Genomic DNA, 53,330 nt, shown 5'->3' with positions numbered 1-53,330 from the left:
CATGTACAGACACAGTGTGGATCAGACTGAAGAGGCTTCTAGAATAAAAAACACACAGACCTACTGACTCAAACTGGCAGATGATTACTTCTACTTCAATTTCTAGTTTTTTCCCTTAAGTTTGTTTTCATAGTCTTTCAGTTGGTTAAAAAGCGTTAAAGTCTTGTCAGTTCCTCCAATCAGACTCTGTGGTTGAAAGTGTCCTTTCAGAGTGTTTCTGTGAGTGAACTCTACAGGGTTCAGAGGCGGTCCTGCAGCAGATCCTGTCTGGGCTCTGACACACCAGGGTCTGAGCAGGACTTCTCATGTTTACAGTCATTCACAGGGTTCTGCACTAGAGTTCCACCCTTTAAAAACCACAGACTGTAGACCAGGGCTGTCAAACATGCCCCCAAGGCCCAGATGTGTCCCCCCAAAGGTTCCAGTCCGAGCCCAGCGATGAATTTACAAAGTGTATAAACTCCACAGTCCAGGCTGTGGAACTCATTTTAGTGTGGGTTCCACATCCAGACCAATCTGATCTACAGTCAAATAAGAACAGCAGAAGAACCCACACAGAAGAATGACTGCACATTTACTGCTGGGTTTGATGGAAAAAAGAATATGACATTATGTCTGTAAAGAATGAAAACTGCTAATGTTTGTCTTTGTTTTAGTGCAAAAAATAACATTAAATTATGAAAATATTTCCATTTCCAAACTCTCCTAAAACAATAAAACATGACTAACCTGAACAAATGTGTCCAACCTGAAATGTCTGTATTAAATTCAGTCCAGTTTGAACTCTTTTCTTCCTGTTCCTCAGTGTTTAGTGTCTTTGGAGATCTGATCCAGAATGCACATGGACTAATGAGAAGTTACTACTCAAAAATCATCCAAATTCACCCAAAAATCACTCAAGAACCACCTAAAAATCACCCAAGAACCACCTAAAAATCACCCAAAAAACAACTAAAAATCACCCCAAAAAAACCACCCAAATTCACCCAAAAATCACTCAAGAACCACCCAAAAATCACCCAAGAACCACCGAAAAATCACCCAAAAAACACCTAAAAATCACCCAAAAATTACCCAAAAACCACCAAAGAACCACCTAAAAATCACCCAAAAAACATCTAAAAATTACCCAAAAATGACCCCAAAACCACCAAAAAATTTCCCCAAAATTACCTAAAAACCACCTAAAAATTACCCAAAAAACACCCAAAAACCACCTAAAAATCACCCAAAAATTATCCAAAAACCACCTAAAAACCACCTAAAAAATTACCTAAAAACCAACTAACAATTACTCAAAAACCACCTAAAAATCACTCAAAAATGACCCCAAAACCACCTAAAAATTACCCAAAAATTACATAAAAATCATCCAAAAATTACCCAAAAGCCACCTAAAAACCACCTAAAAATTACCTAAAAACCTCCTAAAAATTACCAAAAACACATCTAAAAATCACCCAAAAATGACCCCAAAACCACCTAAAAATCACCCAAAAACCATCTAAAAACCACCTAAAAAATTACCCAAAAACCACCTAAAAATTACCCAAAAACCACCCAAAAAAACACCTAAAAGTCACCTAAAAATTACTCAAAAATCACCTAAAAATCACCCAAAAATGACCCCAAAACCACCTAAAAATCACCCAAAACCACCTAAAAACCACCTAAAATTACCCAAAAACCACCTAAAAATTACCCAAAAACCACCTAAAAACCACCTAAAAATTACCCAAAAACCACCTAAAAATTACCCAAAAACCACCTAAAAACCACCTAAAAATTACCCAAAAACCACCCAAAAAAAACACCTAAAAGTCACCTAAAAATTACTCAAAAATCACCTAAAAATCACCCAAAAATGACCCCAAAACCACCTAAAAAACCTCTAAAAAAAAACCACCAAAAAACTCCTAACATTATCCCTATAAATAATGACAACTTCAAATTTTAGTGCAAAAAAAAAATCACATTAAATTGTGAAAATCTTTCCATTTCCAAACTCTCCTGTACCAATAAAACATGACTAACCTGAACAAATGTGTCCAACCTGAAATGTCTGTATTAAATTCAGTCCAGTTTGAAGTCTGTTCTTCCTGTTCCTCAGTGTTTAGTGTCTGGAGATCTGATCCAGAATGCACATGGACTAATGAGAAGTGGACGAAGAAGACTGAGAAAATTACACTGATTTTTATGAAGAATTTTCATTTTTTTTCCAGGTTCTTCACATCTTTTTTGTTCGGATCGTTTATAAAAGTAAGTATTTTCATAATTTAATGGGGTTTTTTTTGCACTCAGACCTAAATGTGTCTTTGTCCTTCTTTCTGGGTTCTTCTGTTCTTCTTTTCCTGGTGCGGTCCACTGCAGATCAGATCAGACTGAATGTGGAACCTAAAGAACAGGAGTTGGAGAACCCTGCTGTAGATCATCTGAATGTTGAATCCTTTTGTTTTTTTAGATGGAACTCCATGAACAGGACTGGAGTCAGATGGAAAGTGCAGGTTCTTGAACACTAGGTGGTGCTGTTACTCCAAACTTGACCCAGTCAGGAAATGCCAGTGGTGGAACTTCCACTGTTGTTCTGGACTCCTGTTGGACTGACTGGGTTCTTTAAAGGGTTGGACTTCAGCAGGTTCATCTGCTGTTTTCATCTGGTTTCATCCATGAGGACAGAGGACAGGAGCAGGTGGAATAAGAACAGGCCTGAAGGACACATGCTTCAGGTGAAAGCTCCATGGTTCTGCTTCTGTCTCATCAGGTTGGAGGGGCCGTGAACGCACCACTGGGTCTGAGTTCTCTGTGGGAGGGGTGGGTTTATCCTGTGGAGAAACGAAACCGAAATCCTGGAGTATCCAAACTGAAGTCATTTTCCAGACTGTCGCAGTTCTTTCAGGATCTGTGGGGTTTTCCAGAACAGCAGATTCCACAGGTGGAGTCTTTTAGTTTCACCAGAGAAGAGTGAGGCTGGGACAGAGGAGGACATGTGTGCACAAAGGTAGGGTCTGGTCTGGTCACAGAGGGGTTCCTGTCTGTCTGTCTGTCTTTGTTTGTTTGTTTGTTTGTTTGTTTAGACGAAGTCCTTGCTGAACAATAACAAACACTGTCACGGAAGTTGACCCTCTGCTCAGTCCGGACACAGATGCCTTTGTGTGTTTTAAAGTGCGTAGAATAAATAAGAAGCGCATGTTTTCTGGATATTCAACTGTGAATATGACCTTTTACATGTTTGTTACATCAAACATGTACTTTGAACAATTTTATAATTATTTAATATGTGTGTTTTTATTTTTTTTTAACTTTATGTGTCGTTTTCTTACTTGCTGTTTTTAATCCCCTTTTACATGTTTCTTTTATAATGTTTTAAATGTTTCTTTTTATTTCAGTGTCCTGTGTGAAGCACCTTGAATTGCCTTGTTGCTTAAATGTGCTATACAAATAAACTTGCCTTAAAGGGAATGATAAATGTAATGTAGAAACCCGTGGAAAATAGGTCATCAGTTTTTCAAAAACCAAACCTGTGTTCTTCTCAGAACTTTGAGTAGATGTGTCAATATTGATCCTGGCACATTTTCATGAGTAGGCTGAAACTGTTCGATGATCTGAAACTGTCCAGACTGAAGTGTTTTGCTGTCGTCACTGTGTTCAGTCTGATTCTGAAACTAGTTTCACTTCAACAAAACTGAAAAATATATCATATCTAAAAGTAATGGAAAGATAATAACTGTAACATCCCAAAATGTACTTACATATTTTAAATATGACATTCACAATTTAGAATTTGTTGTAAATTTGTTCATTTTATTTGGAGAATTTCATTTACATAAAACTAAATATACCAAAACACACCCAAATTTTAGAATCTTCCTGTTGGAATTTGAAAAATATATGAAATCTTTAGAATTTATCTGTAACAAAAAAAAAGCTCGAACACTCTGGTAATTTAGAAACAATTCTTTAAAATGGACTGAACTGTCTGTTGCATTTATTTATTTATTTTTGTTAGATTGGTTATTTTTATTTATTTATTTATTTATTTATTTATACTATTGTTTGTCTGTTCTGCTTTGTGTCTTTAAATCTATGCATTATTTTCTTAAACTTATTGCTTTTTCCTTTTTGAGATCTTGTTTGTTCAAAATTTATGTATTGAATACTCAAATATTTTCAATAAAGTTGAAAAAAAAACTACTTTCACTTCAAATACTCAACATCCTAAAGACTTTTTATTATTATTTCAATTAAACATACTGTAAAACTTACAGGATGCAAACACATAATACATGATGTTATCAAAGTATGAGAATAAAAACGTCAAAAGAAAAATCTACTCCAAATCCTTCATTGCTACTTGTGCAATTATATTTTATTTATTGTCTGCTGTATTTGTCTCTAAAGACACTAAAACCATAACGGCAGGGACAGTGTTGTACAGTAATGAAGTAATAATACCTCACTACTGTACTCAAGTATGGTTCGGGAGAATTTGGACTTTACTGAGTATTTTTTTTATTCTGTTTACTTTCACCTTTATTTCACTACATTTCCTAACTCATTCGCATACTTCTTTGATACACTTTTAATGCATGGTATTGCATGGTATTACTCGTTACAAAAAATAAATGAATTAAAGTAAATTTGGTGTTACACTGCTGAGGTTCCCTGTGGGCCTAATCATGTAATGCTCATGTGCAAACGACGGTCCATACTCAACCTGTCAGATATCTGTTGGTGTGTGTATCTTTATGTAAATTCTTTGGACTTTAAATTCCTGGATTACAACGACATTTATGACACCAGCAGCTGCCTTCTCCTGTTCAGGTTTTTTTTTAAACCTTGTTTCTGAGGTGTGTGCTGTAGGCCTCATGTTCAGAGTGCTTGTCTTTTATTTTACCATATTTTAAAATCCTGGATTAACTTTAGAATATTCAAAATGCTGCCTTTGAATGTTATTCACATTTACTTGTACTTTTGCTTTCATTACTAGAGACCAATTCATTGTAGATTACTCAATATACTTAAGTACAGTAAATACTAGATACTTAAAGGCTTTAATTTAACCCTTTCATGCATGAATTATGAGAACCTTAGCTGAGTTTTTTTCCTGTGTTTTTATTCCTCTTTAGGCATGAAAAAACAATGCAATTTAATTTTTTTAATAAACCTGTTTTTTATGAAGGTAGATTTGTTTCTTTACTGCTTTAACTAAAAAAGATTTCAATTTTTTTAAAAAAAAGTGTTTGAATGCAAAAAAAAAAAAAAGAGTTACGATCCAAAAAAATGCATTTGAACACTTTTTTTCTTCGATTGAAGTGAATTTTTTTTTTTTTTTTTTTTAATAGATTTTTTTCTTTTTAAGTGAAAATATTTTTTTGGGTTAAAGCAATAAAGAAACAAATCTACCTTCATTATTTTTTGTGGAGTTCCAAAAATGTCCACTCCGCTGGACACCATGTGTTTAATTTTTGAATATCAGAAAGTGATCTACGAAATCAAAACATTTTTAATGCAGCTAATCTGATGTTTTCTCATATTTTATCATATGCACAATTTTTATTAGCAATTGAGTTACACTCAGACATGTTACTGCAGATCAGGTTTATCAAGAACAGCAAAGTTATGGGATGATGCATAGGCGTCCGCTGAGTTAACTCATATCAAACTGAAACAACAAAACCCAGGAATATATTAGAGAACAGATGTAGAACAGCTGTCCACTGGAGTGACCAATATGCATGAAAGGGTTAAGTAAAATTTCAGTTGGTGACATGAACTTCTACATAATTTTTTGGTAGAGTACCTGTACTTCTACTCCAATATGACTGTCTAGTACTTTATACAACACTAGTGTGCATGGAGTTTTTGTTCACTGGGTAATCATGGTGACTTTGGCGACATCTGCTGGGTACAAAAAGATTAGAAGTAACTCGCTGAAGACCTAATTTAACCTCCTCAGACCCAGGACATGTCAGCAAAGTACCAGCGTTTCTGTTTTTTTTATTAAATCAGTGCCTGTATTGGAAACATCATGATGCAACAGTTTTTTCAGATGCGGTTTTTAAATTTTTTATGGAATGTCCTTTGTGGTGGACAGTTTTCTTTTCTTTTTTTCTTTTTTTTGTATAAAGGTGTGAACCTCTTGTCCACAAATGTGGAAGGTGGGTCTTAGGAGGTTAAGCCAAGCAAAAAAAAATCATATCAAGTTCAAATCAAATTTTATGTATATAGCACCAAATCATAACAAAAGTTCCCTCATGACACTTTACGTATAGAGTTGGTCCGAACCAGACTGAAGCCAATTTACAGAAACCAACAGAATCCAACAGGAGCAAACACTAGTGAGAGGAGACAGTGGAAGGAAAAAGTACCTTTAACAGCAGAAACCTGGAGCAGAGCCAGACTCCTGGAGGATGGACGTCTGCCTGGACCAGAAATGAATGAATGAATAAATAAATAAATAAAAAGGGATCTAGCGATTACCGGTACAACAATAAACCGTGGTAAAATTCCTGACGGTTAATATTACTGTTTAAATTCTAATTATCATGATAACCGTGTTTGATGACCGTACTTTGAAAAACAAAGAGAGAGAGAGACAGTCTATCTATCTATTTATCTATCTATGAAAAAGAAACTAAAACAACACAAACTTGATCTGGAAAATGGTCAAACAGTGTCCATAAGGTTCCATGTTTAATGCACATTTGTATAATTGATGTTTACATGTTAATATTTGAATGTTTCTGCAACAGAAAGTACATTGTGCCTGTTATTTTATTCATTTTCTGTGTTTCTTTTTTTTTTTTCAAAATACAGCTTGGTTAAATTATTTCAGTGTGTGTATTTGTACTTTTTGAACGTTTTGAGCACATTTCAAGAATATCATGATAATAATGATAACCGTGATCATTTTAGTCACAATAACCGTGATATGACATTTTCATATCGTTACATCCCTAATATATTTATATAAAAACGTCTTTGTGTCATAGTACTCATTAGTTCTGTCAGATCTTTCTCACCACAATGGGATAAAGTCAGTAACAGTCCAGTTTTAGCCTCACTAACTTGTTCTTGTTTTCATCTTCCAGAAACGAGCTCCAGGAGGCGTTATGCCAGTACGCCACAGATACCCTCGCCTACATCGACACAGTGAGAGAATTCAGTAAGAAGAGCTCCAAATGGATTCTGACGAGGGAGACAGAGTTAGAGATGTTAATGGACATCAAAGACAGGGCCGATAAAATCGACTTAAAGTTCAGTCATATCTTTGAGTCAGAGAACAAAGGTGAGGCTGCTCTGGAGTACATGAAGAGCGTGTTCAGTCAGGCGACGGCTGAGCGCAGGCGTGCAGAACTGGAGGAGGAGCTGGCCGCTTCACTGAAGGGAATTCTGGGAGGTCTGGAGGAGCTGGACGGCTTCCTGGATGCAGTGGAGAAGCTGGCAGTCACTTCATCCCATGTGTTTCCAGAGGACGAGCAGGTGTTAGTCCTGCCTGAAGGCATCAGCCCAGAGTTTGTCCAGGTCGTCATCAGTGTCGCACAGAACATCTGCCCACTTCTGCTGGAGTTCAAAAGAGATGCACCAGCCTTCTTCAGCCCCAAACTGCAGAATGTACATGTGATGGCATACCAGCTGGACAAATACATACAGACAACCCAGAAAATCTGTGAAAAATTTGAAAAAAGGTAAATGCAAGGAGGACCCCTCGCTAACACAAGCATTAGGGCGTCTCAAAAATCACTTTTCTCTTCAGATCATGGGGTTATTTAAACCAGTTAATCTCCAACATGATAATACCCCCCCCCCAAAAAAAAAATTCGGCAAAATCCGTCAATGTTTGACCCCCCCACACACACACACACACCACAAAGTATGAAGGGGAAAACGGCAAAAACGCTCATTTTAACCCAGAAAATCGCATATAATGAGGTGTTAAGTGTCCACAAATTGCTTTTTCTGGTATTTTACAGCGTCCCTGGAATATCAACTTCACAGATTTTTGTATCAGGTGATATAGAAGTGAAAATATGGTGATTTTAAGATAAAATAACTCAATTATAGGCTACCAACTTGATATAGAAAGAAGTTCAGAACAGTAAATCTAGTTGAACCCAATGTCTATTTTCTAAACCCCCTTTTCTGCAAAATACAGGTTTGAGTTCCAGACAAATATAGATGAACACTGAAATAATAAGAATAAATACAAGATCTGAGGAAGACTTAAATGACATGGTTCTGATCATCTGGACATACTTTTGTACATGTGCATTTCAGTTTATTCACATATTACTGACTCTGTAGTTTCTCTTCCATTTCATTGTGTTAAACTCTGGTAGTTTGATTCTGTGGAACCGTGTTCCCTCTGTGGGTTCTGTCCATGGACGCTCTGGCATCATCTGGGATGTCCTGAACACCTGTCTGCAGCAGCGGTAACACAGAGAGATAGCTCCGAGACATTCATTCATTCATTCATTCATTCATTCATTTTCTGAACCTGCTTTATCCTCACTAGGGTCAGGGGGGGTCACCTGGAGCCTATCCCAGCTACTTATGGGTGAAGGCGGGGTTCACCCTGGACATGTGACCAGTTCATCACAGTCTGAACATATAGAGACAAACAAACAAACACTGTCACATTCACACCTATGGGGGATTTAGATGAACCCATGAACCTATCAGAGCATGTGTTTGGATGGTGGGAGGAGCCAGAGTACCAGAGAGAACCCACGCAGACACGGGGAGAACATGTAAACTCCACACAGAAAGGTCCCACCCCCATGGACTAAAGGTCCCACCCCCATGGACTAAAGGTCCCACCCCCATGGACTGGTGTTGGAATGGAACCCAGGTCCTTCTGTCTGTGGCTCCAGGTCTGTCCTCTGCACCACTGTGTCGTTTGTCTGTGCTGCAGGTGTGTTTCCATGGCTGCTTTGGTTTCTGTTGGTTCTTCTGTATCAAACAGACTCAGTCCCACAGTAGACTCAGTCAGGTCCCACATGTGACGCAGTTTGGATGTCTGTACTTTAGGCACTTTAGTATCTTTTAAGCATGGGAATGCATTTAAAAACAGAATTTTTTGGCGTTTTTTGACGTTGGGGGGGGTTAAACGTTGACGGATTTGGCTGAAATTTTTTGAGGGGGCTATTATCATGTTGGAGATTAACTGGTTTAAATAACACTGTGATCTGAAGAGAAAAGTGATTTTTGAGACGCCCTAAAAAGCATGAAGCTAAAGTGTAGGAGGAAAACGGGGTAAGGAGGCGCACAGGCAGTCAGGTTTTCTACACACTAGATCTGGTACGACAGACAGGATTCTTACAGAAATGAGGGCAAAGTGAAAGTCAGCAGAACAACATGGAGCCATCTCGAGACAAACAGGAGACACTCAGGGTCCCTCTACTGAGCATGTGCATCAGCACGAGACAAAACACTGCATGTCCTTCTACTGTACGAAGGTTCAAGAGTGTGCTATAGCATTAGATATGGATAGTGTAGGATGGTCTGTGCCACATGTCAGTGTGATCACAGGGAGAAAAGAAAAGGGTTAAAGAGACACAATAGTTCTATAATGATATGAGCATACCAGGACAGAGAGGAACCACACACGTCAGATATGAGTGACCTAAGGGACCTGGGATGGATGGATGGATGGATAGATAGATAGATAGATAAGGGTGCTTGAGCAGGTCTTGAAAGTCTTAAAATGACTTTTGTGTGAAATTCTTCAACTACGGAAAAAAGTTGATCATAGTTGAATTTTAGAGTCTGCTTAAAGGCACATAGTCTTGTAAGATAAAAAATACATGAAGAAAGAATAAAAAAACAAAACAAAAAACTGGCATTTCGCTAACCATTCAGTACTGGAGTGATTCTAGTGAAACTCGTTTGTGTGATGTTCAAGCACTTTTGTCATTTTCATATGTTTTGAAAATGTCTCTGTTGGTAAAATATAACTTACTGTGAATTATGCATTCATTCATTCATTCACACATTTAGTAAAGTGAAGTTTTCTACTATACACAACAGGTACAGTCCCAACCAAAAAAGTATAAAAGTACATGAAGACCTTGTCAAACCTTGTCCAAGTCAAGGTCTTGGAGAAAAAATAGCTGTTTTGAAAAAGTCTAGAAGAAGTCTGGAATTTTTCTTTGGATAAAGTGCAAGTACCAGATGTACTTAGTTCATCCCAAACTGGGGGATTACAGAAGAATTCTTCATCTAAATAATGTTCAGCTTTAGTATTGGTACAGAGTAAACACAGGTGTGTCTTTTACAGACCCTTCAGTGACTTTTGCTTGAAGAAAACTGCAGTAGAACTGGATGAAGATCTGTCTGAAGATGAAGTCCAGAAGATGCTGTCTCACATCGATATGCTGAATGAATTCAGGTAAGTATTACACATGGATTATTTATTGGCCTCAAATATGACGGTAACGTGGTTGGCTCCAGGGTCCCAGAGGGATCCACAAGGGTTCAGTCTGTGGCACAGGACTGAAAGGGTATAAGCTAGTGAGGATAGAATGTGTTCTCCACAGTGAAATGACAGACTCATAAAGCAGCTTCAGAGGACAGGTTTGGACGACTGAAACAGATTTACAGAAGGCAGAACATGCACTGAACATATTAATACAGGAAACACCTACAGTGAATGGGTCTACATTTGTTTGTTTTTATTGATTCCAAGAAGTAATTTGACTCTATTAACAGGGCTCTAATCCAGTGTTGGTTGTTAATTATGACAGTGATGGAAAGTTTAAGGTAATGATTTCCCATTCTGCATTAATCAGTGTTGTATCTCCGTCAGCAGGTGGAGCTCTGGTATCTCACCTGAACTGATTACAGTGTAGAAGTGGGAACTCTAGAACTGCATTTACTTAAAGGTGTGGGAGACTTTCGTGAGCAATTTTTCCTCAAATCTGTCAAACCTCAGTCATATCCTCAGTATCATGAATCTGTTCGTCTGTCTGTCATTACTCAGCTGAATCTCTTGTATTACGGTGAACAGTTTCTTAGTTCCATCCACCACAAACAAAACGTGTTTACAGACAGAGCCAGTGGGGAACTCGGGCATCTTTGGAATTTTGTCGCGATGTGCATTGTGGGAAACGGAGGCTCGTGCAGCCCTATAGACACGACACGGAAATGCCGCTGCTGCAGGCGGCTGCGCAAACCTCCGTTTCCCACAATGCACATCGTGACAACATTCCAAAGATGCCCAAGTTCCCCACTGGCTCTGTCTGTAAACACATGGTTTGTTTGTGGTGGATGGAACTAAGAAACTGTTCACCGTAATGCAAGAGATTCAGCTGAGTAACGACAGACAGACGAACAGATTCATGATACTGAGGATATGACTGAGGTTTGACAGATTTGATGAAAAATTGCTCATGAAAGTCTCCCACACCTTTAAGTCATTCTGTTAGTTGAGATATGGGGCAGGTATGGATTAGGAACTGTTATCAGGTATAAATGTCAAACTGCTTTGGAACAGACCTGTGAAAAGTCACTTCAAATTCAGTCAATCAAATTATATTTATATGACTTCAAATCAGAACAAAAGTTATGTCATGACACTTTACATATAGAGCTGGTCAAAACCAGACCATCACTTCATACATACAGACATAAACTGGGATGTTTCATATGGACGTACCTCTAGTCTGTTCATTTTCCAGCACAGGTTACTTTATGAGATTCAAGATATTTGGAGCAAAATATTTCTCACATTTAACAACAACGATGTATGATAAAACAAAAACTACCATTTTACTGTCCTGTAACAATGAACTACACTGTGGAAAACCTTTGTGAAATATAATTCAAACTGGACTGTCAGCCTCACACTCATCATCATTATATACACACTACTGGTCAAAAGTTTTAGAACACCCCCATTTTTCCAGTTTTGTATGGAAATTCCAGCAGTTCCAGTCCAATGAACAGCTTGAAATGATACAAAGGTAAGCAGTGAACTGCCAGAGGTAAAAAAAAAAAAAAAAAAAAAAAAAAAAAAGGTAAGGTTAAACAAAACTGAAAAATAATGTACATTTCAGAATTATTCAAACAGGCGAACAAGAAATGGGTTAACAACTGAAAGCAGTTGTGCAGCAATGGAGGTTGATCAAGCCTGGAAAGTTGGTGGTTCAATTCCTCCAGGTGTCCCAACGTTTGTGAATTCCTTCAACCCCCTGTGTCTGCAGAAAAGGAGTGTGGAACACACTTTGGTACCATACCAATGGAGCATTATTGGAACAGGACTGGACTGAAGAAAGTAGTTTGTTACAATAAAAATGGAAAAGGCAATTAACCATAGAAGAGAAACAGAGCATCAGAAGAGTGAAAAATGTAGGTGTGTCCTCCAGAGAAATGTCCAAGAAAGTCCAGGTGTCAGTAAAGGCGGCCAGACACTGTGCGACTATTTCGATCATTGCACGCAGCTCCATCTCAAACTGTGCGAATCAATCGTAAAGTCAGGCTCACGATTCATGTTCTCACACTGTACGGACCGATGCTGGTATGGGACCTGACTGCTCACACTGTAGGACCATACACCAGAGGATGCACCACACTGTAGGACCATACACCAGAGGACACACCACACTGTAGGACCATACACCAGAGGATGCACCACACTGTAGGACCATACACCAGAGGATGCACCACACTGTAGGACCATACACCCGAGGATGCACCACACTGTAGGACCATACACCCGAGGATGCACCACATGTTCCAGTGTTGGATCTGGAAATACAACGTTAAAATACCAAGGAATCCGAAGTGCATAGACAATTGTGTATTGGCGTGAGTCATGAAATGGTAGTGCTAAACAAAAACCAACGAGCTGCTTTGGTAATATGTGCCATAATCTGTGAGGAATCAAAAAAGAAGAAAAGACGACCACGTGTTTGGTGCAGGAGTTGGTTGTCCAGACGTGGACAGTATGGGCTGTCAGTCCTACAGCAAAGGGAACTAGAGGGAAGATGCAAAAGCTAAACTGCACGAGGCCAATAGCCAGCTACTGTTAGCTTAGCATTAGCTTACAGTAGCTGGCTGTTATTGTATTGGCGCATGCACAGTGTGAGAATCTGAGGCCCATGGGCTCGTGGCACTGCTTTGACAGTACCATACCCTCACAAGGAGCCAGCAGGATTTCAAACAGCTCCGTTTTCCTTGCGAACACACGATTGCTGGTGGTGAGGTGGTGGTGGGGTGTTCTTGTCTTCTCCTTAGCCCATGTCCACTGCACCAAGCAGCACACACCATGAGAGGCACATCTGGACCCAGCCCAGAAAGAGTCGCACCAGTGAGAAATCGTCTCTAAAATCGCACAGTGTATGGACACCTTAAGTCCAGTTTCCTTCACCATCCAAAAGCACTCAGACACTGGACTGGGAAATGCAGACAGGAAGAGGTCTGGAAGAGCCAAAGACACAACAGAATCAGAAGACAAGTTTATGACAGTCAACAGCTGAGAGGAGACTGACAGGACAACAGCTGAAAGCACCGAGAAGAGAGAGGAGGAGGACTTGAACTGCTTGAATTTCAATACAAAACTGGAAAAATTGGGGTGTTCTAAAACTTTGGACCGGAAGTGTATATTAAAATGTATATTTTAGTTTGCCATCTTATTTATTGTGTTTTTCCTTTTAATCAGGATGGACCAGGATTTCAGGATGATATTCTTGTTCCAGGGGAAATCCTGCTCTGGTTTCATCTCTGCGTTCAGTGAGCGAAAGCTGAAAATGCTGCAGTTTCTAAATGATCTGGAGGAGTGCGCTGTTCAGTTAGACCGCATGAACAAGGGAGCAAAGATTTCCAGTGTGGCAGGAAGTTCAGTGGGGGCAGTGGGAGGTGTGCTGTCCATTATTGGCCTGGCATTAATTCCTGTAACAGCCGGGGTGTCTCTGGGCCTGACAGTGGCTGGAATGACACTGGGAGTCACCAGTGGAGTGAACAGTGTAGTCACCACAGCCACTGAGATGGGAGTCAACCACACACACCAGAAAAAAGCCAGTGAGGTCTTTCAGAGTTTCATGGATGATGTGCAGATGCTTCAGAGTACTCTGGCAGAGGTGTCACACCAAAGAGAGATAAACGAGGCAGATGTAGTTGTGGGTGTAGGGAAGATGCTTGGTAAGGCTGGTACTGTGGCTAAAGGCATTGATGCTCTTGTTGATGCAGGTGCAGCGGTAAAGATGTTGAGAAGTGAGGAGATGGTGGCAAGTGTAGGCAACGTAGTGGCTCAGGAAGGTAAAGCATTACGTAACGTTCCTCGAGTTGCTTCAGACATCCCAGATGTCGGCCAAGCAGCCGCTAAGGGACCACTAGCCCTGTCCAAGTCAGCCAGAGGTGGTCTCATTGCACTCAACGCTCTTTTCCTCGGCATGGACGTCTTCTTCATCTGCAAAGATAGCATTAGTCTGGCTAAAGGCAGCAAAACTAAGGTGTCACAGTTCATCCGAGCCAGAGCCGCACTTTGGAAATCAGAGATAGATTCATGGCAGAAGATCCATGATTCTCTGGAGAAGGGTGAGCTGACATCTGACAAGAAGAAAGCTGTTCTGGAGACACCGTTCTATCCAGAAAATGAGACCAAGAGCTGCAGAAAGACTGAAACAGAGACTGAAACTGAAGCTTCACTGGACCAGGTGGATGAAAAACTGCAAGAAAAACAGCAATGTGTAATCCAGTAGCACTCACCATGTGCCTTTGTCTGGATGTAGTCCGATCCGTTTAATGCAGATCAACCTGCCGGTCTATCGTACAGCTGTAAATGATCGATTATGAACGATTCACATTCCACCACTGATTACCTCCACCAAGGAGGTTCTGTTTTTTCCAGCGTTGGTCTGTCTGTCTGTCTGTGTGCAAGAGAACTCAAAAAGTTATGGACAGATTTGGATGAAAATTTGTGTAAATGTTGATACTGGCACAAGGAACGAATGATTAAATTTTGGTGGTGATTGGGGGTGGGAGAGGTGGGGGGCCACTGATCTGTCTTGGTGGAGGTCTACGCCCTCCAAGTGCTTTTCTAATTCAAAATTGTCCTTTTTTTTTCTTTTATTTGTTTGTTTGTTTGTTTATTTTGGTCGTGAAACACAGTCAGTACAATACAGGGTTCATGGATGTGACACCAATGTGATAGCCAAACAGGAAAGAAATAATACAGAGACCCCCCCGACAAAATAAAAACCAAACACAAAAGCATCTATTCTGGTGCTTATTTGGCCTACCCTTAGAGCTATTATCAACAATTATTAGCCTACATTAAGCAGTTCCTTTTAAATTAATAGTGAAGGAGAAACAATAGTAGGTTCACCTGGAGAACCAAAAATTTACCACGAGAAGGAAATAAAAACAGGAAAGAATACACACACACACATACATGTGCATACATATACAGGCATTATACCACACTTATAAATCTTCTCTATACCTTTCTATCACCTTTAAACATTTTTTTGAATTGCTTTAATATGCTGAAGTTTTCTTTAAAAGCTGTAAATCTATGCACTTTATCAAATCATTTATTCCACATTTTTATCATTGTAAAGACTTTTCTGAATTTATCTTTTTCTGCTCTGAAATCTGTTATGGAATTTATTGAAGGGGTAATATATGATAAAAGGCACATATAGTCAGTGTTTAATTATGTTCTGCTCTTAATGAAACTGTAAAATGTGATTGTTTAAATAAAGTCTCATAATAAAGGAGTCTGAGATAAAAACATGCAACCACATCTTCTCTTTTCATTGTTCTAAAAATGTGTGTTCAGACTGTGCTATGATGAACCACTACATTGTGTCTGAAAAATGTAAGATTAGAATATGGAGGTGACGTTATTTTTCAATAAGACGGTAGGAGAACCCCATGTTCTCATAGTATTATCCAACACACACTGCTTTAACCACAGAACAGCAGGATTATCAGCACACACTGGTTCATTCCTTATTTCAGATGCCTTAAATTTTGAAGTCGACTATTTATTCTGAACTTGGGTATTTATCAATTTCATAACTTCATGTTTTCAACATATCTATATAACATTTGCTGATTTTCAACCTTTGTAATTCACCTCAACAACAGCAGGTGGTACAGTAAGTTCTACTGGGACCCTTATAATTTATGTCATGTATCATTTCATATGTATGTTTTATTTATAAAATACATATATTGAGAAAACAGCTTGTTCTTTTTTTATGAAATTGCAACATATTTTGTTCCATACTGGTAGGAAATTAGCTCATTCCATCCATACTGTGAAAGCATTTATGTTATAATAGTTCACTTCTTCATCAAAATAAGCACAAATCAAACAGCACATTTATTTCATTGTCAGACACAGAACTGAGCTGTTCTGCTGAAGTTCAACACTGTACATGTACAGACATTGTATTTGGGAAACAACACATTAAACTGCGTATACACTACCAGTCAAAAGTTTGGACTCACCTTCTCATTTAAATGGCATTAGATGGACCGCAGACGGCCAACAAGTGTTCAGCATCACTGGGAACTACTACAAGACTTTTGGAAAACATTTCAGGTGGCTACTGGATGAAGCTCATTGAGAGAATGCCAAGAATGTGCAAATCAGTAATAAAAGCAAAATGTGTCTATTTTGAAGAATCTAAAATATAAAACATGCTTTGAGTTACAGGGGTTGGACAAAATAATGGAAACACCTTAAAAAATCAACAAAATATAATTTAATATGGTGTAGGTCCGCCTTTTGCGGCAATTACAGCCTCAATTCTCCGAGGTATTGATTCATACAACTTGTGAATTGTTTCCAAAGGAATTTTCAGCCATTCTTCAGTTAGAATACCCTCCAACTCTTTTAGAGACGATGGCGGTGGAAATCGACGTCTTACTTGAATCTCTAAAACTGACCATAAATGCTCAATAATGTTGAGGTCTGGGGACTGTGCCGGCCATACGAGATGCTCAACTTCATTAGAATGTTCCTCATGCCATTCTTTAACAATTCTAGCTGTATGGATTGGGGCATTATCATCCTGAGGTGAAGGTGTTTCCATTATTTTGTCCAACCCCTGTATGTCACACTTTTTTTAACTACATAATTCCATATGTGTTCATTCATAGTTTTGATGCCTTCAGTGAAAAGCTACAATGCAAATAGTCATGAAAATAAAGGAAAAAAAGGCGAGTCCACACTTTTGACTGGTTGTGTATATGCTTAAAAATATATTTATTTATTATGTCCGTGCATTTATTCCAAATAGTCCACTTCATTCAAAAGCAGGTTATTATGACAAAATATAAAACGGGAACTCAAATTTGTAGGTTTGTTTCATATCCTGATAGTATTAGGGAAGACTAACTGACATTTAAGTTTCACTGTGAATAATCCCCCAGTTCAGCTGGAAATAGAGTAAATACTGTCTGTGCATACTGAGTGTCCTGCTGTCATGTCCAAAAAGTACTTTACATGACGGAAAATATCTGCTTGTGTCAGGTAGATGATGACGACCAACAACTACAGGCAAATCTGGATATTTTGGATCTAAATTTATGTTCTCTTCTAAGACAGACTGAATGTAAAGTCAATTAAAATAACTATACAGGTTACTAACATTTTTGTAATGATGTAAAAAAAAAAAAAAAAAGAAAAGAAAACTGTCCACCACAAAGGACATTCCATAAAATTTTTAAAAAGTGCATCTGAAAAAACAGTTGCATCCTGATTTTTCCATATAGACAGGTTTATTTCTAGAGCCCATTTCATGTATAAGACAATTCAAAGTGCTTTACATTAAACATTAAAAGTATTACAGCAGGAGCAATAAAAAAGGCACTTATTTAATAAAAAACAAAAAAGCTTGTACTCTGCTGACAATGTCTGGGTCTTAGGAGGTTAAATATACAAAGTGCTATGCAACGTGGGTTTCAAGCTTTTGTCAGTGCAAAAAAAAACAAACTTAATTTACTTCCAAATCATACCCTTCATTTTTTTTTTTTAACATAAGCTGTCGTCTTCAGACAAAATGAAAGTAGATTGTAGTATTGTAACAATAACAAAATGAAAATGCTGATTGAACTGAAGTGGGCTGGAAGTTGAGTAATTAATCTTACAGATGCTTTTTGTAGCACATAAACAGCTGCACTATCAAATTATCATGTTGGGTTTTAAGAGTAAAAACACCAGTAATCTGTATTTCCTGTTTAATGCTTCTTGTCGTACTTTAAAACCACCATCTGAATACTTATTATGAGGGGAATGTTCATCCTCACTCTGGACAAATCCCAGTTTTTGCATCATCACCATCATCTCTAAAGGTTATAACATCCACACATTCCATGGTGGAGTTTATAAAAGGTCCATGAGGCAAAAATAACACATGGGCCTCCACTGATTTTTGTTAAATAATGTGGATATGCTAATTATAAGTGCCACTGTAAAGTATTTGTAGATAAGGGGTCTAAAATATTAATTATTCTTTGTTTGTCCAATACTATGGAAGTAAATCTGTCTCATCAGATTTTGAATTATAAAAGCCATTGACTTTCTAGCACTGATTTTTTTTTTTGCACTGAAATTAAGTATCTGAATTTTTTTGCAAAGAAATTAAGTATCTGAATTTTTTTGTTGCAATGAAATTAAGTATCTGAATTTTTTTGCAATGAAATTAAGTATCAATTTTTTTTTTGCAATGAAATTAAGTATCTGATTTTTTTTTTTTTTTGCACTAAAATTAAGTATCTGAATTTTTTTTTGCACTAAAATTAAGTATCAAATTTTTTTTTGCAATGAAATTAAGTATCTAATTTTTTTTTTTGCAATGAAATTAAGTATCTGAATTTTTTCTTGCAATGAATTTAAGTATCTGATTTTTTTTTTTTTTTTTTTTTTTGCACTGAAATTAAGTATCTGAAATTTTTTTTTTGCACTAAAATTAAGTGTCTGAATTTTTTTTTGCAATGAAATTAAGTATCAGAAATTTTTTTCACTGAAATTAAGTATCTGAATTTTTTTTTTTTTTTTTGCACTGAAATTAAGTGTCTGAATTTTTTGTCTCTCAATTTTACTATGTTCATAAATTTAGAATAAAAAAATTCAGACGCAAAAAATTCAGACACAAAAAATTCCCATCACACATCCGGGACACCAAGGATAAGCAATGATTTGATCTCCAGTCGAACTGACAGCCAGCCAATCGAGTTAGGTTAGGTTAGTCATGTGACGCTGAAAAAATTCAGATACTTAATTTCAGCACAAAAAAAAAAAGTCAGTGCTAGAAATTCAGTGGCTTTTATCATTCAACATCTGATGAGACAGATTTACTTCCATACAACACTAATATCACATTTGCAGGCCCAAAATGAGATGCTGATTAAAAAATGCTGCGTCAGTGGATTTCTTGTAAATATGACATGAGCCACCAGCCTGTGAGGCCTTTATGGAACATAATTAAACTGCTGTATTGATCTGCACGATCTGATTGGACACCATTTACTTTTCCAGCTCTCTTTTCTATTTCTGCAGATGTCTGTGTAGCTGATGATTATGTATTGTTCATTTTTGTAATAAATCAAATTCTTGTCACCAAGGAAGGTAGGAATCTGTAGGACCACCCACTCAGTTCATTACTCGTTTGCTCTCAGTCGTCTGCAGAGTTACACTGATTGTCAACAATGAGTTAAAGCAGTTTTAACCTTAAAGCGTCGGTAAAAACATGTCTTTTTACATTCATTTGTGTCCGTCACATCCTGTAAAATGAATTTCCATAGAAACAGTTTCTACTTCCAGAGGTGGAAGCACAGGGACATGATGAGGAGATGGAAGAGGATGAAGGTGCTGGAGGGAGTGGTGGCTCCTGCGCTGCTGTGGGCTGTGGTGGCGTTGGCGTCGGTGTTACTGGTGGTGTTCGGACTGGAGGTGGGGTTGGCGGTGGACGGTGGAGATAAGAAGGTCCCCACGTTCCTGGACAGGAAAGACTGGAAACGGTTCAGCTGGGTGAAAGTGTTCATTGCAGCCTCTCGTGCTTGCCGGGTGCTGTTGGCGTTGGTTAAAACTGCTGCCTGGAACCAGGAGTTGTCCACCTTACACATCAGCGGACCGCCATAATCCCCCTGAAACAACACAAGAAGGATTTATTCAATTAGTGAAAACTTTAAAAACAATATCACTGGTCAACAACAAATGTATTGTTTCAGTTTTTGGAGCTGATTTAGGATAATTTTGGTGTGCTGAATCCAAAAATCACTTTAATTTTGCTCAATCAGGTCAACTTTCTGAACTATGCTACATATTGGCTTTTTAACATTTTTGCTTTCATTTATGGGCATTTTCACATCATATGATACAAAATTCTTTCATATTTCTTGCAATAAACGAGTTCTTGAAGATTTTACTTTTGCCAATTTATGATTAATGTTTTTTTTAATATTACAGGTGAATGAAATGGCTTCAACTAGAAGATCTTGCAAAAATAAGCCTGACGTATTCTGCTCCATCTGCGCTGAATACACCATTGTACCTAACAGGAATTTTGGTATTTTGGAATTTCAGTTATTTCGGTATTAAACTTGGTGACCAAGATAAAGTTTACAAAAATGTAATCAATTTTGTGAGAAGATCAAATTTTTCAAAATCAAATTAGCAAAAAAACCTGACCTGATTGAGAAAAACAGATGTCATTTTTGGATTCAGTGGTGCAAAAGGGTCCTGATTCAGTTGAAAAAACCTAGACAACTTGCAAAAAACATTTGTTTGTAACCCAGTGTAATGGACTCTTTTAACTCTTTCATGCATGCATTATGAGAACCTTAACCCAGATTTTTTACCTGAGTGTTTTATTCCTCTTTATGCATGAAAAAAAACACACCTGAAGAAAATTTTCATATGAACTTATTTTACATGGAGTTGCAAAAATGTCCCCTCAGCTGGACACCATGCATTTAAGTTTTTGAAGCAAAGACACATGTATTTACTGATATAGTGTGTGAAAACTATGAAATCTAATTTTTTTAATGCTGCTAATCTGATGTTTTCTCACATTTTAACCTACTCTGATACCAGTCATTACTCACTTCATGGAGATAATATGCAAAAAAAAACCAAAACTTTTGTTTAAAAAAAAAACAACAAAACTGTTAATTACAATCTAATAACAATAACAAGCAATTGTTTTACACTCAGTCATGTTAGTGCAGATCAGGTTTATCGAGAACAGTGACAGTACTGGTCTGAATGTCAGTCTATTATTATGGGATGGTGCATTAGTGTCCACTGTGTTGGCTGATATGGAAGTAAAACAATAAAATCCATGAATATACAAGAGAACAGCTGGAGAAGAACTGACCACTGGAGTGACCACTGGAGTGACCACTATGCATGAAAGGGTTAAATTGTCAATTTTCACTTTTTTTTTGGGCCAATGATGCAAAGTTATGGTCAAGAAACAAAACTTTGTGGTACAGTTGGTGTCGGCTGCTGCCTTATCGGTACAGACAGCTGCCTGTCAGCCAGCTGAGCCCATAAAAAAAGAAAGAAAAAGAAAAAAAAAAAAAGAAAAAAAACTTTGTGTTTAAGTTTACAGTATTTGCAGAAAACTTAGATGAACGCAGTAAACCAATGTCTGCAACTGTGCTGTTAAAGGTCAGTGTTTAGTGTTTAGTGACATCTGCTGGTGAAGCTGGAGACGACAACACACTGAACCCCCTCACACATGAAAGTTCCATATTAGAGTCAGTCTTCTATCTATCTATCTATCTATCTATCTATCTATCTATCTATCTATCTATCTATCTATCTATCTATCTATCTATCTATCTATCTATCTATCTATCTATCTATCTATCTATCTATCTATCTATCTATCTATCTATCTATCTATCTATCTATCTATCTATCGTTCTGTCGTTCTGTCGTTCTATCTATCGTTCTATCTATCGTTCTATCGTTCTATCTATCTATCTATCTATCATTCTATCTATCTGTCTATCTGTCTAGGTTTTGTGGATTTGTTGCTGTATATTTGGGCTTTCATTGTTTATGATATTCTCTTCATGTTTTCTTTTCTGATATTTCTCATTTAATAGGTCTTACTTATTTTATTTTATTTTATTTTATTTTATTTTATTCCTGCCCAGTTTACTCAGTTCTTGTTCTCATTATTGTTACTATTATAATTATCACCATGGTTGTTATTGTTAGTATTGTTGATCTTTTCTTGTGAAGGTCTTCACCATCTTCTTCTTCCTATTTCTCCCCCCTTCACTCTTTCCTTGTCTTCCCCCCCCCCATTCCTTCATGTCAGGTCCGACATCTAAATGTGGTTCAACCAAACTCATAATGAAGTCAGTCGAATATCAAGGGGAGCCTCATATACTGTATGACGTTTCCTTTGGCAAAGCCAATGTGTTCAGCACCAAAGGAGCCAGACTACCATTCTGCTGTTAGGATGAAGGACAAGACAAGTTTAAAAGAAAAAAGAAAACAATCACAAAATCAGCTGGTATTTACCTCATTCAGTGTAAACATTCCAGTACAAATAGCGTCGCTGGTTGATGTATTCCCACAGTTTACTATCGAGGTCTGGACTTCCTGCATAACCTGTTCCGCTAAAGTTGGAAAAATTAAGAAAACTTTGTTAGAAACTTTTATGAGTCATTATTGTGTTTATTTGTTCTGTTAGTGCAAGGTCATTACTATGTGTTCATTCAAGAATTTGTTTTCTTTTGTGGGATGATTTGACTTTTGGAAGTCATGTTTAGTGTTTATTGTGTAGAATTTTGCAAAAGTAGACTATAGTTTCAAAGATAGTGCCTAAAAAACTACAACAGGAAATGTATCTGAGAGGTACGGTGGCCCAGAGGTGCAACAGCCCAAATAAATAATCCACTATAAGAAAAAAAAGACAGCAGCCCAAAAAATAACAGTCCAAAACATTATGCACTATAAGAAAAAAAAAACAGCCCAAAAAATAACAGTCCAAAAAATTATCCACTATAAGAAAAAAAGACAACAGCTCAAGAAATAACAGTCCAAAAAATTATCCACTATAAGAAAAAAAAGACAACAGCCCAAAAAATAACAGTCCAAAAAAATTATCCGCTATAAGAAAAAAAAAAAAACTGCCCAAAAAATAACAGTCCAAAAAATTATCCACTATAAGAAAAAAAGAGAACAGCCCAAAAAATTATCCACTATAAGAAAAAAAAAGACAACAGCCCAAAAAATTATCTACTATAAGAAAAAAAAGACAACAGCCCAAAAAATTATCCACTATAAGAAACAAAGAGAACAGCCCAAAAAATTATCCACTATAAGAAAAAAAGACAACAGCCCAAAAAATTATCCACTATAAGAAAAAAAAGACAACAGCCCAAAGAATTATCCACTACAAGAAACAAAAGAGAACAGCCCAAAAAATTATCCACTATAAGAAAAGAAAGTGAACAGCCCAAAAAATTATCCACTATTTTCTAAATAACTTTATTTTTAGCGCACCGACCTCCACTTCCAGTGGGTTACTTCATTAGCATTAGCCACATTAGCCACATTAGCTGAAGGCCTTAAAAATTTTCAGCCGATGCTTTTATTTTTTGTGGTGACCTTACTTTTAAAGCAAGATACCTTTCCAGTAAACAGCGCCCCCCTAAACAACTGAAAAGGTGGATGATGTTTTTTTTTTCTTATAGTGAATATTTTTGGGGGGCTGTTTTCTTTCTTTTCTTATATGGATAATTTTTTGGTCTGTTCTCCTTTTTTTCTTATAGTGGATAATTTTTTGGTCTGTTCTCCTATTTGTCTTATAGTGGATAATTTTTTGGGCTGTTCTTTTTTTTCTTATAGTGGATAATTTTTTGGGCTGTTCTTTTGTTTTTCTTACAGTGGATAATTTTTTGGGCTGTTCTCTTTTTTTTTATAGTGGATAATTTTTTGGCCTGTTCACTTTCTTTTCTTATAGTGGATAATTTTTTGGGCTGTTCTCTTTTGTTTCTTGTAGTGGATAATTTTTTGAGCTGTTCTCCTTTTTTTCTTATAGTGGATAATTTTTTGGTCTGTTCTCCTATTTGTCTTATAGTGGATAATTTTTTGGGCTGTTCTTTTGTTTTTCTTACAGTGGATAATTTTTTGGGCTGTTCTCCTTTTTTTCTTATAGTGGATAATTTTTTGGTCTGTTCTCCTATTTGTCTTATAGTGGATACTTTTTTGGGCTGTTCTTTTGTTTTTCTTATAGTGGATAATTTTTTGGGCTGTTCTTTTGTTTTTCTTACAGTGGATAATTTTTTGGGCTGTTCTCTTTTTTTTGATAGTGGATAATTTTTTGGCCTGTTCACTTTCTTTTCTTATAGTGGATAATTTTTTGGGCTGTTCTTTTGTTTTTCTTATAGTGGATAATTTTTTGGGCTGTTCTCTTTTTTTTTTTATAGTGGATAATTTTTTGGCCTGTTGCACCTCTGGGCCACCACAGAGAGGGGATGCAAGTCCTACACACAGAAAACCCTCTCTAATCACAGCTTTACATGGGAATCATTGGATTTTTGGATGCTATTTTCTTAGTTCTTAAACCAGATGCAGGAAAAATAAAATGTTTGCAGATAATCCCTGGACCCCTTCACACTCTGTGACTCACCCCCTCCTTGTCCAGAGCTCCAGCCTGCAGCCCAGCAGGTGGAACCCACAGCGAAGGTCCGTCCGTTGTCCATGCAGATGGGCTGGATGTAGTTGGACAGGGTGGGATTGGAGGCCAGTTTCAGCACTGCCACGTTGGAGCCGGTCAGGTTACTCACAGTGATATTGGTCACATTCAGGGTCACCTGGAACGGGTTGGACCCCACCTGTCTCAAACGACCCAAGATGACCGTCCATTCAGATGCAACGGGTGGACTGTGAGGGCGAAAACGAACGGGAAAGAATAAATAAGAATAAATTAACTCCAAGACCACCGGTCTCTGATGATGAACAGATAGATAGACAGATAGACAGATAGATAGATAGATAGATAGATAGATAGATAGATAGATAGATAGATAGATAGATAGATAGATAGATAGATAGATAGATAGATAGATAGATAGATAGAAAATACAAGAATTTAAAAAAATATACAAGCGCTAGACACTAATAAATTAAAAGTATAAAAACAGAACTGGTAAAATAAAAGTCTGGACAATCGAACAGTAAACTGCTACATTAAACTGTAATGTGCAAAAGAAAAATTGAATTTTTCAGTAAGATGGAGATGCAATAACAATAAAAATTATTTAGAATTTATAAAACAACTGGCAACTGAATCAAACAAAAGAGACACAATTTCTTAATTTTTAGAAAATCCACCAAAGAAAGTCAATATGTGTTAATAGTTGTTTTTTCATCATCATCATCATGTAGATTATCATTATTATACTAATTATATTATATTATATTATAGTTTTTGTAAATGTCCCTGCTTTTGTGTAATATTAATAATAATAATAATAATAATAATGAACTAGATTCATACAGTGCTTTTCTGTGAACACATACTGAAAGCACATACAGTGGATCCATTAACAACATAAACATTACTTGTGGGCTGACACTTAGCTTTTCAAATGTGAATATTCTGGTTGGAAGTCAACTGTAAGTGATATCAGTATTTGTAATGAACATGATTTCTTAATGTCAGGGCCATTTTTTTGATTACATGCAACATAATTCTTACATACGGCTCCTTTTAATCTGTCCATTAGATGCAGTAGTTCATACAGTAACATACAGGGGTTGGACAAAATAATGGAAACACCTTCTATGATGCCACAATGTTAGGTGTTTCCATTATTTTGTCCAACCCCTGTATGCTGTTGCTTTAGAAGGCGACAGACGTTAGATGGATTTTGTCCAAAGCTGCATTAACTGTTGCCCTTCAATGGAACCCCTGACATCTTGATCATAAAATTTCACCTTTTACAGCTTGTTGAAGCCTGTCTGTAACATTGGTTTTTGCAGCTCTTCCTACACTTTAGCATTAGGGTCAGTTCTGTTTCCATTGTCCTGAGTGGTACTTACCTTTTATGTTTTGGTTTTTTTTTTTTCTGACTTGCAGCATTCCAATTGGGATGTCTAAATGTGCAAATCCAAACTGCTACAAAACAGTTTTAACTTATATTGCATAAATATATGTAAGACAGTTGCCTGTTTTGGTCAGTAGATGACACAGTTTTATTATTTCTGCCCTGGGAGGGGGTTTAGCGATTTTCGCCATTTGTCTTCACAGGCCACCGTAGTTTACGGTAGACGTCTGCGCGGGCGCCATTTTATACTTCAATGTTTTTCTTGTTGCTGGAAAGGTGAGCACAATGTGAATGTGTCTGTCCAGTATAGTTAAATATTTGAACTATTAACAGTTGTAAAGTAATTTGGTATGAATTGTATGTGTGTTAAGACAAATGTGTAAGGGTCTGATGAAGTTTGGGAACGTACAGTTGTCGTTAAATATAATTTTTTTATGCTTACGTTAGCCGCGAGTGTGGCTAGTTTTTAAGTTGCTCTTGTGTTAGCTTCCCGGTGTCAGTGACCTGTGAGTTAGTGGAAATATAGCGCTGCATTGTACATGTGATTGAGTTTTATGCAACATATTCTGATGTTGGAATGTTTTTCTTGTTGTTTGAAAGCTGGAAAGAGTGAAGCCATCAGCATCAGTGAAGTTCTGAGAATAAGCGACACGGTCAAAGCCACGATCAAATCACCACCGTGGGTCCGTCTCGTCCCTCTGCATCAAGGTTCTAGTAGTTTTGGATTTTTCATTATAGTTAAGTTTTATTTAGTTTTGGCTTTTTTCCTGTAATTCAGTAAGTTTTAATTCGTTTTTAGAGCAAGTTTGGTAGTTGTTATTAGTTTTTGTTTTTCTCTAAATACTTAGTTTTAGTTTAGTTTCCAGTTTATATACATATATATACACACACACACACACACACACATATATATATATATATATATATATATATATATATATATATATATATATATACACACACATACATACACACACACATTTATGAAATTTCTCTTCTTCTCTGTCATTATATTCAAATAAATCCCAGACAGGACTCTGCTGCTTTCTCCCAACTTTAGTCTCCATGTTTCCAGGTAGAGTGGGGACCAGAAGATGACTGGAAACCACAAGTGACTAGTGTTTTGCTGAATTCTACTCCCTGCCGAGAACTGCATTGCCAGCAGCTGCCGAAAACAGCTCCCCCTTCCTGAGTCAGCCATGAGGAAGACAAAGTGTACCAAATTTACTCTGTCACACCAGAATAGTTCCAAATGTGAGCTGCTAAAGTCATTTCACTATTTTAGCTTCACAAGCAAATTCTGATGGGGGATGCAGTTTTTGGCAATATGAGGTGCCGAATTCTGCTCCATGCCGAAAACTGCATCCCTACCCGCGGGTGATGTAGTTTTTGGCAGTATCTGTTCATATTGTTATATATTTTGTGTGCTGTGTATCTAAGATTTAACTTTTGAAAGTTTTTTTTATACTTTACAGTTTGCATGTTCTTTAATATTAAACAGATTAAAAAAAACATAAATGCAATATCTTACAATATTATTAATTATTTAATTGCTACACAGGTATGATGGTGTTATGAGGTTGAATAATTCACAGTTAATTTCATACCCTACAGTCAGAAAGAAGAAAAAGTTGTGACAAGATGAATTTGGTGCACACTGTCCTCTTCATGACTGACTTGGGAAGGGGGAGCAGTTTTTGACAGAAAGTAAAATTTGGCAAAAAAAAAACAAACAAACAAAATAATTGGTACAATGTACCTTCTGTTGTCAGAAACATTCAAATATTAACCCTTAGTGGTCTGAGCCTATTTTGTCCGTTTTTCAGTCCTTTTGATTTTGCCTTTATGTACTATATAAACAAATGTTTACTGTACCCATGTTTGGGATCTGTTTTTTCAGCACAACTTCATCTATCTCATCTATTATTTTTTCAATTTAATTACTATAAAAACATAAAAGGACAGAAAACACACACAAAAAAAGATAAAATCTGATATGAAAAATGTATATACTTTGTTGCATAAATAACACAGATGTTTAATAAACCTTTTCAGAGACTTTAAAAGTGAATATTGGTTCCAAATATTAGGAATATACAATTAAACTTGTCATAAATTAAAACTATACTTAAATATTTGACATTAAAGCAGATCTTTACGTAGGGTTTTTTTCCCCTAAAAGTGCGGTAATCAAACACAGTTACCATGAGAATTAGAATTTAAACGGTAATGCTAACCGTCTGCAATTTTACCACAGCTTATCGTTATACTGGTAAACAATACATCCCTATTGGTGGCATAGGAAATGTATAAGTTGTTGTTTGTATGTGACAAATGAAACCTCTTGGTCTCCTCCATGACTACGATGCTCTGGTCAGAAGTGCACAAATATGAGCACATTATTCCTCAATATAAACAGGGTTTGTGCTGTATCTGCTTTGATAAAAATGACTCCAGTTTGGGGCATTTTACCCCAGACGACTCACCTTGAGAAGCAGTTGGCATCACTTAGCACCGAGTCCACGGCCACCAGAGTCCCACCACATACGTGACTTCCATTCCTCTGTAAACTGGCCATCCAGGGCCACTGACCGGCCGAGGACACGGAGCTTCCACCCTGGAGACGAGAATTCAGTGGGGCCTGACCACAGACCACAGCTACAGGGAGAAAAGAGGAACACAACATGAAGTCACAGAAAGTTCATGGAGTTTGGAGATAATTGGTGTAATTAGTCTGGGTTATTAGATCCTGGTTAAACGCAGCACCTATGAAAATATGGTGTCCTGTATAAGCTTAGGAATTTTTTGAAGCTATTGTTTGTTTTGTTGTTCTGTGCTTTTAGTTAAGGCGATGATGACTCTGGTACATGTCTGAACATAGTTGGTGATGGTAATGAGCCTAAGAAAAAACGAGAAGTCGGTTCTGAGCTCCTGCAGAAATGTGACAGAGTAACATGAAGGTGAGTTGTTGTCTCCCTCGCAAGTAAATGGTTCAGTCTCATATAAAAAACAAACACACATAACCTATTTTCAGGTCATTACTGTACATTTATTAATCATAAACATACCCCTGATAAGTGGAGCAGATAATGATGGTACAGTAAACATTGTTAAAAAAAAAAAACAACTTAAGACACAGGTGTCAAACATGCGGCCCAGGGGCCAAATCTGGCCCGCCAAAGGGTCCAGTCCGGCCCTGCAGGATGAAAGAGCAAAAATGAACCTGAACAGTCCAGGTTGTCCAAATCCTTTTGGTTCAGGTTCCACATACAGACCAATGTGATCTACAGTTAAAATAACAACACAGTAACCCATAAATAATGACAACTACAAATTTTCTTTGTGAAAAATTATGTGGAAAAAATTTAAGAGAAAGTAAGTAACATTACACTGTGAAAATATTAATATTTACAAAACTATTTTTTCACAATAAAATGCAAATAAATACATAAATAAAAACAAAGATGACAAATCCGAAATGTGCAATTTGAACAATATTCTGCCTGTTCCTAAATGTTTGGTGCATTTATGGATCCACTGGGATCTGGAGTTGTGTTAATCACAGATGGAATATTGTAGAAATTGTTCAAATTTTATTTCCAAACTCCAAAATTTTAACAATATTTTGGCTGTTACCAAATGTTTATAGAACATTGTGTGTAAATGTAGATGTATAAATAATAAGTCGAGGCATAATATTGTTAAAATTGCACTAATTTTTCAAATTAAATTTCTGTTGTTTTTTTTTCAGGTTATTCACATTTTTTTTGTAAAATGTAAATATTTTCAGAATTTAATTTTTTTTTTGTACTAAAACAAAAAGAAAAACTTGGATTTGTCATTATTTATAGGTTATTAAGTCGTTATTTTACTGGTCTGGCCCACTTGAGATCAAATTGGGCTGAATATGGAACTGAACCAAAATGAGTTTGACAGCCCTGACTTAAGAGGAGGACTGCACTGACATCTGTATTTATGCTGTATTTTCACACTGGTAACCACATGTAGATTATGCTTCTAAGTCTTCCCCTGTGATCTGAGAGAATGGATCTCAATATATCCTCACTGTGTTCTTGACACAGCTTTACATATAGGGCTGTGTATTGGCAAGAATCTGGCGATACGATTCTAATCACGATACTAGGATTGTGATACGATATATCATGATACTGTTAAAAAGGCTTTGGTTTTGTTTCTTTTTTAAAAGATTTAAAAGATTACCTCCTGTAAGAATTGAATTACACCAGAAATCTGCACAAATACTAAACACATTTTTATTTGATCACAACAGGATCTAATGTTATATCACAAAATGTTCCTGTGTTCAAACTGAAATTCTGTTTGACAGACATTACAGTTTCAGATCTTGTTCAAATGTTCATATTCTATTAGTTCACAACTAACATCAGAACAGTATTTTAGTTCAGTCCCAATAAAGGAATTAACGTTATGTAATACAAGAGTGTGAAATAATAATAAATAAAATATAAACAAAACAGAAAAACAAAAAAGCAAAAATGAACCTCCACAAAATCTGCATTTGAATAAATACCTAAAAATATTGATACAGTACTTTTTAATATCGATACAGTATTGTGAAATGAAATATGATATGTTGCAGAACTGATATTTTCTTACACTCCTATTTACAAATATTTAAAAAACTTCTAGCTACTGTAAAGGACATTCTATAAAAAAATGTATCCGAAAAAACTGTTGCATCATGCTATTTCCTATCAAGGCAGTTATTTATCTTATTTATTTAAGGTAAAAAAGTCAAAACTTGTACTTTCTTGGGTCTCAGGAGGATATACACCATTTAGAGCTGGCCACTTCAGGAAGCAGGTGTGAACAGGGTCTACTTCTGTGAAAACAAGCTTAGCTTTCATCTATAATAACACAACTCACGCCTGGCTGTGGTCGATGGAGCCATGGTTGTTGGAACTGGAGGCAGACCGGGACAGGTGACGCTGAGGTCACTGTCTGTCCCAGAGGACCTGAAGGTGACGAAGCCCGGCTGGCTGCTGCTAATCTGCTCGTTTATCCAGGTCATATACCGGGACACTCTGGTGTAGACTCCTGGACGTTCAGGTCGGGCACAGCCTTCTCCGAAACTCACAACTCCAGCCTGGATCCAGCGGTCATTCAGCTTGACCACCAGTGGACCACCTGAATCACCCTTTAAAGACAGAATTAATGAAGAGGGGGGTGGCGGGAAGAGGTCAGATGTAAGGAGGAAACAGGCGTGGTGTGATTACCTGACAGGAGTCCTTCCCTCCCTCTCGTAAGCCGGCACACAGCATGTTATCTGTGATTGTGCCCACGCCGTAGTCACAGTTGCACTGTCTGTTCCCCACAACCGGCACCTCCACCTCCATCAGGTTTTGTGGGGAAGGAAGACTCCCTGAAATGTAAAAAGGCATTCATTTTTTCAAAATATGCATCTTACAGAAGTACTCACTCAAGGGTGTTATGATAGGACTGTTTTTTTGGGGGGGGGTTTTTTTGTTTTGTTTTTTTGTGAATGCATGAGATTTTAACCCATAAAGACCCAAACAGCCACTGACGACCAAAACCATCTACTGATCTAAAATTTTTAATACCTGTTGATCCACTAATGCTATCAATACATGTAAGTAATTTATTTGAAATACATTTTGCCATCTTTTCATGAGTGGTCTGCCCTCTCCGGGTCGTTGGGGAGCCCTTGCCCCAAGTGGAGGAGTTTAAGTATCTTGGGGTCTTTTTCATGAGTGAGGGAAGGATGGAGTGTGAGATTGACAGACAGATCGGTGCAGCATCTGCAGTGATGCAGTCACTGTATCGGTCTGTCGTGGTTCAGAAGTAGCTGAGCCGAACGGAGAAGCTCAAGATTTACTGGTCAGTCTACGTTCCTACCCTCCCCTGTGGTCATGAGCTTTGGGTCAGGACCAAAAGGACAAGATCCTGGATACTAGGGGCCGAAATGAGTTTCCTCCGCAGGGTGGCTGGGCACACCCTTATGGATAGGGGGAGGAGCTCAGTCACCAGGGAGGAGCTTGGAGTAGAGCCGCTACTCCTCCACATTGAGAGGGGCCAGCTGAGGAGGATCAGACATCTGTTTCAGATCCTCCTGAACTCCTCCCTGGGGAGGTGTTCCAGTCATGTCCCACCAAGAGGAGACCTCGGAGAAGACCTAGGACACGCTGGAGAGGCTATGTCTCTGGGCTGGCCTGGGAACACCTCAGGGTCCCCCCTGGAAGAGCTGGAGGAGGAGTCTGGGGAGAGGGAAGTCTGGGCATCCTTGCTTAGACTGTTACCCCTGCGACCTGGCCCCAGATAAAGTGGCAGATAATTAATGGATGGATGGATGGATGGATGGATCTTTTCATGGTCATCAGATTTGACCCATTCAGACGTTCAGAGGCTCTCTAGTTACTGTGGAAACACTGTCATCTTCTACAACATTGATTCACCAGTAAAACCCATGGAGTTGGATCAATGACAGTGGATGGAGACACTTGTTTTATGTTTTGTAAAGCCTGTACCATTAAATCATTGACAGAAAATTCCAGTTTGAAACTGGAGCCTTTATTGGTCCTTCTGAACAACCCAAAAAATTTTTTTTAAGTATTAATTTCCATGTATGAGTTTCAATTTTGTATCATATTTGATACATCGGGCCTCAATGCTCAAATATTAGTATTTTGGAACAAACAAAAAATTATATAACACAAACATGTCAAATAAATTGGTAATTCCTTTTCAAAATTGCAAAGTTCTGCCTCCTTCCTCACTAATGACGATCTTGTAATGAATTCCTCCCCGTTAGTGGATTATCTGTGCATGTATCTAATTGTATCCATCAGGTTTTTCAAGGAAAAATATGACATCGATCATGTAGAGGGCTTCAAAATTCATGTATCAGATATGATAGCTTTGGCATTATAGGGTTAATAATGTATTTTGCGGGAAAAAGTCATTTTCTTTAGTTTTCTCTGTTTTTGATATACTAATCCTCAACTGTAATTGGAGCTTTTATGAACTTCTACATGATCAGTAAATTAAATATAGTAAAAAATACCTGATGTTCACTGAAAAAAAATACAGAGGATAATGTCATAATAAATGTCGATAAATCACTTAAGAAAAGCTAGTATTTTGAAACTGCCACAAAAGTAGCACTGGGTCTTTACGGGTTAATAAAGATGATCAACAAGGTCAAGATGAAAGGTCACACTGTAAAACACTGGGCCAATCACATGTCTCCATAACATCCAAACACACACGGCCTTATGACGTACCACCAAACCTGGTGGCTCCCCAGCCGGTGACCCACACATCAACGCCGGTGAAGAAGGTGGAGCTGGGCGATGCCAGGCAGACGGGGACGATGTAGGTGGTAAAAGTAACCGGAGAGGAGAGCCTCAGCAGGGAGATGTCGTTGTCACTGGTGCGGCTGTTGTAGTCTGGGTGGTTGATGATCTGTGATATCGTTCGTGACACCTCATTTGGGTTGGAGAGCTCTTGACTATGGCGACCCATGTACAGAAGATACCGGCTCGTGGAAGTACTGACGAATAGAAAACAGAACATTACTTGATTAGGGCTGTGTATCGGCAAGAATCTGACGATACAATACAAATCACAATACTAGGATCACGATATGATATATTATGATACAAAAACTTAAAAAGGCTATTTTTACCTCTGCTAGGAGGTATTGTGATTGCTTTGCTTTGTTTGTTTGTTTGTTAGCAGGATAACTCAAAAAATTCATGAAATTTTCAGGAAATGTTGATACTGGCACAAGGAAGAAATGATTAAATTTTGGTGGTAATGGGGGGGGGGGGGGGCGGTGCAGATGTGTCTTGGCGGAGGTCTGCGCTCTCCAAGTGCTTTTCTTGTTTTTTATTGGTTTTGTTTCTTTTTTAAATGATTATTTCCTGAAAGTATGGAATTCCAGCAGAAATCTGCACAAATACTAAACACATTTTTATTTGATCACAACAGGATCTAATGTTCCATCACAAAATGTTCCTGTGTTCAAACTGAAATTCTGTTTTCCAGACATTCCAGTTTCAGATCCTGTTCAATGTTCATATTCTGTTAGTTCAGAACTAACATCAGAACAGTATTTGAGTTCAATCCCAACAAAGGTATGAACATTGTTTAATAAGAGTGTTAAATTATAATAAAAAATATAAACAAAAAAGAAAAACATAAAAACAAAAATAAACCTCCACAATATCTGCATTTGAATAAATACCTAAAAATATCGATACAGTGCTTTTTAATATCAATACAGTATTGTGAAATGAAATATTGCGATATATTGCAGAACCAACATTTTCTTACACACCTATACTTGACTGTTCACAAAAAACGTTCTTTCTTTGAAGTTGTTGCCTTCAGAACAACAACATCAGTACATCTAGTAATTTGTTTTATTTATTTATCTCTATAACAGTTGTCTGGAGCTCCCCATATCACACCATGTGCATGTGAAAATACATTGTAAAAATATATCTATAATATTCAAATCTAAATTTAAATAAATACCATACTATTTTATTTCATATATTTTACTGGAAATGAACTCAATAAATAAACTGAAAGAACTGAGGAACATTTTTCTCCATTTAACTCCTAATGTTCAATAGGCCTCAGAGGGCAGCAGCCGAGGTGGTTCCTCCTCCTGTTTCCATAACCATGTCAGGTGACACCACTATGAGCCCAAATGGATTTTTTTTTTTAACCCCCGCTGTTATGTTTTCATTGGGGTTTGTTTGTTTGTCTGTCTGTTAGCAAGATAACTCAAAAAGTTATGGAAGGATTTTGATGAAATTTTTAGGAAATGTTGATACTGGCAGAAGGAACAAATGATTACATTTTGGTGGTGATGAGGAGGCTGATCTGCGTTCTCCCATTGCTTTTCTAGTTTGTCAATGTAACAGAGCATTGTTTATTTTCTGTTAATTAGGTCAAAATTTTACATTAATGACAGACATGTTGAATATGTCACTCCTCCACATAAATGCTCAAACAGATAAGGTATTTTGTTCAACCAAAACATTCACCAGCCCATTGCAGATGATCAGCTGGTTTAGAGGCACAATTTTATGGTTTGTTTTTGACACTTTCAGCTCTAAAGTTTAGCAAAAGAAGTTTAGTATAATACAGACAATGTATCTGAATTTTGCCACATAGTGTAAAAAAGTCAGCCATAAATTGTTTGTATTCTGTCAGTTGACATATTCAATAAGATAAGATTGTACAGCAGCACAAGACAAGAGGCATCAAATACAATAGAAAGAATAAAGAGAAGATAAAAATACAAAAATTTGTTAGTAACTAAAAATCACATATGACATAATAATAGTAAAGTAACAATGTATCCACTTATTCCAGTGTATGTTGAATATGTTCCAGTAACTCAGGATTTTATAGACTGTTTTCTTACACTGTGAAGCAGTGAGCTGCACTCAGCACCCACTGGTTGTTAATCAGTGATCCTCCACAGATGTGGGATCCATCTCTGTGCACACTGACCATCCAGGGCCAGCTGCCTTCCACAGCTGTTTGACCACCAACAATCCTGACCCTGGTGTTCAGAGTGGCTCTGCCACAAACTGAGGGGACACACAGTCATTAGTGCAGTGGTTTCCAACCTTTTTTTTTTTTTTTCCTTTTTATGCCCGACTCCATTTTAACATCACAAATGTCTGGTGACCCCAGACATTCAAAATGGAGAATTTTTTTGCTAAAATGTATTTGTTTTTGATCATGTTATAGTTTGTTATACTATGTTGCAAATAAATGTTAATTTTAGAGGACATTTAGTATATATTACGTATATTATTGTGGACAGAGGCAGTAAATCCAGGTGTAGATTACTGCACAAAGGGAGAATTTGATTTTCCTTGGTCAGGATCTGTCCAGTCAGTCCAGCTGTGATTTACAAGGAGGACAATTAATACCCAACAAACAAGAACTGAAACTATGAATTATGAAAGAGCTGCAGCATCTGAAACTGACCACAATGAACATTTGACACAGAAACAGAACCAGTGCTGCAGTTTCAGACACAGTTTTGTCATGTCTTTTATGGAATGGGATTGTCTCTTAACTCACCATATATTTTTTTATTAGTAAGTTTTTATTTTTATCAATTTCTAGCAATTTCAGGTGACCCCACATGAGGTCCCGACTCCAAGGTTGAAAAACCCTGCATTAGTACCTTCTTCTTTCCACTGGATGTATTTTACAGCTTTATTTACTTTACAGATTACAGTTTTCATCCTCTTCCTGTCTGGTGAAAACCATGTATCTCCAAATGCGTTGATTTTGAGGGTTTGTGTTGAACAGAAGGATAAAGTGTTTCCTTTTGGCATGAGTTGCAAAGTCTTTAAAAAAAAAAAATTGGATTCTCTGGAAAATACATCATCCAAAACCTGATACTAGGCCTGTTCTTCTGAGCCCATAAAATGTTTCTGGAGATATTAAGTTTTCACACAATAGTGATGCTTCAGAAATATAATTATTCAGAATATGACAAATTGCTGTAAATGAAACTACACAACAGTAAATAAAGTAAATTCAAATTACCTCAGTTTTACATTTTTATGCATCCAAAAACCTCATATAATCTGTAACAAAAAATTAATGCCTTTTTCAAAACAGGGAATGTGTTTCTGGTAATGTGTGACTTGACTTGTTTCATGTTTTTTCATAAATTACCTGATTTTTTTTTTTTTTTTTCATGTGTTGGGGCAGACAATCTGACATTTCCTGACAAATGACCAACACCTGTGTCCTGGTAAACAACACGAAAGTCATTATTTGAATATCGTCCTCTTGGCTATTTTTCTTATGTATTTATGTATGTATTTATTATGGAAACATTTTTTCCTGAAGTATTTCATGGTTGTTTCCTGATATTTTAACGGAAGTTAAGATTACACATTAACATTTTATACAACTAACAAATATATACATCAATCTGTGTGACTGACAAACTTGACAATTTGCACAATAATTGATTGGTTGAGAGCAGTTAGTGACAAATATCTACATCAATCTTTTAACTGTATTTTTCTTGATATTTAGATTTTTATCAATTAATATTCAGTGTAATATTTACAATACTTGTTTTTCTTAGCGTCAATGTAACCAGGAAAGATATTATTTCCAGTCTCCTGATGGCAGGACAGAAGGCTGAAGTAGAAATATCAAGATTAAAAAGCAGCAGCATATATTTTCAACACAACCACTACCTACAGTATATAAAGACGATAATAACAAGGGTTAAAGCAGTGGCTTTCAACCTTGGGGTCGCCTGGAATTCAAATGGAGTCGCCTGAAATTTCTAGTAATTGATAAAAATAAAAACTTACCAGTAAAAAATATATGGTGAGTTGACAGAGACAATCCCAATACATAAAAGACAAACTGTGGTTGTGAAACTGCAGCACTGTGGTTCTGTTTCTGTGTCAAATGTTCATTGTGGTCAGTTTCAGATGCTGCAGCTCTTTCATAATTCATAGTTTCTTTTCTTGTTTGTTCAGTATTAATTGTCCTCCTTGTAAATCACAGCTGGACTGACTGGACAGATCCTGACCAAGGAAAATCAAATTCTCCCTTTGTGCAGTAATCTACACCTGGATTTACTGCCTCTGTCCACAACAATATACATTATATAGACTAAATGTCCTCTAAAATTAACATTTATTTGTAATATAGTACAGCAAACTATTACAGGATCAAAACAAATTAATTTTAGCAAAAAAAAAAAAAAATCTCCGTTTTGAATGTCTGAGGTCGACAGAAATTTGTGATGTTAAAATGGGGTCACGAGCCAAAAAAGGTTGGAAACCACTGGGTTAAAGGGTTAATATGCATCCAGAAACATATAATCTGCCTTTGACAAATAATAACATTTCTACCCAACAAAAGCTCTGACACTATTTTTTTAGAGCTGCAACAGATTAATCGACTCAAAGTGATCCAAAAAGATCATTCAACCACAATTCTTCTGAACAAAGCTTTGTTTCTTTCATTTCTCTGCTGTTAAACATTGGTTCCACTGTTGTGTTTCACATGGACGCTTATTGTGACGCACAAAGATGCTGCAGTTCAGGAAAACTGCTATAGAATATTTCCCTTCAATCAATTCCAGTCGATTAATCGAATCGGGAATTTTTGCATCTGCTTCAAGCACCTAATCGATTAACCGGTTGCAGCTCTACTATTGTTGCCATGTCAGTTCAGCTTTGACACAAATCAAACATATACTCACCATCCTCTTGTGACTGAGACTCTGAAAAGTGAAAAACAAAAACACAGTTAGTTACACTGCATTAAATGAACCCAGTGATTGGGGGGGGGTGTCACTGAAACAGGTGTATTAAAGCAGTGAGAACAGAATTTTCATGTTTTTGAATTTTCATATGATCACTACTTTAAAAAACATATATTCTTAAATTCATAATGAATATGGGTGGGATTTGCATGCATAACAAAATATAGCAGATATCTGTTTGTGTGCCTGTACATTAAAACGTAAGGCAAACAACTATTACACAATGATAATTCACAAGTAGACACTGCTATAATCACAGACAATTAAGTGGTTTGACTACTCAGTTAACCCTCTGGCCATATACGTAAATATATGAGGAGTTGTAAAACTGAAGATTTGTCAAATTTAATACATTTGTAAACACTGATACTCATTTATTCTTATCCCTGTTGCACATATTATAAAAATAAATGACAGTCAGACCAACTATGGAGGTGGAATGGTGAAACTATGGGAGGTAGAAGCTGTACACATATTATGTATGTGAAGAAGCACTTGTATATAGGGCTGTAAGAAAATATTGGTTCTGCAATATATCGTGATATTTCATTTCACAATACTGTATCGATATTAAAAAGTACTGTCTCCATATTTTAGGTATTTATTCAAATGCAGATATTATGGAGGTTCATTTTACTTTTTTTAGTTTTTCGTTTTTGTTTCAATTTTATTTCTTCTTATTTAACACTCTTATTAAATAATGTTCGTTCCTTTGTTTGGATTGAACTCAAACACTGTTCTGATGTTAGTTGTGAACTAATAGAATCTGAACATTTGAACAGGATCTGAAACTAATGTCTGTAAAATATGATTTCAGTTTGAACACAGGAACATCTTGTGATATAACATTAGATCCTGTTGGGATCCAATAAAAATGTGTTTAGTATTTGTGCAGATTTCTGGTGTAATTCAATTCTTCAAGGAAATAATCTTTTAAAAAAGAAACAAAATCAAGTAAAAAATTGCTATTTAACAGTATATCAGTATATCGTATTGTGATCCCAGTATTGTGATTTGTATCGCCAGATTCTTGCCAACACACAGCCCTACTTATATACGTATCTGTATGTAAATATACATGTATATGAAAATGTATATGCATAAGAATTGTTATATTTGTGTCTATGATTCTCAGCCTGTTGACAGCCATACAATTAAAAACGATAAAGAAAATTATGAAAAAAATTAATACACTTATTTTCTTGGCTATATTATTAATTCAGGTCAATGGGAGTTTTACTTTATGGTTATATAAGTAATGTTTCTGAGAAGACAAAAGTGTAAGCTCACTCTGTGCTCCTGTGATTACGCTTTGACAAAATATTATTTACAAGTTCTTGAACATCTTTAGTATGTAAACATGCAACTGTGTAGCACAACATGTAATTTCCTGGTATGGACTGTTGTCGCAATGTTTAGTTAACCTTTCATGTTTTTCCGCAGAGCACTTTTAATAAACAGTGACAGGGACCAGGGGGCGCCGCTACTAATGATGGGACCCATGAAAGCATAATAGTTGTGGACCCTACAGAAATTGACTATCTTCTCAATCTGTCACACCGGGGGGGGGGGGGGGGGGGGGATGTACATGGGAATGCGGTCCATGAACAATGTCACTTATGACACTGAAAACGAAAACAAAATTTAACATGCCTTCAAAGTTCATCTCCTGACTTCTACACCTGTTATGCAGTGGATCTTACACGACATTTTCACAACTTCTACTGTATATCCACTGGGCCCCTCCACTGCTCTATTCTATGGCCCCCCCACAAACACTGGTCCCCACGAATTTGTCATGTTTACCCCCCAGGCAGGGACAAAAGTGTCCATTTAATAAAATAATATGGACACATTCCTTGTGTAAATGTGTGGAGGTATTGCACCAGCCTAAACTTTCATTAAACTGCATAAAACACAGATGATATCCTTTTTTTTAAAAAAAAAATCTGCTCCTTCTGCATTAAAAACTTGTATTAACCTCCTCAGACCCAGGAAATGTCAGCAAAGTACAAGCTTTTTTGTTTTTTATTCGTGACCCTGAGGTTGAAAATCAGTGGACTATATTGTCTGTAGTCGCTTTTCCATTGGACATCTGCGCAAAACCTTACCCGTATTTACAAAATGTCAAAAAAACTGAAGTGTGAATGTCGGTTTTTCTATTAAATCAGAAATGCGATGATTTGTTTATTTATTAAGTCATGCCATAAACATGGTGATGAATGTAAATATCTTGTTGATTTACAGATATATTCTTTATTATTTTATATTACCCCTCTGTGCTAAATTTTAAAAAATGATTGGGTTTCCTGGTGTGTTCACACATACAGTGCCATGTTTCTTTTAAAACTCATCCGTTTTTTTATTCACATGAATCTCATTGCGGAAAAAGTCTTTCTGTTGCAGTTTTGCATAATATACCAATTACGCTATGCGCGAAAAAACACCTCTTGCCAGCGCAAAAACTTTTAATCAAAAAACAAGAGTTTTGGCGAAATTGACGTTTTTCCATTAGGTATATTTTTATGCATAAGTAATATTTGCGTAAAAAAAGAAAAAGGAAAATTATCTTCCTCAGACCCAGGAAATGTCAACAAAGTACAAGCTTTATAGTTTTTTATTAAATAAGTGGAAACATCATGATGCAACAGTTTTTTCAGATGCAGTTTTTTTTTTATGGAATGTGCTTTGTGGTGGACACTTTTCTTTTTCTTTTTTTTTTTTTTTTTGTATAAAGTTGTGAAACTCTTGTCCACAAATGTGGACAGTGGGTCTTAGGAGGTTAAAGCTGCAGAGTCAAACACCACTGACATTAAGAAACACACCAAACAGCAACTCTTTAAGTGTGCTGCTCTGTTATCATTAAACTGCTGTGCTTTATCACATGCTAATCCTGCCGTGTGTGGGTGTTAACACAATCATCAGCTCACACTGTCATATTGTCTGAATGCATCTGCAGCTAAGTTTCCAAACAAACCAGTCCAACTGCCCACCTCAGAGATTTTAAGAGGCAGTTAGACTGCTTCCTCAGCTTCTGCCTGCATGAAACCCACACAAACAACAGACTTGTCTTTTTCAAAGCAGGAAATATTTTTATCGGAATGGTTTATGTTTATAAATCTCATGACTTTTTTTAGAAATCCCATTGTGTTGGGCCAGACCACGATCAACACCTGTCTCCTGGTAAACAGCACTGAACTCATTATTTGTCGGAATGTCTTCCTCTTTTGGCCATTTCATATTATGTATATATGGAAACATTTCTAACTTGAACATTTTGTGAAGTTAATGGAACTGCTGTAGTTTAGATTATACATTAACATTTTATACAGCTGACAAATATATACATTAATCTGAGTGATGACTGACAAACTTTACAATTTGCACAATAATTGATATGTTGAGAGCAGTTAGTGACAATTTTTATTATACTTTCATAGTTAAAGCATGTTAACTCGGGTTGTGTATTGGTAAGAATCTGGTAATACAATCCAAATCACAATACTAGGATCACGATACAACATATCACAATATTGTTCATATGGCAATATTTTTTGTTTCGTTTCTTTTTTGAAAGATTATTTTGTGGAAAAACTAATAGTGCAACATTTGAATAAATAAAGTTTTAACATGCAACTTTACCAGTACAAAAAAAACCCCACAAATAAATAATGTTTTACAGACATTACAGTTTCAGATCCTGCTTAAACGTTCGTATTCTATTGCGATAAGATGCCATAGTGTTCAGTCCCTGAATCATCCAACATATCAACATTTTTATGCATTCCCAATAAAAAAACAAACAGTTGCCTCTTTCAGACAGCAAGAAGTATTTTTAAGATGCTTGAATTATCCATTATTTAACAAAACAGAATTATCAATTTAAAAAAACTACACATATGACCTGCAATATCACAATAGAACTTTTATAGTAAACAACAGAACAAAAAACCCATGAATATAGAAATAAAAGAGCTGGAAAAACTAAAACAAAAATGAACCTCCACAATATCTGCATTTGAATAAATACCTAAAAATATTGATACAGTACTTTTTAATATTGATACAGTATCGTGAAGTGAAATATCACGATATATTGTGATACCGATATTTTTTTACACCCCTGATGTTAACAGTCAGTGTATTGCTATGAGCTGCCCAACCTGCCCAGTGCATTACATATATTTTGCTGCTAATTTATTTCTGTTCAACAAGAATACAATTTAGTTGCTAAAAACTCAATCCATTGCAGTTCCAAATAGGATTTTGTACTGTGTTTTTCTTAATCTTTAGATTTTTGTCAGTTAATATTGTTTATTTTGCTTTTTTATCTTAAGCAGGAAAGTTAATATTTCCAGTCTCCTGATGACAGCATATATTTTCAACACAACCACTAACCTAGAATACATAAATACAATGATAACAGTATTTAGTACTAGCATTAGGTGAACAGCAGTGGAAAAAGAGAGCAGAACAAATGTCTACTGTAAATACTGTCGTCCTCTTACAAAAACCAGCCATACATATTATTAATAAGGCCGGTTACTATGAACATACTAATGAACTGTTTAGGAAATCCTATATTATGAAATTTAATGATTTGGTTTACTATAAAATAATGCAAATATGTATAAATCCAAATTAAAGTGACTCCGTCTGTGTACGAAGGTTCTTCTAAATATGATTTGTGATTTGTTTGTAAATTTGTTGTACAAAAAGCTCGAAAAGAGACTAAAAAAAGGATGATGTACATGTGTTGTTGGAGTTCAACTACTGAATGAGTCCAGCATGGATTTGAGAATGTGCAGCTCATTTTTGATATTTAAAAAAAAATGGTACGTAAGGCAATTTTTGAAGGATACAATTGTTAAGCTCTAATAAGTAATAAGTAAATAATTTATTTTTGACTCTACGTTAAATTATCATTAATTTCATTGGTTATGTTTTCTATTTTTCTGGTTTAGTTTTTTTTTTTTTTTTTTTTCCGTTTTTGCTTGTTTGTTTGGATGGATTGTTCTTTTTTTTCTTTTCACTCACTAACCTGTTGGTAATGTTTGTAGTGTTGACACTGGGTGGATTATGTGCGGACTGAATAAAGAATTTCATCATCATCATCATATGAGGAACAAGGTGAACCAAGACAAACACCACAAAACATGACAGCAGACTAAACTCATCTTGGGATAATATTTTAACATTTTTAAAGGTTTTGATGCCTGTCGGGCTTTGATTGACAGCTCACTTCTTGGATGAATTGGGCTGTGGTCACTTCTGTTTATGGATTTAAACTTTTTATTTTTTGCTGTCAGACATCTTAGCTACAGGTGTGGTTCATAAGTGAAACTAACGACACATTAAATGACTGTTGCGCAAATGAGGAAGCTCAGAGAATTGCCAATAAACTACTATTATCTTGATCTCTGTCTCTCCTGCAGCTCCGCCCTTTTTTCCAAATATGGCCAAAATGCAAACCACTGATAAGCAGATGATGGATGCAAACGACTGGTTTCAGAGTCCCAGAATACCCCTCTGGGTTCATTCCAAGGTTCGAATAGTTTTGGATTTTTCATTCTAGTTTAGTTTTATTTAGTTTGGACTTTTTTTCTTCTTTAATTAGGTTCGTTTTAATTCGTTTTTAGAGCAGGTTTGCTAGTTTTAATTAGTTTTCATTTTTTTCTAAATGCTTAGTTTTAGTTTAGTTTTATTTTTAGTTTAGTGGTCTCTTTTCTCTTCTTCTCTGTCGTCGTATTCAAATCAATCCCAGACAGGACTCTGCTGCTTTAGTCTCCATGTTTCCAGGTAGAATGGGGACCAGAAGACGACTGGAAACCACAAGTGAACACAAGTGACGAACCAAAAAGTGTTGTATGGTGACAGCGCAGAAAACTGATAAAATGAAATTAATTGCTTTCATACCAATCCGACATTGACAAAGACGAAAACAAAGGGAATTTTATCCATAATTTTTATCCGTTTTAGTTTTGTAAACACACAATACAGTTTCAGTTAGTTATCATTTTTTTCTTTTAATTATAGTTTTTATTTATTTCTGTTAATGAAAATGTTTTTTCAATTCTAGTTTTCCACTTAGTACTGTGAAACTGGCTTAAAATGACGTTTTTTATTGGAAGGATTTTGCACAAGTCATTACTGATGAATGTGCACTGATTAAATAAAACACTGATCCGTAAATGATTGTATTCAGTACTAAATATCTTGTGTTTCTGATTAGTAAAGATAATGTTACTTAACCCATAAAGACCGAGTGCTATTTTTGTGATAGTTCCCTAATGAATTTTTCTCTTTATTTAATCTTTCTTAAATGATTTATCACCATTTATTATATATTATCCTCTTGTGTTTTGCATTTTTTCAGTGTTAATCATTATTTTCTTGTATTTAATTAATTGATTATGCTGATTTTCATAGAAGAGCAGATTAACATTGAGGGTTATTATATCAGAAACATGGAAACCGGAAGAAAACGTAACTTTTTCAGCAAAGAGATCAATAACTGAATGTAAAAACAAGTGTCTCCAGTCACTGTCATTTATCAAATTCCATGGGTTTATCTTGTGTTTCTGATTAGTAAAGATAATGTTACTTAACCCATAAAGACCCAGTGCTACTTTTGTGGTAATTCCCTAATGGATTTTTCTCTTTATTTAACCTTCCTTTAATGATTTATCACCATTTATTATATATTATCCTCTGTGTTTTGCGTTTTTTTCAGTGTAAATCAGGTATTTTCCCATATTTAATTCAATTATTATGTTGATTTTCATAAAAGTGAAGATTAATGTTGAGGATTATTATATCAGAAACGTGGAAACCTGAAGAAAACGTAACTTTTTCAGCAAAGAGATCAATAACTGAATGTAAAAACAAGTGTCTCCAATTACTGTCATTTATCAAATTCCGTGGGTTTTACTGGTGAATCAATGTTGTAGAAGATGACAGTGTTTCCACGGTAACTACGGAGCCTCTGAACGTCCAAATGGGTCATATCTAGGGCTGTGTATCGGCAAGAATCTGGCAATACGATACAAATCACAATACGAGGATCACGATACGATATATCACAGTATATTTTGATACTGTTAAAAAGGCTTTTTTTTTTTTAATGATTATACCCTTGAAGAGTTAAATTACACCAAAAATATGTACAAATACTAAACACATTTTTATTTGATCAGAACTGGATCTATTGCTGTATTACAAAATGTTTTTAATTCTCCTAGTTTCCAAAGGAACTACCATCTGCCTCTCAGACAGTAAAAAGTGCTTTTAGGATGCTTCAAATGATCATTATGTAATAAAACAGTGTTAAATAATAAGATTCAGATTCAAGTTTATTTATCATTTCAGCATATTAAAAAATACACAAAACGAAACATTGTACTCAGGTCCCCGACTGTCAGCAGCATTTAGTAAATAGTATAAATTACTGATAAAATAATAAAATACTGATATAAAATAACAATAACCCCCCCTTAAAAATTACCTATAAATAACTAAAAAGTTTTATTTTTAAAGTGCACAGCAGTAAAGTGCCAAATAATAATAAGATATAAACAATAAAGAAAAACAAAAAATAGAAATGAACTTCCACAATATCTGCACTTGAATAAATACCTAAAAATATCGATACAGTACTTTTTAATATCGTTACAGTATTGTGAAATGAAATATCACGATGTACCGCAGAGCTGATATTTTTTAACAGCCCTAGTCATATCTGATGACCATGAAAAGACGACAAACTGTATTTTACCTGACTTACTTCAGTGTATAGATAGGATTAGTGGTTCAGACGTTATTAAAGGTTTTTTGTCAGTAGAAGGTTTTGTTTTGCTGGTGTCTGTTTGGGTCTTTGAGGGTTAAGGACAGCTGCGCTCATAAATCACATTGTCATCACAACAAACACGACTGACTGGAAAGACGTCGATCCTGATCGTCTATGGACAATAATTAAAAGCAGGTTGACTAGAACGATTAAACGAAGAGCAAAATTATACATTTAATACGATAATTAATGGCTTAGGAGCAAATATACAGAAATGTTTTAATTATATTGTGTCAGTGTAATATTTAATTGTAGATTTATGATGGATTGTGATTGACTAATGTATTACGAAATATATGGGCTGCTCATTGGTTTGCATTGAAAAAAAAATATATATGTTTGAGTAGCTTTAAACTGGGTCTACACACAATACTTACTTACTTTTATTACTGCCAAATGGTCGACACAAGGTTATTATTGTAAACGAAAACTAACGAAATGACCAAAACTAGAATCGTAAAAACATTTTCCTTAACTGAAATAAATAAAAACTATAATTAAAAGAAAAAAACATAACTAACTGAAACTGTACTGTGTGTTTACAAAACTAACTAAAACAGAAAAATTATGGATAAAATTCCCTTCATTTTTGTCTTTGTCAATGTCGGATTGATACGAAAGCGATTTATTTCACTCCATCAGTTTTCTCTGCTGTCACCATATGATATTTAAGGGTCCGTCACTTGTGTTCACTTGTGGTTTCCAGTCGTCTTCTGGTCCCCACTCTACCTGGAAACATGGAGACTAAATTTGGGAGAAAGCAGCAGAGTCCTGTCTGGGATTTATTTGAATACGATGACAGAGAAGAAGAGAAAAGAGACGACTGAACTACAACTAAACTAAAACGAAGCATTTAGAAAAAAAACGAAAACTAATAAAAACTATCAAACCTGCTCTAAAAATGAATTAAAACTAAATGAATTACAGAAAAAAAGGTCAAAACTAAATAAAATTAAACTATAATGAAAAATCTGAAACTATTAGAACCTTGGTTCGACACATTGAGTAATAATAACAAACATAGTTTCCTGCCAAATCTATTTAATTCAAATGGATATACACAAGTAAACACTATGGCTGCCAAAATTAATGTGTTAATGTGGATTAATCCATCATCATGATTAATCTGATTACAAATTTTAACACAACCCATCTGCAGCAGAATGTCTCTGAACGTCTGTGCTAATGCATTTGGGTCAGTTTGTCCCAGTCGAGTTCGAGTCGCACATGCACAAATGGACAGTTGATCCAGTAGTGACAGGCAGCAGAACCGACCCATAAAGATGGAAGACACTAAACAGCACGTTGACCCTCTGGATGGAAATATAAGTACAAACAAACCTGAGACGGAACAGCTGTTTACAGACGTTTAGTTTCAAGTCATTTTGTTGAAACTGTTGAGGGTGTTTAGTTAAGACGTTAAGTGTATTTGACTCTTTCTTGAGTCTGTTCACTCATGCACAATGAAACACAATTAATATAGATTAAAAATGAATAATATTTAATCAAAATTAATCCACAGCAACTCTGATTAATCTCATTAAAAAATGTTATGGTTTGACAGCACTAGTAAATACATAAAAGAGAAATGTTGCTTCTTTTGTGGCTCTTCCATTAATAATTCAACAAAGTGTGTTTAATGTTGTGTTATCTGCACAGCATTGTATGCTATTGTGTTATATAAATAAAATTAATTTGTTTTAATGAGTTTGCATGAAAAGCCAAGTCTGATCAAACAGCGTCACAGGGGGCGTTCCATTCTGTCATCTCATGACTAATGTCTCTGTAAACATTGAGGTTTGTGACACATTTGCAATCAGGGAAATAAGGGACAAGGTGTGCCATTTTTCAACAATACACCGATATATACTTGAGGTAGGGCACGTCATAACTGATGAGCACAATAAGATATGATCAGCCTTTAATTCACAGCTGAGCACCTGATCAGAAAACTGAGTTTGTAAAAGTTGCAAATCTCTTTTAACAAAAATAGACAAAGAAAAGACAGTTTGCCTGCTCGATAAGAGTATGCATTAAAGGACTCATTAAACCTTTAACCTGTCAGTCTGTTTAACTCTTATGTAACAGTTTCACAGTCTCATTTACTGCATTTTCAAAAGTTCTGAAATGAGAATAAACTCTTATACTTAGTATGAAAAATGTAAAATAGGATAAACCATTATAAAGTCCATTATTTTCAGCTGAATGGTTTTAATAAAGATCTTGCTCTCCAGGTAAAAAAAAAAAAAAAAAATGATTGTGTGTTTGAAACCAAATTAAAAGAGAACAAAAAAAAGGTTATTCTGATAAAGAATGAGGAAAGCTTTCTGAGACAAACCCTTTGTATTTTGTGTTATGTGTTAAACAGAGGAGTGAGCATCAGCTTTACTTCAATCAAGACAAATGTGATAAACGATAAATACATTTATAGATGCAGAGGAAGAAAACTGTCCAGCAGAAGACAGAAACGCTCTTTATTAAGTTGGAAGTCATTCAGATTGGCTGCATTAGTTGTAATTATACACATTAAAATGCATACACAGCAAGGTTCTAATAGTTTTGGATTTTTCATTATAGTTTAGTTTTATTTAATTTTGACTCTTTTTTTCTCTAATTCAGTTGGTTTGAATTCGTTTTTAGAGCAGGTTTGATAGTTTTTATTAGTTTTCATTTTTTCTAAATGCTTAGTTTTAGTTTAGTTGTTGTTTAGTTGTAGTTCAGTCGTCTCTTTTCTCTTCTTCTCTGTCGTCGTATTCAGATAAATCCCAGACAGGACTCTGCTGCTTTCTCCCAACTTTAGTCTCCATGTTTCCAGGTAGAGTGGGGACCAGAAGACGACTGGAAACCACAAGTGACGGACTGCTAGATAAAATTGCTGGAGGGAAATAAATCGATTTCGTACCAATCAGACATTGACAAAGACGAAAACGAAGGGAATTTTATCCATAATTTTTATCCGTTTTACTTAGTTTTGTAAACACACAATACAGTTTCAGTTATCTTTTTTTTTCTTTTAATTAGAGTTTTTATTTATTTCAGTTAACAAAAATGTTTTTACAATTCCAGTTTTGGTCATTTTGTTAGTTTTCGTTAACGATAACGACCTTGGTGCAAACTCATTAAAACAAATTAATTTTATTTCTGTAACACAATAGCATACAGTGCTGTGCAGATCACACAACATTAAACACCCTTTGTTGAATTATTAATGGAAGAGCCACAAAAGAAGCAACATTTATGTCTTCGAAAACTAATTGGACCTAATAAAAATGTTTTTAACTGAGTAAATTTTATTTATAGAGCACTTTTCACAGACAGTCACAAAGTGCTTTACAGTGCGAAGTACAAATAAACAGTACAAATAAAAATATAATTAAAATACCATTAAAACACAATAAAATACAATTTAAAATACAATTAAATTATAATAAATACATAAAGTGCAATCGGTTAGTAGCAATTTTTACAATTTTGAAATTTTGAATTTTTACAATTCTAGTTTTGGTCATTTCGTTAGTTTTCGTTAACGATAATAACCTTGATACACAGGCTCTTGAACTGAATGACTGACAAAACAAATGACATCATTTGACTTCTGTATCCAAACATTCTTAAAACATTTCAGGAAGACGACTGTCTGCCTAAAATACCATCAAGTAACCCTTATTTATCTAGATAACACTGAGATTGAAGAAAACGTACTTTTATTACTGAAATGAGGCTGCACTAAATTGATCTCCTTTTTAATTATTCACAATTTTGGCTTCCATGACACTAAAAATCCAAAATAAACAGTTAAAAAAAAGAGGATGTTCTTTCCAGTCCAGTTTTAGAAGTCGTTTCTATATGTTGAGAGAAGCATAAAATACTTTTAACTTTAGTTTATGTCATCCAAATATGTGGCAGTAGTAGAAATACTGCAGTACTTCCTTGTACACCTGTCCTGTCAGTGTCTAAACCGGCTAATCTGATTGGTTCAGGTGTGTCCAGTGACGGTCCTTACCTGGTGTGAGCACGGTCAGCACAGTCAACACATAGATCACTCTGTAGAACGTCATGGCTGAAAATCCATACGATGGGATCTGCTCCTGTATAAATAACCTTCCTGTCGCTCCTCCTTATCACTTCCTCTAACATAAACACACCTCTCTTCACATCTGACTCTGTGTTACCTGTCGGAGGACACACCCACGCCTCCCTCACCTGTTCAAGCCGGGACAGGTGATTATTAGTGTCATTCTGGGGCTGTATGTGGGCACATGGGCCTAATTGTTTGCAGTTTTCTTTTCCACTCATATTTCTTTGTAACTATATTTATCTGGCAGCTGCAGTCAGTTTGGGTTTGCAGTTTGCATTTACATATCTGATCATCTGGTTGTTGTGGTGAATAGATCTTCCTCTAGTGCAGGGCTGTCAGACTCATTTTAGTTCAGTTCCACATTCAGCCCAGTTTGATCTTCAGTGGACCGGACCAGTAAAATAATAACAGTGAAAAAAGTAAAATTCTATTATAATCAGGTTTACATCTACAAATCTATAAATATGAATAACATGAACAACGTGAATTGTCTTAAGAAATAAAATCAGACCAGTGGCCCTGTATCTTACCGGCCAAATGAAAAGCTTTGGGAAATGTATCCAGATCCATTTATTCTCCCCCAGTTCTGTGTATTTATTCTTTTACAGAAACTGCCCATGTTTTGGTCATATTCAATCAGATCTGTAAAAAATTCAAATTCCAACTTCATATCATTGATACTGATTTATTGGATCAATCCACTTCCTATCTGTTATAATGGGAAAATTTTTCGAAGTCGCACCAAATCCAGAGTCAGATCTGGATGCAAATAATTTAATTTCAATCCCTTGTGTTGACATCATCATACAGAAGCTGTATACCAAGTTTGAAGTCAATCAGAACTGGAGTTTGGGAGAAGAAGACAATTGAATTTTTTTCCCCAAAACAGCCCATGTTAAATTTTGCATCAGTTCCAGATCCAGAAGAAGATCCTGATCAGCATGTGGACATTATGTTTGGGTCATCTCCCCATCAGGGCTGGACTGGAGACATTTACACTGGAGATCATTTATATTTACTGAGTTATTGCATCCATCCACTTCCTCTCTCTTATCATGGGGACATTTTTCAAAGTGGCACCAAATCCAGAATCAGATCCAGATCCAAATAATTTCTGTAACTTTTGTTGACATCATCATACAGAAGCTGTATACCAAGTCTGAAGTCAATCAGAATTGTAGTTTCAGAGAAGAAGACGATTGAAAGTTTTGTAACAGACGACAGACGATGCCGCCGGATGCCGCATGACAACAGTAGCTTACAGCCTGTCGGCCGGTAAGCTAACACGTGTAATTTTAACAATATTCTGCCTCGGTTTATTAGTTTGTCATTTACACATGTGCATTACAATCGCACAAAACATTTAATAACAGGCAGAATATTGAAAAAACTGCATTTACTTTTCTTAAGACATTTCTGTTTGTTCATATTTGTTCAGGTTATTCAAATTTTTAGTAAACATAGTTTGATAATGTAAACATTTTCATGTAATTTAACTTTTTTTTTTTTTTTTACACCAAACAAAGACAAAATTTGAACTTATTCTGATAATATTTTACTGGTTCTGACCCACTTAACATCTACTTGGTCTGTATGTGGAACCTGAATTAAAAAGATTTTGACACCACTGATTGTTCATATCCTCAGTGTAATTTTTGCATTTCACAAATTCATCCCACAGGCCAGATTGGACCCTTTAGCGGACTGGGTTTGGCCCCCGGACCGCATGTTTGACACCTGTGCTCTAGGGCAGTGTTTTTCAACCTTTTTTGACTCATGACCCCATTTTAATATCACCAATTTGTGGCGACCCCAGACATTCAAAACGGAGACTTTTTTTTTTTTTTTTTTTTTTTTTGCTTTTTTTTTTTGGATCATGTAATAGTTTGTTATACTATGTTGTAAATAAATGTTAATTTCAGAGGACATTTAGTCTATATAATGTATATTATTGTGGACAGAGGCAGTAAATCCAGGTGTAGATTACTGCACAAAGTGAGAACTGGATTTTCCTTGGTCAGGATCTGTCCAGTCAGTCCAGCTGTGATTTACAAGGAGGATAATTAATACTGAACAAACAAGAACTGAACTATGAATTATGAAAGAGCTGCAGCATCTGAAACTGACCACAGTGAACATCTGACACAGAAACAGAACCACAGTGCTGCAGTTTCACAACCACAGTTTGTCTGTTATGGATTGGGATTGTCTCTGTCAACTCAACATGTTTTATTAGTAAGTTTTATTTATTTTTTTTTTTTTATCAATTACTAGAAATGTCAGGCAACTCCATCTGAATTCCAGGCGACCCCACATTGGGTTCCGACCCCACGGTTGAAAAACACTGGCCTAATTGTTTCCAGTTTTCTTTGTAACTATATTTATCTGGCAGCTGCAGTCTGTTTGGATTTGCAGTTTCCATTTACATATCTGATCATCTGGTTGTTTTGGTGAATAGATCTTCCTGTAGTGTCTGAAAAAAAATGTTTGAGACAAGTTTTAACTTCAGACACAGCACATTACACCAGTTTCCCACATGTCTTTTCTAGGAACCCACTTTTTATAATGGGAAACCACTAGGACAGTGTTTTTCAACCTTGGGGTCGGGATCCCACGTGGGGTCGCCTGGAATTTCTAGTAATTGATAAAAAATAAAATAAAATAAATATATGGTGAGTTGAGAGAGACAATCACAGTATATAACAGACAAACTGTGGTTGTGAAACTGCAGCTCTGTGGTTCTGTTTCTGTGTCAGATGTTCACTGTGGTCAGTTTCAGATGCTGCAGCTCTTTCATAATTCATAGTTTCAGTTCTTGTTTGTTCAGTATTAATTGTCCTCCTTGTAAATCACAGCTGGACTGACTGGACAGATCCATAATTTTTTTTAATTTTATGTTCTTATCCTGTTTTTTTTTATCCCAGACTGTTTTTATCTTCTCTGGGTTTTTATTGTGTTTTATCGCATCATGTTTGTATTTATTTGATCTTATTTATTTATGTTATTCTTTGACTAATCCATGCTGCTGTACTGTT

General features: G+C 36.0%; 2 protein-coding genes across 2 annotated transcripts; one reads left to right on the top strand and one right to left on the bottom strand.

Moving 5' to 3' along the window:
- Positions 1 to 2,674: 2,674 nt before the first annotated feature.
- On the top strand, positions 2,675 to 14,938 carry apol (apolipoprotein L). Its single transcript, XM_030142387.1, has 4 exons — positions 2,675 to 2,998; positions 7,092 to 7,688; positions 10,280 to 10,390; positions 13,661 to 14,938. The coding sequence occupies exons 1-4, from the start codon at positions 2,985 to 2,987 to the stop codon at positions 14,697 to 14,699; spliced, it is 1,761 nt and encodes a 586-aa protein (XP_029998247.1). The 5' UTR covers positions 2,675 to 2,984; the 3' UTR covers positions 14,700 to 14,938.
- Positions 14,939 to 17,201: 2,263 nt separating this feature from the next.
- LOC115424763 (transmembrane protease serine 9) lies at positions 17,202 to 50,347 on the bottom strand. The gene is made up of 11 exons (XM_030142182.1): positions 50,221 to 50,347; positions 38,309 to 38,329; positions 35,474 to 35,642; positions 33,315 to 33,583; positions 31,290 to 31,435; positions 30,940 to 31,210; positions 28,518 to 28,689; positions 24,612 to 24,865; positions 22,496 to 22,593; positions 19,326 to 20,100; positions 17,202 to 18,482 (listed from the first exon to the last, which is right to left on the bottom strand). Exons 1-10 carry the CDS (start codon positions 50,273 to 50,275, stop codon positions 19,768 to 19,770), a joined length of 1,788 nt encoding a protein of 595 aa, XP_029998042.1. The 5' UTR covers positions 50,276 to 50,347; the 3' UTR covers positions 17,202 to 18,482; positions 19,326 to 19,767.
- Between the last annotated feature and the right edge of the window lie 2,983 nt (positions 50,348 to 53,330).

This window comes from Sphaeramia orbicularis, chromosome 8 (assembly GCF_902148855.1).
Source record: "Sphaeramia orbicularis chromosome 8, fSphaOr1.1, whole genome shotgun sequence".
Taxonomy (NCBI): Eukaryota; Metazoa; Chordata; class Actinopteri; order Kurtiformes; family Apogonidae; genus Sphaeramia; species Sphaeramia orbicularis.
This window is presented reverse-complemented; position numbering and strand designations above follow the sequence as displayed.

Excerpts from the sequence above, each read along its gene's own strand:
- apol (XM_030142387.1), top strand. Across the intron at positions 7,689-10,279 it reads TGTGAAAAATTTGAAAAAAG|ACCCTTCAGTGACTTTTGCT; the intron begins GTAAATGCAAGG and ends TGTCTTTTACAG. Across the intron at positions 10,391-13,660 it reads GATATGCTGAATGAATTCAG|GATGGACCAGGATTTCAGGA; the intron begins GTAAGTATTACA and ends CCTTTTAATCAG.
- LOC115424763 (XM_030142182.1), bottom strand. The coding sequence starts at position 50,275 with ATGACGTTCTACAGAGTGATCTATGTGTTGACTGTGCTGACCGTGCTC. Across the intron at positions 28,690-30,939 it reads TCCATCGACCACAGCCAGGC|CTGTGGTCTGTGGTCAGGCC; the intron begins GTGAGTTGTGTT and ends TTCTCCCTGTAG. Across the intron at positions 22,594-24,611 it reads GAGCTCTGGACAAGGAGGGG|CGGAACAGGTTATGCAGGAA; the intron begins GTGAGTCACAGA and ends TTCCAACTTTAG.